Source organism: Thunnus maccoyii, chromosome 16, assembly GCF_910596095.1.
Source record: "Thunnus maccoyii chromosome 16, fThuMac1.1, whole genome shotgun sequence".
NCBI lineage: Eukaryota > Metazoa > Chordata > Actinopteri > Scombriformes > Scombridae > Thunnus > Thunnus maccoyii.
The window spans coordinates 29,510,454-29,582,542 of NC_056548.1; the positions used below are offsets into that span (position 1 = coordinate 29,510,454).

At 39.5% G+C, this 72,089-nt stretch overlaps 3 long non-coding RNA genes and 1 pseudogene across 5 annotated transcripts in view; 3 read left to right on the forward strand and 1 right to left on the reverse strand.

Annotated features, from left to right (window-relative positions):
• Window positions 1-8,557: 8,557 nt before the first annotated feature.
• LOC121880551 lies at window positions 8,558-18,797 on the forward strand. Its single transcript, XR_006091588.1, has 4 exons — window positions 8,558-9,257; window positions 10,308-10,395; window positions 10,548-10,663; window positions 17,755-18,797. It is a non-coding gene; the product is annotated as an uncharacterized LOC121880551 (long non-coding RNA).
• An 18,126-nt stretch (window positions 18,798-36,923) lies between these two features.
• LOC121880554 lies at window positions 36,924-38,642 on the reverse strand. Its single transcript, XR_006091592.1, has 3 exons — window positions 38,449-38,642; window positions 37,404-37,436; window positions 36,924-37,278 (listed from the first exon to the last, which is right to left on the reverse strand). It is a non-coding gene; the product is annotated as an uncharacterized LOC121880554 (long non-coding RNA).
• A 25,479-nt stretch (window positions 38,643-64,121) lies between these two features.
• Window positions 64,122-65,661, forward strand: LOC121881136 (annotated as a pseudogene).
• Window positions 65,662-66,498: 837 nt separating this feature from the next.
• The window catches only part of LOC121880546, an 11,419-nt gene continuing 5,828 nt past the window's right edge, over window positions 66,499-72,089 (forward strand). The window contains exons 1-2 of one of the 3 annotated variants that reach the window (XR_006091581.1): window positions 66,499-67,344; window positions 67,584-67,733. This is a non-coding gene — a long non-coding RNA (uncharacterized LOC121880546). The remainder of the gene's footprint in view (window positions 67,345-67,583; window positions 67,734-72,089) is intronic. The other 2 variants (XR_006091582.1, XR_006091580.1) reach the window with 2 other exon arrangements.

Below are 72,089 nucleotides of genomic sequence, written 5' to 3' on the forward strand. Positions count from 1 at the left end.
CAGCTACTGGATGGATTTACAAAAAATTATGGATGCACTTTTTGACTCCACCTTGTTTTCTGCACATACAAGTCAGTCCTCTTTATAATTTTCTTTTCTTTCAGTTTGGTCTCAGCATTTCTTTTTTACTTTCCTTGTAGTCTTCTTCACACTACAAGTTTTACTGGAGGATGATGACATGCAGAGAGCGAGTGGTGGTCAGCCCACATGTTCCTTTGAGTTTTGTTTGAACCGTCAGCGCTTGCTCATAATTGTTTTCTGCCGAGCGAAATGATTGATGACTGATTGAGTAGCTTCTCTCTCTCCATCTGTGCGAGTGTGTGTGTGTTTGGAGAGGGGGCAGCAGAGCCTGGGACGTTGCTAAGTGAAGAAATTGTTAAGAAAACAGTAATTTGGCAAGTGTGACCTCACATGTGCAACTAAACAACGTAATGTTTTGGGAAGGCTAATTTCTCCATTTTGATGGTCTCTGCCAAGAATGTTGCTTTTCAAATGGTTAACATTTCTTGGCCGTTGCATACGAGAGCTGAATTAACAATATGTGAAATTTTAAATAAATATCCCACATGTAGCCAATCTTGCTTGTCAGCGCCCCTCAAAGCTGTAATGCTCCCCAGAGTCTAATGTTTGTCTTAACCCAAAGCTTTTCAGCCCACAGTTGCCCTGGCCAAGAGGTCATCATAAGACCATTAATACCTGCAGAGGCGCCCACCTCCTGCTCCCAGTGAGCAAACACAACAACTGCCTCTCCCAGTTTTATCAGATCAGTTAGGCTTATCTTAAGATGTACCGTGAGTCTCATGTCTTTGACATCGCTTGTCTTTAAAAGAAAAATTATTAGGGAGCACAAATTCTGTACCACTACCTCCTAGAGGCTTAGAATTTTTAACAGACTGCCTGCATTACAAACAGGTGTGGGGTTGAAAAAGTGGGCATTTAAGAGGCAGGGAGGGTCTAATAAAACAGACTAGTGAGTTGCATTATGAAAAATGTATGATCCAGTGTTTTAATTTTACATACCAGGGTGAAAAAGTCAGAATAACTCACCCTCTGCTGCTTTCTGTTTTCAATCTGTCTCTTGTGAGTCCCTCAGCTTTATGGAATTGTGATACTAAATTACTGAAGTACTCTTTTAAGTTCCTTATAATCCAAGATTGCTCCAAATCTTTAAAGAGATATGCTTTAGTTTACGCTTCCATAGAGTTGGGGGACTCACAGAGACATATTACAGTTTGAACACTGGGTTTCACAGATTTGTCAATACTGGGTTCACTTTGTCAAAACTTTTCACACAGTTATTTTTACCACCATGCAGTTTGGCACAGCAGCTCATCTCACAACCAAATGATGGAACCATCCATCAAATGTTGCAATCAAACCAGCAGGGGCTGAGGATGGGTCAAGTTTTAGTAGCCTATGGTCTTACTTTTCCCATAATGCAACCAATAGCATCAATAAGATGATGCAACCCTCCTCTCCTAGAAATTACAATTATATATGACTAAATTGTTTTCCCAAGTCTGTTGTACATGTTGGCAAATGTCATTGCTTCCTAGATTATGGACACAGGCGACGTTTTTTTAAATTAATTAAGCACTACATTTATATCTTGCACTGAAATCAGGCACAAGAAAAGTGCTATATGAATAAATTTAAACTTAAGTCAATTTTTATTTGTATAGTCCAATATCACAAATCACAAATTTGCCTCAGGGGGCTTTATAATTTATACAGCAATATAAACCCCATAAGCGCTTTGGTTAAGGTGAAGTGAAAGACTGTGGTTTTGTTTAAATGTCAATAAACATGTTGAGCTTCAAATCACTACAGATTTTTTTCTATATCAAACAGAGGCCATTATCTTTGTCTAACCATAACCAAGTGCTGCCTGTGCCTAAATGTAACCATAAAAAGTATGACAATGCTTTAGTTTATATTCGCGGATATTGTAAAGCCAGATCAGATATATTGGTGGGAAAAAAGAACTACATTGTCTCTGAACATGTCACTAATAGGTTCAGTATCAACAACATTATCTTGAGAGAAAAATGTCATCCAGCCAGCATTACATTTCTGGCAAAAATGTATGCTGTTGCAATTATGTCATATGAACTTGATTCCTAGGAGGCAGGGTTGCCCTAATGAAACCATTATATTCAGTTTTCACAGGCTCAGTGGTTCTCCTCATGACTAGCAAGCTCATTTGAATTTGTAAAAACAGCAGAGTGCCCCTTTAACTAATTTCAACTCTGATCATTGACTGATTTAACATTCAGAAATGGTTGTATTTTATGAGCTGGATGAAGTAACAACTTATTATGTTTCCAACATAAAAGATGATTTGTTTTTAAACCTACCATTTCTGAAAGATTAAATTCAAATTGAGTTTCACTAACCTTTGTTCAGTTTTCAACCATATAAATTGTACATATTTTCACACTATATGTCATACCATTGTCTTTTATGTAATATTTCATGTAATGTCAACTAAGTATTATATGAAACATAGGCCTGCTGTATTGCTGTAAATAAACCTTTCACAGCATCAGAAACCATGAACCACATTAGCTGTCATCTGCAGATAGTCTGTGTATTCAGTGTCCTATTAGTCAATTTGGGAGTGGCAACAGCTTCTAATCCTGTTGGTGCAGCTCATTTTTTCTATATCTTTGAGCTGTACTTTGTATTCTTTTCTACTTGTGTTGCAGATTGGGGGAAAGATCTTTAGATGACTGTTCGAGGTGATCAGTCTCCCAGAGACCTTTGACCCGTACAGTCTGGGTAAATAAATTCAGTAGTCTACTAAAGGCTTCAGAGTGTAATGTTGCAATTCTGATAGCCAACAGAGGCTTTAACCTGAAGCTAACTAGACTCAAAGTTTCTGCTCCTGCTCCTAACTTGTTAAAAATTTCATTGTTTACATTACATTCATAAATGCATGGAATTTGGCCGCACGTTAACCTAAAATGATTTTATCATATAACCAACGTTTCTGACCACACTTGGTTTCACTTCAATATAAGTGTCAAATACAGCCTCATATATATATACATTGCATTGCATGGATCTTGTACTAATTCATCATCAGTGACATTATCAACAAGTTACCAGGGTACACGTGAGTTCATTACAATCACTGAACACTAATGAAGAGTAAAAGAGTAAGATGAAAAGTTCACAACACATCAACATTTTGTTATATATATGTTATTTGACATCAAGAGACACACCATAAAGACTATACCTTTTGAAGAATGTAAAAAACAGGACAATATAAAAGTGTGTATTGTTAGGGGCCCAAACTGTACAATTGAATAACATAGAGACATAAGATGTAATACAAACAAGAATTTATTTTAACAATAAGGGGAAAAAAGAAAAGTCTATAAAATCAATATACACATATTTACGGCACAATTAAATAGGCCTTTCTAAGTACATAGCATTGTTATATATATCATATCATCATCTGCTCTAGGTTCAACTTTCATTTATTCTCAAGGCATAATAAAACCAGTCCACTCGACCTCTCTTGTTCCACTGCACCTCTCAAAAACTTTGAGCGGAATGAGTGCTCGGCAGAAACCTAGCAGAGAGGTGATGCGTACCTCACTGAAGGAAGAAGTTCCACAGTGAATGTAGAATGTAAGTACACAACTCAACAAAATATATAGCTTAGGTCTTGTTGTTTTTAGACATTTTAATGTGAAATAGTTACATATTATAGCACCTGACTGCTGTACTGAGACACCATTAAGTTGTGATTAAATGTATTTAAATACTCTTTTTGGTACTTAATGTGGACATTGGACATTAGAGAGATGGCATAATTCCTGAACACTGAAGTCCACAGAGCATAGTGTTAGTTCAGGCAAAGCACTGAAGTCATGTTTGTGTTAGCTGATTGGCATCAGCTATTTTATTCATGTTTCACGTAGCTCATCAACTGTGTGGTTACCCGTTGACTAGTGACGTCCATCATAATTATTCAGGTGTACAGTGTGGCTGTTGTATTCTGACACTTATCACTATTGGTCCTCTGATCCACTCACTACAACACTGTTTGCTGCCATAGCTCACTCCACAACCCCAGCCTCCTCCTCATGTCTTTGGTATTGTTGATTTGAACTAAGATCCTATGTTAATGTATGTGCTCATTAATGGGGGGTTAAGGGTCTCTCAGCAGAATCCTTGTTGATGCTCTGATTCTTTGAGAGCTCCAATAAACAGTAGAGCCTTTTTCTTCAAAGGTAACTATATAATCATTTGATAGAAATACTAACGGTTATGGTTTTATTCCTAATTGTCTCTGACTGAACTTATGTTACTGTAATACAGCCCATATTGAATCATTTGGAAAATATAATTCTATAACCAATTATTTTAAAATAATCATCTACTTGCCCCAGTTACATGTTAACATGTAAGTGAATTCAGTGCACAAATAGAATATCTGCTCTATCATGGAAATTTTCTCTCATATATTCAACATTAATCTTGGAAAACTGATCAGGCCTACCACCATGGACTGTGCACCTGGTTCATAGGAAAACACACACACATAGCTGAAATATGAGGTTCCCATGAGAGTTTGTTAGGTTTGTAGGCTGGTGCAGTTAGTCCTGATTAGGTTCTAGCTCATGTAATATAAGTAATGTAAAATCACTGTCTATGCTCTGCTGGCTGCCTATGCAGGATAGAACATAAACATGACCACATGCTGAATCGATGCTCCCTCAGTGGTTTAATCAGCAGTGTTTTGACAGGTCATCATACACTGACTAAAATTCATATATCATTCAACTATGTGTGTTCGATACTGCTGATGTAGCTCTCCTGTATCTGTCTGCCTCCAACAGTCAAACAACAGACTTTTACAGTAATATGACTGTGTGAATGTATGTCGTCATTAACTTTTAAAAGCAATACTTTGCAAGTTAAGAAAATTATGGTCCTCAGGCAGTCCTGGTAGCCAAGGAGTCGTCTGTAAAATACAAATCAGTGCCACTTCCTGAAGAGGGAACCACCAGATCAACATGCGTCAGAACAGGCCAACAATGAAGCTGAGAAAAAGACTCCACAAGTGTTTACCTGGTGAAAGAACAGACTACCAAGGTTGTAGCTATTCAAAAGCTCACTGCTGACATCAGTTGCTACATTACACAGATCCCATTACTGATTAACATGTGACAAATGCTGCAGGACTCTGGAACTTTCCTTAGGAATGATAATTAATGATGTGTTTTTATCTTGTTTACATATTAAACATACAGTTTTCATTCATGTTGAACAAAAATGTTCCCCTTTGAAGGCTGACAATAATGTATTGATGATGTAGAGCTACATACAGTGCACACATTGCAGTCAACAGGCTGTTGCTTGAGTTGGCCTTATCACATTAACAGCTGTGGAAAAGTACAGTGTAGTGACCAATACTGCTGTTACTACTACTTATGTGGAGGACATGCACTGCCCGGGCTACATTTTAATGTCAGAACACAGATGAACTGGTATTTCAAATCAACAGGCGTGTTGGATACAGACATATTTAAAACTGTTCATACAGTGCCATGAAAAATCATACATCAATTTAAACTTCTCTCTCTGTTAATAAGTACCTGAGATGGTTTTGCCAGAGCATAGTGCCGTTACACACAGACACCAGGCTGCTCGATATTCTGCAGGTTTGTGGGAGGCATCTGATAAGCAGGTCTCATCAATCCTGTGCATCACTGCCTGTTTCTTACCTTTATTTTCAGCAAAAGTGGCATTTCATTCTGTAAATGTATTACAATATAAACACTGTTGTGTCAACTTAGTTACAATATGATGTGATCATATACAATGTGAGATACAGTAGAATTAAAACTAAAATAGTGTTGAATTGAACAAAAACATTTTTTATTATTTATTTCTCTCACCACCGCACTCAATCTGCCTCTGGCTGCAGATTTGTGGTTCTGTGTGTTCATGTAACAACACACTGCACCTAGACAACAATACAATTTACTGAAGAATCAACCCATTTGTTGAGCTAATGTCATCATGCTTCACTTTTATTGGCTCAGCTTTTTCAGAGCTCTGCAACCAGCGATGTGAGTGGCTGGGAGTGTATTTAATAATCACCATACCTGTATATGAAACAAAATACCAGGTGAGCTTGGAGACGCCCACACTGTCTGTGCACTCAAGACCCACCACTTGTTGTTGCACTTTGTGATCAAAATGGGGCCCTGTGTATCTGACATCTCTAATGCTCTGATGAATGTCTTTGTGACATTTTAAATCAAGAAGAAGATAAGTGCTGTTGTTTTGACTTTTTAATAACCCAACAGCACAAAAGTTTTTAGTAATGGCTTGTAACTGATCTATTAGTATGGCTTATTAAAGTTTTATCCAGTTAGGGTAAAGAAATGATCTGCAGTAAATCTGTAATAAATAGGCCTATGTGAAAATATGAAAAGTCATATTCAATAGATATTGTCATTTTGTGATCATTTTATACAAATACAGAGCTGGCACTCACAGTAAGTTTCTCAGTGAGATGAATCACTGAGTCTTTCTGTCATGGTCATCATCATTGCTTCATTGACTCTTTGGCTTCCCTGCTCATTGAGTAACAAAACCTTTCAGCCATGTAACCAAATATCATCTGCTCAAATCATCATCAGAATATGCCGTTTAACAGACTACCCTAAATATTCTAATTCAAATGGTCATCAAAGACAAACACCAGTGTTGCTTTTTGCTTGTAAGACTGCCGTCTGGTATTGGTAATGTAAAGTATATGTCAATCTCTGACATGCTCATCGGCAGCAATGGTGATGACTTTGGCAGGTTAAAAATTCAAAGAATTTCCGAGAATTTTTGTTTCATTGTCATTCCTCAGTATTCCACAGTAGTCTCAGAACAGTGAGGGAACTCAAAGGCCAAATGTGATCTCAGCAATAAGGCAAAGTCATCACACCATGAGGTTTGTCTTTTGCATGATTCTTTACTTTTAGCGATGGAAAATGCACTTTCCCTGTTTTGATGGTTGATTGCATGCATGTAGGAACCCCACTGATTGCCCCCTCTCACTTCTGTGGCCTGAAGTCTCATGAGAACCTTTCATGTGTGCATGAAATATCATTCATGTTACCACCGTGACATGTTGATTCCAGTGGACCTAAGGCATTCCAGTGGATGCCTTAGGTCATCTTCTTTCATATGATATCAGTATCTTTACTCTAGCTTTAAAACTGAGCCTCTACAAGCCTCTGAAAGACAGTAATGCATTAATCGTGCTATTTTTTTTTAAGTGCGTTTAACATTTCAAATTAATTCAAAAATTAACACATTAATTTTGACAGCACTACTTCCAATATAAGCACAATTTTGTTCATGGCATTAGAACTGGAATGGAGGTGACACTCAGATGATGGAAATATGAGTGCTGTAGCCAGGTTGCTGCAAATATTACTGTAGTTTGTTGCCAAACTGTACTAAAACCTGGGACATAATAGGTTATTTGTTACATGTTGTTTTCAGGTACTTCATTGTGATTCACCCTGAGAGGGGAACAGAAGCCAGTCGGGTAAAGTGCTGCCTAAGAAGACAGGCAAGCTCACAGAGAATGCTTGTCACCACTGTTCTGAAGAACTTGACGTCACTCCTTAAAGGTAAGTTAGGTGTCCTTGTTCAAAATGTTTCTCTCTTCCATTCAAGTGTTTCATTTCTCTTTCTCTCACTCTGTGCTCGACTTTCATTCTTGTTTCTGTCTCACTCAGTGAGCTGTGAGCCTGGAAACCTGGAAGCCAACGGTCTGCCAATTATAACAGAGGACATTTGAAGGCATTACAAATTGTGTATTCTGCAATCTGTTTATTTCAAACAATCAATCAATCAATTTTTATTTATATAGCACCATATCACAACAAAAGTCATCTCAAGGCACTTTTCACATAGAGCAGGTCGAGACCATACTCTTTAATTTACAGAGACCCAACAATGCCCCCATGAGCAAGCACTTGGCGACAGCGGTAAGGAAAAACTCCCCTTTAACGGGTAGAAACCTCAAGCAGAACCTGGCTCTTGGTGGGCGGCCATCTGCTTTGACCGGTTAGGTTGAGAGAGAGAAAGCCTTTATATTTGAAACAGTAGTTTGTAAAGCAGCTGTTGTTTAGACTCATTACTAAGTTTTGCTGGCAGCTCAGGATCTTATAATTAACAGATTTACATTGACCCCCTTTGAAAGGGCATGTCTGCAATTTATAGTTGTTGTTTATTGATATGAATAAAAAGATTACTTTTCAGTTGTTTACTGTAACATTTACAGTAGGAAACTGTTCATGTAGATTATAATAGCAACACTGTAAAAATACTATTACTGCAGGCCTAGCTACAGTATCAAACTGTAAACCTCAGTCATTCTACAGCAGGATACTGTAATACATTTTACAGCACTTAACTGATAAAGTAAATTACAATAGTGACACTGTAAAGAAATGGTACTACAGCTGCCAGTAGTTTACTGTGATTTTACAGGGAAATTTGTTACAGTGCAGAGATTCTAAAATGACAATCAAAGGAATATTTATAAACATAATATTTATTAATTATTTTTGTGTGCCTCTGGGGAGCATGGATATGTCAATTTAATGGACATGGACTAATCTCAAACACAGACACAGTACAAACACACAGTCATCTCCAAAATCACAAAACACCATTTTGTATGTACAAATTTGCTTCTTTCAATAACTTACCAATAACTTAAAGGTCCAGTGTGTAGTATTTAGCATCTTACCAAGTCTGTTCCTTTAGCATCTAAAGGAACAGACTTGGTAAAAATTGAATAGATTACGTATAAGTATATCTTAATTAGTGTCTAATCAGCTGAAAATAATAATTGTTGTGTTTTCGTTACCTTAGAAATAAGCCCTTTATACCTACACGGGAGCGGGTCCCCCTCTACGGTGGCGGCCATGTTGCATTGCCATGTTTCTACAGTAGCACAGAATGGACAAACCTAACACTGGCTCCAATGAGGGCCTTACGTGTTTTAGATTCAGTGGGCAACTACCGGAAATGCACCGGTTTTAAAACGAAGAAGAGGAACGGACCAAACATTTTGTGTAGTAAGAAGTTTTTGAAACCAAAATCTGATAAATGGAGGATCATACTTATTTAGAAAATCACAGGAGCGTGAATTGTCATCGTCATAGAAACGAAAAGACGAAGAAGCTAAACGAAAGTTTCCATTTACTGCTGGACAGGTAAGAGTGTAATGTATATTTATTTTGCCCCGCTGGTAATGATTCAAAACCTAGATGATGTACAATGTTTATTAGCAGTACATTAGTTTCCCTGAAAAGAAACGCCGCCACGTAACGTTAAATATTAGCACACTTTAGCCTCAGTTTGTGCCTCTCACAGAGCTGGTGGTCTGATAAGAGACAACAACGTCGTGCTAGTAACCCAACGATTTATTCATTTTCTGCAGCAGTAAGACAACACATTGATTGATAACTAAGATATTTAGCGCTGGTGATGTGCTAAAGACAGTAAGTCAGAGTAATGAGTTACTGTGAAAGATAAACTGAGGAGAAGTCTGCTCATCACTGAGTTAATACATCCTGTGAATTTATATTTATATTTTTCACAGTGCTCCATGGTTTCATTGTTTGCTCCTAATTTGTCATTTAGGAGCACATGTACACATTGGGGGGCAAAGTTAGCTTATAGTCCAACACAAGTAACGTTTTCCCCGTTTCAATGTTGAAAAACATGTAATTGCTACCAGAGTTTTAATTTTACATTTATCAGTCAGAAGTAGAATTTTTGTGTTATTTATTTTGGTATGTTCATCCAGGCCAGCCAAGGCTCCCAGCATCTTAGGACGTAACATAATGTATTACAAGGGTTTGTGACTGTGTCATGTAGCACTTATTTTCTTGATGTTGCTGTTTTTTCTCCAGCTATGAGAGAGGTCCTGTAGCATTGATGCATGGTATTGCCTTTATCTTCATCCTAAAGTGACTGTGTAATATTTCACCATGTGCCATTGATGGCTGGGAGTACGTAGGTTTTCATTACAACCAAAGACAACAAAAGTTGATTTCACTGATTAGCTACTTGTCTCTGACTGAAAGTGTGTTAATCAATTAAATAATCTGATCTAGTCTGTTGTTGGGATGAAAATCTGCATGGAATAAGGTTGAACAGTTTCTGATGAGCACATTAGATAGATAGATAGATAGATAGATAGATAGATAGATGATTTATAATAGTAAGTTCGTTCATTTGTGCTGTTTTATTTTTCTCAGGCACTATAGGTTGGCATTATTCACCATGTCTGTGACATTCACACCTGCCATATCAGAAGTATTGCAGACCAAGTCAGGAGAGGTCTAGGTAAGTGATCCACATTTGTTTGCCTATGTAGCATATTAACTTACCCTGTAAGTCCTACTCTTGGTTAAATAGCACTATTTTCACATGTACAACTGTATAAAATGTATGAAATAGTAAATTATCTCTATGTGTAATGGTACTGTCTTCTACAGAAGCAGTTTTCCATGCAGCTGCTGCTCTACACACTGCTTCTGGAGCAGATGAGGAACAGCAGTGCCAGTGAATCATGGGTGCTGTTCCTGCCATGAGAGCATCTTCATCCAGAGCAGTAAGTTGAATACCTTTGGTGTGGTTTTGGTCTGACCCTTGTCAGCTATTATATGTGCAGCACTTTGACTGCTGGAAGGTGATCGGATAAGTTTAATAACACTGCTTTTAGTGTTCAAACAGACTAATGATTTGATAGATTATTCTGTCTTTATCAGAATCAACTCTGAAGAACACAGAATAAGCTGTCAAAATGTTTGTTTGAACAGTAAAAGCTGCATGTTTATGTTATCCTTTTATTGTCCAGATTGAAAAGGATGTCCAAAAATGTTTTTGTTAAATAAAAGATATTTTTATTACAAATGTCATTATTCTTTGTGTTGTTTTTTATACTTTTATTTTGTGGTTCAAACTAGTGAATTACAGTTAACATAACCTGACGTGGCAATGAAAATTAATCCATAACATGTACTACAATGCCCTGTTCTGAGGATCAGTGGTATTCAAACTTCACTACTATTTTATGTTGCTTTATAAATATAAATAAATATAAATTTATTATATATATTATATATATATATATATATAAATGTAAAAAAAGAGTGTGTATGTGCGTGTGTATATACATCAGTCAAAAGTTTGGATATTACATAAAATATTACATAACACATATGTAATTACATAGTAAGCGAAAACAGCTTCACCTGGAATGTTTTTTGTGTTGTGTTTTTTGTGCTAAGCAAAAAGAAATGACAGTCCATCATTACTTTAAAACATGAAGGTCAGTCAATCCAGAAAATTTCAAGAACTCAGAAAGTTTCTTGCAGTCACAGAAACCATCAAACGTGATGAAACTGGATCTCATGAGGACCGCCCCACGAAAGGAAGACCAAGGGCCCTATCTTATGCCCGGCGCAAAGCAGCGCAAAGCAGTGCAAAGCGGCGCCAAGTGTGACACAAGTTACTTACTTTGTTAGTTTAAGACCGACGCAGTTGTCATTTTCACATCCAGCGCCCATGTTGTTTAAATAGCAAATGCACTTGCGCCCATCAGAGCGCCCATGGGTGTGTTGGTGTTAAAATGAGGTGTGGTCAGGCACATTGTTGGCGCATTGCTATCTTGAGGCAGCAGAGAGCGATTGCACTATTGACCAACAAAAACCTGGTCTGAAGTAAATGGCGCAGTGTGTCACTGTTATTTTAAGGGCGCATTATCATACACGGTTGCACAACGCGCATACACTCTGCTTGTTGCACACACACAGGACGTGCAGTAGTGCACAAACATGCAAAGGATTACAAATAGAAGGATTACAATGTGAAAGATTATTATTATGTACGTCAACATATTCTAAATAATACATGTCATAATGCTTAGTCATAATATTTATCAGAATTAACTAATCGGATAAAATTGTCTAATTATTTGACCAAATCGTGGCAATACATGTAGGTATTTAAACAGATGGACAACAACGGATCAAACACGGATTGACTTTCCTGCAGCGTCAATACATGATGACATGAGGAACACATGAGGAAATAAATGAGGTGAAAACAATGATTTAACTAATGAAGGAAATAAATCTGCACAGCTTCTAGCTGCTGCCAGCACCAGGATCAGAACCTTGGAGAGCTGATCAAGTCCTGATAACTGTGTTGATGATTCCTTACATGATTAAAATTAATCATTTAATTTTTGAACAATATTTAAGAAATATTCTTTAACATTTCTGAGAGTACAGTGATCAGGTTTCCATACTTTCAGCAATTAAACCCCTGCTGATTTGACCTGTCACTCCATGACTGAACAAAATGATTTTAAAGAAACCAAAACCGTAATTAAAAAAATAAACCTTTTCAAAAATCAAACGAAAATACATTTGCAACAAATTAATGAACAAGGTCTTAAACTTGTGGTCTGGGGCTACGGGAGGGTCCAGGAGCAGCAGGGGCCAGTGTGCTCGTTATGGATGGTGCGCTTTCACTTTGTGCATGAGCAGATCCGTTTCCTTTGCAGAGAAGCACTCCTTCTTTCTTCTTGGCAAATGTGCCATCATAATATCAATCTGCCACGGTGCAAGCGCACCTGGCTCTTAAAGGGAATAGGAGATGATACTCTGATTTTGCATGTTACACCCAAAACACACCCATGATTAATTAGGAGACTATGGACAACCCCTTTGAACCATGCGCCTGGCGCATCGACCATTTTTCTGCCGTTAAAATAGCAAAAAGTGGATTTGGACACATCCTAAATGCACTTGCGCCATGTGCTTCAGACTGTGCACTTTAGATCGTTAAAACAGGGCCCCAAGGAGAAGTTCATTAGAGTTGCCAGCCTCAGAAATCCCCAATTAATGGCACCTCAGAGTAGAGCTCACATCAATGCTTCCCAGATTTCCAGTTGCAGGCAAATCTCAACATTAGCTATTCAGAGGAGATTGCATGAATCAGGCCTTCATGGTCAAATTGCTGCAAAGAAACAACTACTGAGGAAGACCAATAAGAAGAAGAGAAACACAAGGAACGGACATGTGTGGTTCCCTCTGTGACGTATGGAGGAGGAGGTGTGATGGTGTGTGGGGACTTTGCTGGAGACACTGTTGGCAATTTATTCAGAATTCAACACACTCTTAACCAGCATGGCTGTCACAATATTCTGCAGAGACACCCCATCCCATCTGGTTTGCACTTAGTGGCAACACCAGTTGCTTTTCAATGACCCCCCGCCCCCCGGCTATGTGAGGGCTATTTGACCAAGAAGGAGAGTAATGGACTGCCTGAGCCCAACCTAAGCCCTGTTGGGCCTCATGCCATAAGGTCACACAAAGAAAGGCCTGCATGATAAAGGTGCCAGGACTCCGGACTTTCAGAGACTGGACTCCATTTCCAGTGATGCTTTGCAAATTTCACACCTTGACAGGAAACAGTCAACATACAGTCTCTCATTGGCAGAGACCCTCCTGCACAGCGGAGCATCATGATGACACAGCTATGACATCACCGCCCCTTTAAAATGGGAAGACACCCAGAAAAATACGCACTCCATGTTGAACTGACCTGGGGGGAACTTCTATCCCTCTGTGAGTCAGCTTGACTAAAGGAGGTACCCCACACACGTGTTTTCCGCCACTGGAAGTCTTTCCCCTCACCGGACGAGACGAGATTTTGCCCGTGTTCACCCGAACACCATGCCTGGATCTGAGAGAGACCGCTGCTGCAACCAGCGCTCTCATAGCAGAAGAAAGGAATGGATTTCTTTCAGGAAGAAGCGGAACTTCTCTGCCCTGCTCTTCTTCAACTGAGTCGACTCTGCTGTTTTGTCCGCCACGCCGCTGAGGACCAGTGTGCCGTTAAACCTTTGCCGACAGCACAAGGACAGCACCGTCAGCACCCGAGCCGAGGAACGAGCCAGAATGAAAGACGGATTTCACACACCCTGCTTTTACACCCTGCTCGCTTTCTGAAGCGACCAAGTAAGAGGGCTGGGCAGAGGCAGTTTTATCATGTGTTAGTTTCAGCATCAGTGCTTTTGTTTAGCATTTAGCTTTTAGCTTTATTGCTATTGTTTGTTGTGTGGATTGACGGACCGCTGGGTCCATCTGCTCTGCTTTACTCTGAGGAGTATTTTAAGTGTGTAGTTGTGTTCACCTAGCTAGACTGTTTTGTGTTTGTCCCGCTCGGGACTACTGCTGTGTTTGTGCCATCGTGAGTGAGAAAGTAAGTTGATTTGTCGATCAGAAACTAGACAACATGCGTTACAGACTGCTGTCTGTATGCATGCTCTCTGTGGACAAAGGAACCACTTCTCTCCCACTCATGGTCGCTTTCTCTCCCCCTTCTTCTCTCCCTCTTTCGACTAACCCACACACATGTGCGCACTGACATCTTTTTACACATCTGATGGTCAGATAACGTTAGATACAACGCTGCTCTGTCTTTCCTTATCCGCCATCAGACACTTGTGCTTTTCACGGAATTGTGTGAGCGCAAGACGCCGACCACCAGGCGGTGCCATCTTGCAATTGTCTAACCAAGACACCGCCGTATTTCCGCCATTTGGTTCTCACGTGACGTGACTTTCTTCCATAGTCACGTCCGCGTCCCAGACCCACGACATAATCACGTCAGGTCACGTCGCCATCTTGAGACACACACACACACACACACACACACACACACATGCATTCACCTGCATGTGTTCACCTTGTACATAACTTTGTTGTGTTTTGCTTTGGTAGAATTAGATTTTAGAACAGTGGTTTATTGATCGGAGCATTTGTTAACTTTGTTAATCTTGCTAAGTTTAATAAACACTGTTATATCTTTAAAGAGAAGTCCTTTTGTCATTATTGTGTTTAACATATTGTGAAAAGTGGCTGATTGAAGGAGTCAGAGCTCGAAATCCTTCTTTGTTCACCCATGAATGTTACTATCTTTAGATATTAATATTCTAGATGAACTCTTTTATGAGACTACCTTGTTTGATTATTGGTCCCGGTTTCCAGGTGGTGCCCCATAATTGTTCATATTAATAATTCTATTAATTTTCATAATTTAATAATTATCTCTGATAATTATTAATTATTGTTAATAATCAACTGTGCTCCTCACAGATCCCACAGTTGGTGCCTGAATTATTGATTGATATTAATAGTCTTTTGATTTCATAATTCATAATTATCTATGAAATGATTCCATGTGTGTTATTTTATTATTTTGATGTCTTCAGTATTGTTCTACAATGTAGAAAATAATAGAAATAAAGAAAAACCATTGAATGAGAAGGTGTCTCCAAATTTTTTAACTGGTACTGTATACATACATTTTTACAAAGCAAACTTCTGACTTGCTGCTTAACCACTCCAAAGGAGCACACACACACACACACACATACACAGCAAGGAACATTTAAATGAATTCAGCACTGAAAAACTACACCCATATCAAAGATGAATTCCCTGTTCTTGTGATTACCAGCAAGAGTAAAGATGCTCTCTGTGTTGCTGAAGCAGACAACCCCATACCATCCCGTTGTCTGTGTATCTTCATTGTTGTCTCCCCTTTCAACACAAGGGGCAATGGTCAAACACAGTGGGGGCTTATGTGTTCATAAACTTTGTTCCTGAGAAATCATGTTTTTATTATGTCCGTGTAGTTTGGAAGATGTGTCTAAATAATACAATACCCATGAGCCTCAGTCACTGTTGTTATGGAGAGGTGGCCAGTTGGAATAATTAAGTAAATTGACTTACAGAAATAAATAGTCTTAAATCTGAGGTTCAAAGTTCATTCTTGACCTTGAAAACAGCATCACAAGGTCCATATACTGTAGTAGATGTTCTGGAGCTTTAATCATGTCACACAATCTTCATCAACAGATTAAGTTTGTAAAGTAGTAGATCAAGTCTCCTTTTTTTTCTGAACTGTTCCCATCATGTAACATGACCGAAAGCTGCAGAACAGCTACTAAATGGAGCTTGTCATGTTTTCTCAACTGCTGTATCCAAGGTCTAGAATGAACTTTCAATTTAAAGCCAACATGAATGAGAAGTCCTCAAAGTGCACAAAAAGGAGGAAATTTGAACATCTGCAATTTCATGACAGCTGAGTAAACTCCATGTGCTGATAAAGCAACTACTACTGCAGCTTCTGTGTCAACTAAAAATGACATCTATGGGACTTTAGAAATCAGAGCTCTATATTGTTTATTGTTGCCTTGGCAACAACTATTCTTCCCACTAAATTCAGACCACATTTGTTGTTGTGTACAAAATACTACGCCACAGATGCTTAGTTATCTAATTCATAAGTAACTCAGCTCTAAACTGAATGTTTTATCAAGTTTCTATGAAGTGTAATCTTTAGCTTCAGCTCACTATTAGTGGCACACACAACAGAATTTTAAGCTCTGTGATTGGATGTTGGTCATAATTTGTTTCTCTCCTTAAAGGAAAAGTATACTTAATTACAACTTGATTTTAATTTCAAAGCTCTGGTGACCATTCTATCAGTTATGATAACATTGTACTAACAAAAGTAACTGCTGAGATCTGAGAACAGTTTAGCCACCACTTTATTTGAAGGTAAAACTGAAGGTGAACACAACCATGATATTGCTAATAATCTGTCATAATACAGGAAAACTGTGTGTACACATCTACAGTAAGGACAGTAGGTCAACATTGAGGCAGGAGGGCATGATGGGTGTTTAAAAGGGACAGTTTTTGTCATACTTTCACAGGTGGCATTTATACTCTCCTCTAAATAAATTTGACCAGCCTGTGGGTTTGTTTTTATTAATGTTGCATTCCAAAATATCCGCAGTTCCCTTGATAGAAGTACAGTGTTATCATAATTAACAGAACAGATGGCTGTATGAAAATAAGTTTTAATAAATTGTATTTTTCTATCAGGTTTTTATATACACAAGAATGTACTTTTCACTTTTTACCAAAGAAAAATGTCCTCACCACCATCACATGAACCCTTTCTATACACAGCCACACACCACTTGGCTGGTTATTGGTTTGTGTTACAGATTTTCAAATAGGAAATAACATTACCAGCTGCTGTTCTGGAAACATTACATTTTTCTAAAATACACACCAAAACCAGCAGATCTTCTCCTAAATTCCCATTGTATCAAAATTATAACAACTGCATCATCCATGTGGAAAAAGTGGGCCTGTTTTGGATGTGTTTCTATGTAGGAGTGATGCAGTGAGTCCCTCTGGCTAAAAACATGTTTTACATATGCTCTTCACACTCAACTCATCCAATAAATCTGGCCAGCAATAGTAGACATCTGGAAAATCTGGCACCTTGTCTGTCCATGAAAAGCTGTGTGTAAAGCTCCATCTTTAACTGCCCACAGTACAAGACAGGTGGTCTTTATTGTTCATGTCATCTTCCTTTCTTTGGTTAGATTTCCCATTTCTTCACCTGTGAGTCTGTTTCATGGGCATTTTCAGCCAAAACCTGGACCATGCTGTCACTCCTATACCTTATTATTATCAGCCTGCAGTTGAAACAGTGTGTGCAACACACTGTAGGTGACTGAAATGATCTCCTGTGGGATAAAACTAGACCAGATTAATGTTTGTGTCATGTTTTTTGAATTTATTTATTTTTCTTTTCTGTATCAAGAAAAGAGGAGTCTCCCTGATGTGTGAGGACACACGCTGATGAAGCTACAATCATGAGGTCAAAGAACGCACCAACAACAGTTTTCACTGGAACTACCAAAGAAATAGTCCCTATGACAACAGTTCAGAGTGAGTTCTGTTCATTATCAAGAGTAACTGGGGCACTATTCGGGAAAACTATACTGCTGCTGAATTTTTCAAATAACTGAATTCTATTCTCTTCCATTGTACGGGCATGGAGGCAAAAATCTCAGAGACTGATTTCTAAAAACCCAGACAAATAAAACCAAAATGTGTTTTCATTGTAATTTAGGTGAACTGACCCTTTAACAAAGGCCACAGACTACATTTTGTATAAATTTAATAAATTCTCATAGACATTCATTCTGGTTTGCACATATAGAACAGTACTGAAAATGTGTATGTTTGTCAAATAACAACAAAGTTGCTGCATTGTCTATTTGACTTGTTCAGAATGAAGTATAAGTTATTGTGCAATTAAAACAAAATTTGGTGATTTCAAATGTTTCAGGTAAACTAAATAATTATGTTAGGGCATTTACAGAAAATATAACTAGACAGTTAACTAAATAAATAAAATATAAAGATGACAATTTTAATTTTGGTGTCTGGTCAAATGTTTCCAGGGGAGGGTGTTAAATTCATACTGCAATTCCTACTTGCAAATTCTACTAAAATTCCTGCAGGTAAGTAAGAGCTATTGTGCACACAGAAATAAAGAAGTGGGAAATGAATGACTGTAGTGCACCAGTAAAGAGGAAATGACAGAACAAGGTTGGATTTATCAGGCAAAGTTAGCAACCCCTGGAGCCCCAGAATTCCAGGGTGAATTCCATGGGCCCTACAAGTTCCAAGCTTACTGTATGTCATGCTGGTTTTATGCTGGTTTCTGCTTATTTAATTTAGAGTTGATTTGGGAATGTAGACCACTGAAGCATTATGTCAGTCACATGATAATGGTCTTTAGGTGGGTCCTGCTTTATTACCTGATCTTGGGGCCTTGTGTTTAGGGATGTGCAGAGAGCCCAGTATTTGTATTTGTAGCTGTATTTGTTGAGGCAGCAAAATTATTTGTACTTGTATTTGCATTTGCGTTCAAATAAAAGTGGAGAGATGCTTAAAAATCCTATTTTTGTTTTTATTGCACTTTTAATTTTAGAAAATTAAAGTGTTACAATAAGTGTTCATGAATTAACTACCTTACGAAGTCCCCACACCAGGTCTCGAACTTGAGTCTCCCAGATCATAGACGACTGTGCTGACTACTGACCTAAAACTTTACTCATCGCCTCATTGCAGACAGACCTCTGCCTATTTATACACCCTTAACACAGAGACGCATACCATGTATAGGGAAGGTGTAGGGAAGAACTTCAAAGTTAATTATTGCTTTGCACTTTTCATTTATTGCCTGTTTTTTACAACCTAACTTTGTGGAAAGGAGAAGGGGAACAACAGATTATGGAGAATCCCTTGGGAGCACTTCGCGTGTGTCAGTAGCTCAGCTTTATCTCTGGGAAACACCCCCAACTCTGGGAGTAATGTCCAAATTAGGAAATGTGCATCATGTAGCAGGTGGATGTGACTCCTCTCATTGAGACCTGCTGATAGACATAACAGCGGAGCAGAGGAGAGGACAGAGACATTTTTAAAATATTTGTATGAAACAAATATTTGTCAAAAAAAAACACTATTTGTGCTTTGCCGAATAACATTTATATTCAGGCACACCCTTACCTGTATTGTGTTCCTGTTCCAAAACCAAGTCTCAGGGCCTTTGGTTTTTTTGTTTGTTTGTTTGTTTTTTTGTTTTGGGTTTTTATTTTTGTCTTTTGGTTCTTATATATTGCATATTCTTAAATTAATTTGTGTTCGATCAAAATACCGCACAGCAATCCTGAGGCCAGGTTCAAGTACAAAAAATTGTACACATTGCACAGAGAGTGGTATGAACAAGGGGGGAAATAGGCCCCATCTCATCTTTACTAGGTTTATCCGGCCATGTTTACAATCAGTGTTACTCTTTTGTTGATTTTTGTTCAGGCTGAGTAAGGTGGAGGAAGGATCTGTATGCTGTATGTGCTCTGTAACTGAGTGAAAAACATCCCTGTTGAAATTTGAGAAGTAACAGTTACATACATATATATATATATATATATATATATGCATGTAATATATATTAAAAATTAATGAAAAAAAATAGTAGGCAAGTTAAGTGTGTTTAGGGCCCCAAAAAGACCTGTGCTGGCCCTTACTTTCTTTCCCATGATTAAATGTGGTAAATATGTGTAGACTTTGATATGTCCCCTTACTGAATAAAAGCAGTATCTTCAATTTCTGAATTGTTAAAAATGGAGTGAGAGAGAGCAAAAGAGAAAGAGGGCAGACTCAGAGACAGCTTTTAATGGCCTCACTGACAAGGCTCACAATGCAGAGGGAATAGCTTTGATAAAGAGCAGAAGTAGCCTTGATCCAGCAAGGCTACTTACAGAGAGCTTTTTGAGGAACTGGACATGCTTAATATACATTATCTCTCTCATTTATCATCACAGAGCTAGTGAAATGACAAGAGCGCACCCCCAAACCTTCCCAGAAGGAGAAGAGATGTCTCACAGGAAGATGGAGAAATTCTTTTATTGAAGCAAGCACCCAAAAAACTGCCTGCATCTCGTTGCAGCCGTCTAATTACGACAGCTTGTCAGGAACCCAAATGTAAACATGCAGAGTGTATTATAAAATCACTTAGTCTTCATTTGGGATGCTTTTAGAGGTAAACAGGCAGATGTGCATAGCAACAAGTGGCTTTAATAACACTGGATTGAGTCTTTGTGTTTGCTGGGATCACAGACTGAACATTTACACAGTGAGAGATTTTCATCTCCTGCATGACTTCAGTGGGACCTGCCAACACAACAGCCAATCTCTATCAGAGCATGGCTCTGGAACACTGAGGCTTGTGGCTTGTTGTTCTGTTCTTTATAAGTATATTGGCAGTCAATGTTTGAACATGAACATAAAAGGAGGCGTTTTGCGTAAGAATTATAATGTTTCTTCTTCATGTGCACATGGAGGCAATACACAATAAAGCTGAAAGATTAATAATGATACATACAAAAATACTGTCCAGTTAGTTATTTTCATGGCCTTTTGTCCCTTTTTAAAGAAGGCCTCAGGATGGCAATGTCAGAAATGGTCCTTACCAGAAAAAATACAGCATTGGTTATTTGGTCAACCCAGCATGCATTTCACATCAACTAGGATAGGACGATATGAGCCAGACTTACAACTGTTTTCACTCTACAGATGTTGTTACGACATCCAAAAAATGGAGACTTTTCAGGCAAGAAATTAATCATTTTGAGGTTGATTTATCAAGATTATTTGCTCCAATGTTTGAGATCTTTGAGATTTTTAAAATGGGTTGAGAAGCCAACAGAAAACTCTAATTTTACTTTTAACATTATCAAACAAAGAGAAATGTCCTCCCCTTGTTCTCGTAACGTCTTTGTACTCAGGCAATCACAGCTGAGTGCCCCTCTTTACTCTCATTACCAGAAGGGGGAGACAAAGGTCCTGCACTCCAGCTTTAAGGTAAAACAGATGATAAAGCAGTGTATGCTTTAGTGTATACACTGATTACATAACATAACCATGGCGTAAGCCCAGATTCACAGAATATATGTATAGCTGCCGCTCTTACACAGTGTGTTTTGACTGTAACATTTTGGTCACCTAAAAAAGTCTTGTTCAGCACTTGGTTGTACTAAAAGACCCTCTAAGGAGTCGGCTTTTCAGTTTTCAGTTCAGTTCAGTTTTAAGCTTGTTTTTCACCAGCGAAAATTAGCATTAGCATTATCACATTTAACCATAGACTGTAAATGCACTGTGCTAACCAAGCTAGCAGCTAACAATATGGTCAGCTCCACCCTCTCATCCAAATATGGTCACTTCTGGCTCCAAAAATCAAAGATGGCGACGGTCAAATCCAGGTAGAATCTATTTTGCTTGTTGTGGCTTCTTATTGTTATTTCGCACTTTAATATGATGCTGTCAGTGCACAAATGAATATGTACTTCCACTTACACGGAGGATGTCAGTTGAGTAGGCAGTCTTTCAGTGTGGCCCCGGACACATTTGCGTACACATTGCTAAAAGAATGTGGCCATATGCAGCCCAGACCTCCTCCGAATGTGGTCTGAGCGATAGGATCTCAATGCATCTTGGGTGCATTCACACCTGCACTTCGAGCTGTCCACTTGTGATCGGATCACCCAAGACGCATTTTAATGCAAAGTGTGAACAGGGCTTTTGATACCACAGCAATGTGTACATATGAACCTTCATCAAATGTTTCATTTGAAAGAGTTTTAGAGGCCTGAAGATGTGAAGATTAAAAGAAATATATATAGAGTGAAAGATTTTGTTTTTTAAAAAAAGTGTAAAATAAAATAACCTTTTTCTTTCTTATGCCTCAAATTATCCTGTGACCCTTCAGATGGATCTTGAAACCCATCTGGGGGTCCAGACTAGCGGGCTGGGAATCACTAAAAGAACTGAATCAAAAGCAACCCTTGGTTGTGGAATGAGAATCTGACTAATGTTCAAATCTTGCTCTATGAGATGAAGATGTTGCTGTGGCTGGCATACAGAAAACAGAAACTCAGAGTAACAACTAGCCAGGGGACAGATGTGTAAACACACGGATGGGAACGTAATGGAAAAATGCACCCTGATGAGCTGCCTGCTGGCAAGCAGCCAAAAAAAGTGATTGCATATTTTATAACAAGCTCTGTGTTTGAGAAAGGCTTGTGTCTGTGCTCTGACAGGGTGAGGAAATGTTAAAAATCTGAAAATGGCTCTTTATTACAAATTATCTTTAAATCAAAGAGGGTTTACAGTACATCTGTGGCAATCTGGTCAAGAAGGTAAATCTGCATAATAGATTCTACTTTGTACAGTAAGTACATTGTATGTATTACAATGTACTTACTACAAAGTAATACAATGTATTAAAAAAATTCTATATCAATCATGTAAATGCTCCAATGACAGATATCAGTATTGTGTTGCAGGCATATTTCATTATTTCTCCACACTTTTAGTGTTTTAGGCAGGTAGTATAAAACACTAAACTGACTAGAAACATCCAAACACCAAAATGTGCAACATTTTAGCATGGTTTGACATTAAGTCAGTATGGATGTCCATCTGTCCAACACTTTGGTTGTAGAGTGGGATATCGTAACATCCATTCTACCACACAGACTTGCTTGACATGCTGTGGATACCCAAAAGATGATTTGTAAAATTTTTGTTGACGCTCTGACCTTTTATCTAGTGCCACAATCAGGACAATGGACAAACTGCTATGCTACTTCATTGAGGAAATTTGTGGTCCCCTGTAGTCAGACAGAAGATATCTTATAAACAGATTATAATGGCCATCCAGTCATCTAATGTGCTGATCATGGAGCATTTAAGAATAAGAACAAATTCAAAGATGGTAAGTGCAAAATTTGACTATGTTCGATATTTAGTCCAACAGTTTAGTACTCTGTGGTGTAATGCACACTGTTACATCTAGCCCTGTGACAGTCTGATGACCTGTCCAGGTGTATCCACCTGTTGCCCACTATGAGCTGGGTTGAGCTTAACCCCCCCTTCAACCCTGCACAGGATAAGCAGGTATAGATGATAGATGGATGGATGATACTTTGGCTGTGTATCACTTGTAAAACATGTCAAACTTAATCAAACCATAAAGCAGTTATTGTCAATTTGTCCAGCTGATTGGGTCTTTTTCTTCTTTTAATACCATACAGAAGTTTCTTGTTATAACATACCAACTTATCAAAGTTTGTTTGAATGAGATACATTGATTTTGTGATATAACAATCTAAAATATGTTGTTATACCAAGATTTCTTTTTTGTAAACACTAGATAATTTGGTATCTAGTAATAAGTATGTCAAAATCACATGAAAATATCTTGTTATAATGTATGTATGTATGTATGTATGTTATAAATCTCATTTCTAAAAATCTCTTCTTTTTTGTCATTGTAGCAGTACAGAACAGTGACATTATATTACATAATTTTGGATGGTAAACTGACAGCTGACTGAGAGCAGAGCAGGGGCAGAGCAGTAGCGATGTGGAACATCACCTCTCTTGTGGGGAAGGAACCAGTTCTGGGACCAGATGTACAAACAATGTATACACACAAAAAACATGCATAAGCCATTTTCCACACATTAACTGGTATTTGAAAAGAAGAATGTACTGCAAGAATGTGAGCACCTGCATATGCACAGCTTTATAAATCTGATGAAAAGAATGTATGTGTACATTATTGGCTTTGTACAAACACGGTTTTAGTCATGAATCTACACAGAGTTTTATGTATCTGAACCTTGGTGTGTTAGGTCAAGGTGGTGCGGCACTAACTTTGGTGGTGTCAGTTGGGTGTTGGAATTGTCATGAGCCCCTGATACTGTAGATCCTTGGGGTTAGGTTTATATGCTTACTTGCTGGTGCACTGATGCAAATTCTGCACATCAAGCTCTGTGGCACTTAGCTGGCTTTGAAGCCTAAGCAGTGGATGCAGCCACAAATAGAGGACTATGCGATCTTTTTTGTCTTGGCAGCACCCAAAGGCTATGAAAACAGTCCTGCATGACCACAGCCACCACACACAGTAATGGAACCATCAGCCAAACAGCACGGTCAGCCATATAAATTCTAATCATGATGTAAAATCATTAGTCATGCTCATCGGTCATTTGATTCTGTTTTGTCTATGTGCTGTTCTTGATTTCAAATGGTGACTCACAGGCCAATTGGGCATATTGGACACTGCTAGTTATTGTATTGTTGTGTCAACGTGGCCTCCATATTGGAATAACTCAGAATGCATACAAATATATTAAAGGAGAAGGTCTATCCAATTTTCCAGACATTTATGTGTAATATATAATACTTTATTGATCAAAAATGATGGTTTTCATACTATGGTGAAAGAAGAGAAAGGTGTTTTTTTCTGTTGTTCTGGTAACTCACAAAAAGTGCTATTTAGCCAACCAAATCAATCATTTCATTAATCATTATGCAGATAGTCAGCACATATTGGCAAAGAGTAAACTATGGGAAAATTCATGGGAAAATCACTCAGCCTTTATGGGTCACAGTCAGACATCTGTTGTCTGCAAAGCTAGTGTTGCAAAATATCCCACTGCAGCCATTCATTAGAAAATGAGAATGTAACATAAATATGAAAGACAAAAGATTCTTTTGAAAGATATTTGCCAACTTCAAGTACATATTTATGCAGTAACACTCATGACGCCATTCAATTCAGTTTATTTAATATGAAATGCTTTTCAGGGAGTTCTGGGTATACATACAAACAATAAAACAGTAAAACATATTAAACAAAAAGCTTGTAGACTATTCTTGTGTAGACCTGTATCTTATACCAGATAGTGGCATCATAATACTGGAGGCAGCTTATGAACATTTTTGGATTGCCAGATGTGGATCCCACCTCCTCAAAGCCTTTGGTAGAACCCACCTAAACAGTTTGTGGGGATTAGCTTTGTCTCTGAATCTGTAATGCTTTGTAAAAATGTTAAAGTCAAGTTCATGGGGACTGTCAATAAACAGCAGTTTTTAATTCCTGCCACAAATTCTGGATATGGATTAATATTGTGACTCTGATTTGACCATTGCAGGTAAATATATCTTCCAAGGTGCAGTTCTGTCAGATCAGCTACAGACGGGTGACAAATTAAAGGATAAACCGGTACAGGCCTGAATGCTTGACCCCTACAGTGAGGGGATCTGATGGCTCTGTTATGCTGTGGGGGGCATTTTGCTGGCATGGTTTGGGTCCACTTGTCCCCCAAGAGGGAAGAGTCACTGCAAATCAATACAAAGTTGTTCTGAGTGATCACCTTTGTCCTATGATGAAACATTTCTATCCTGATGGGAGTGGTCTCTTCCAGGATGACCAAATTCACAGGGCATGAGGGATCACTGAATGGTTTAATGAGTATGAAAATGATGTGAATCATATGCTATGGCCTTCACAGTCACCAGATCTCAACCCAGTCGAACACCTATGGGAGATTTTGGACTGACGTGTTAGACAGCGCTATCAACCAGGTTGATCCATCCAGGTTAATATGGTGAAGTTGTTTGTAATAAAGCAGCCCTTATGAATGAATCCTGAGCTCCATCAGAGCTGTCAGGACATTTTTATTTTTAAGATCAGCCTACCACCCCATACCCACTCAATCCCCCCAATGTCTGACTAAAGATTTCTCCATTGATATCATTCAATATAAATTCAATATCATTCACTGCCTTGTGGATTTGGTCCATAGAGTCATTTCCTGTATCTGTGTCACATGGGTTTTGTCACTGCCCCATCCTTTTAGGAGACTAGCGACAGGTCCTGAGTCTGTTCACTCCAAGTGAATGTGAAGTGAACTTGAACACAGATCATTACTGTTTCTTTCGCCCCATAGTCGCCAAAGTAAATATCGGACCCATTTTTCAAGTCATATATCTTCTGAAGATTTCAACACTAAAATGACATTTTGGGGGGACAGGATGGGGGACAATTATTTCAGGACTTAGCACACCTACAGAGCGCACCTTTCAACACCATGGACAATGCCTCAGCAGATGAAAAATTATATTTTGTCTCCCAGTTTCCACCCAGGTATTTGTCAGTGTGCACAAGGGCAGGCTGCCGGCTAAATGATCAACTGTGACACATTCTCTGCCAGCTTTTTTTTTTTGAACAGAACAAGGTACAAATATCTTTGTTTCCTATGAATAACTTGATAGACTATAACATTAAAAAAAAAAAAAACTTTAAGTTACATCTTCACCAGGGTTGCCAACTTTGGATACCTGGCTGTAGTGAGATTTTGATGCCATGGGCTTAATCACGCGTACGTGCACGCGCACACACACTTAATCACGTGCTCATACTTGGGTTTATCAGGTCTTAAAACAGTATGCAGTTTACATATGTGGTGGGAGTGGGAGCACCACAATAGTAGACATACACTAACCCAATAAAGGGCAAACAGGTTTGTTCACTAATGAAAGTCAAAGATGTGTTGTTTCCAATATCAAAACTACAACACTAAATCTACACGACCACACTCACACACAAACACACACACATGTGCACACTCGCTCAGCCAAATATATACATCCGTGTTCTTCACTATTTTTTTCATGTGTGTCACACTGGCAGGACAATTGCAGGCCCGTAATAATCCCGTCCAATCATTTCATTCGGCCCAAATGAAAATAAGCTCCCAGAAGTGAAAAGCACTGATGGATTTCTATGCATCGCTGCGGCTCCAGGTCAGACACTGAGCCGTCTCTGTGCCTTGGTGCTGCTCTTCACTCTGGGACTTGGTTCAGAGCTGCGTGTCCAACTCTCTGATGGACTGGTGACTGAGGAGGTTTTGGAGGCGGACAATGAAAGACATGATATCCTTCGAATTCAAGCAAGGAGATGGGACACTCAGAGGTGGTTCTGTTTACTGTTTACTATTTACTAAAGATTGTTGTGCCTTGAGAGGAAGTTGTGTGTGTGTATATGTGTGTGAGTGCAGTATTAAGCTGTTAAACTGTTGTGTGAACTGGCAGGGTTTTTTTGTTTTTTGTTCCTTTTCCAGAACATTGCATACCCCAGCTTTAATACAGGGATGAGCACAGGCATACATTTCCTTGTCTTTCTTGACATCATTAAACAAGTTGCAGAAAAAGGGAAAATGGACATGGATGCCTGCTAAAAACAAATGCTTGACGATTTTTGTTTTAGATGGACAACGTTACCTTTTCAGTGAGGCTTTGTAAAATACATAACTATGTATTGTGATGGCCTAAAAGTGATTCATTTATATATATTTTAAGCTACTATTATTGGCTGTGTCTGTTACAGCAGATAATTTGATATGTTGGTGATATTACTGATGTCCTCTCTAGAAAATACTTTTGAGAAAATTCCATGCTTGTGGTCCTCCGTGAAGTTGTAATGAGATCTTGGCCCTACTGTGCCTGTATCTGTGCTAGACTGCAACCTCCTGTGTCCCTGTGTGCTGGACTATGACCCAGCACCCACTGTCTGCTTCTCATAATTTCTGATTTCAGTGATACTTACGTATATTGTCTACAAAGACAATCCACAACATGAGTTTGCTGGACTAGTGAATATGATTCAGTTTGGTTTAACAAAGATAAGATTACAGAAAAAGAAAGAAAAAGATGAGTGAGAACCAGCTGACCATTCCATAGCCTATCATCCTGTCTAGACAGCACCTTGATATCAGCCCCTGGAGAATACATTTTCATTTCCAACATAACACTTTCCTGCATGCCACCATAAAATACTTACCAAATGTGTATTTCAATTTCAATTTCAGTTTTGTTTCGAACATGTTAAAAGGAAAAAACAAAATAAAATATAATATAATTATAATAATAATCATAATATAATATAATCCACTGGATAATCCTGTGGATCCACTGCTGACAATAGCCCCCAACAATATACTGTTTCCTCCTGTTTGAGTAACCAAAAACTACCCAGATGTTATGGGGAATTACTTAGCTTTTTTTTAATGCAACTACACTCATTACCTGTTTTTAAAGATTAATATCTTCTAGGAACCAATAGACTCAGGGCTGAGTGCCACAAACCAGGATTTTTGGACAATTAGAAAAATAAATATCACCAACCTTCTCCTTAAAGTTGAGCTTAGTTTGGTTGAAGAGTGAGCATTATTAGACATCTGCATGGCTGACATATAACCATTGCTTTAACAGAATTCAAAAGATTATGCTTTAACATATTCAACAGGGTCTCCTGGAAGCATTTCTTAGCATAAGCTGTTCAAAAACAGTTCAAAAGTGAAATACAAGTACAAGTACAAGTACAAATGAGATGCCACTTTTTTCTGTCTACTTTATTCTACTTTATTTTACAGGAAAGGTACTTTATATAATTACATAACATTAAAAGAGTTGTGGTTATGTGGTAAATTAGTTGCAATGTTGTTGTGAGAGCACTAGAAAGGTTGGCCATAAAAGTGTCTATAAGCAAATCTTGTCCTACAAAGTACTACTGTACATACATCAGCAGGGCTTTTATAATTATGAATTAGTGTTTTAGAAGAGCAGCTCTGTATAAAAAGTGTCAATATTACAACAGTGTCACTATTCCAAAGTGTTGCTTTTGAAGTGAGATGAAAGCGGTCATCTATTGTCTGCGCTTGTTCAGTAAACATCTATTCAGAGATGTTGACTTTCTGCCACTGAAACTCAAACAAGTAAAATGTGAGTGTTGCTTGCTCTTCCACGCCCCGCTGACGCCTTCCCATTATGACCGCCAGTAACTCAACTGGGAATAAGATTTTCAAAGAGCGACACTGAAAGGGGATTTCTCAAGCAGGGTTACAGAGGCCAACACATCAATGAGTGAGGGTGTGTGTTGGGCTCCTCAGAAACCATACATCACTGATACTGACAGCAGGTAGAATGGGTTTTCAGATGCTTTGGGAGTCATTCACTCTGTTCTTGAATTCTGCAGTCTATGTTTGTCCCCTCTTTGCCCCATCCACTTCTGACTTTCTTCTGAGCAGACATGACAGCACAACAAACACAGCCGGAGGATACTGCCCATAGCATTACCACCTAGTCTGTCATGATGGAAAACTGAAGAAGCAATTACTTGTTTCACAAATAATATCAATTATAATAGAAGTCATTTTAACTAACTGGTGGGGTTGAAATAATGGAAATTCCTGATGTCAGAAGGCTGGAAATTAAACTGCGGTAAAAAGCAAGGCAGCTGGCACCCACAAAACCTTGCTGAGCAGAACCACTTTCTAGGGTTTCATGGGAAGAACTCTACATTGCCTTGTTTCAGTGAGGTCATTAAGGTGGCCTTAGGGGTGAATATTACTTTTCTTTGTCCACGAACAGACAAACATATTTCAGGGTTAGAGAGGGTGTAATTATTGAGGGTAACCTTGGGGATAAAATATGAAATAGAGTTACAAAAGGCAGAGTCAGACATGAATAACCCTTGGTCCAATGGTAACTTGATGGAAATAAGCCACAGCTGACTCTAAAATGTCATCTACTTTATGCCACCAGTAACATAACTTCTAATAGTGGCTTCTGCTTTGCATTGGTCACCAACCGGAAGTTTTGTGTGGGGATGGATTACAAGTTAGTACTTTTTGTGACCACAATTCAATATCATAACATTAGGAGGGTGACTGCTACAAAGTAAACTGACATTATTTAGTGGAAGAATAGATGATAGTGAATTACCCAAACCACCTCTTAATGTAGCTTAACTGGATTTATGTTTGTCATCATGTTACCACTAATAGGGGAGGGACGGGACAAATGTTTTTTGTATTTCCCTCTATGCACAGAGATGCATTTATTTAGAGTAACCATATTTTTTATTGTGAACAACATACACAGGTCCTCCACCAATACCAACCGTTTTTTTGTTTTGTTTTGTTTTGTTTTTCTTTTTGGATAAATGAGTCAGATGCAGTCAGGGCGGAAATTGACAGTGCACATTGCTACTTTTGCCCCTTGGGATGAAAGTAATACAGGCACAGGACGAAAGTAATGGTAGGATAAATTGACCACAAAGCAAGTACTCAGTATTTCTATCATATAACGCTTATTAATGTTTCAGTTAGTCCCACAAGCAAATGACCATGTTACTCTCAAATCTATTTATCATGATTAATCATGAACAATTGTATGAAATTGGTCCAATGCATCAAACTCACCTTAGTGCATAATCACCATTTTCTCTTGTGAATAACAATGGGTTAGAATTTAAGATGTTTAAACTGACACAAATCCTTACCCATCACATGCACTCCATCTTCAAATTGTGTGTGTTCCTCTCCTTCTCATTAACAGCAAAGTCATGGGCATAGGCCCTTTCCAAAAGACAATTTGATTTGTCATAGAGGGGTAAACAGATGTAACCATATAGAATAATCATTCTTTAATGGTTACACCTGTGTTTACCCATTCATGACAAGTCAAAAATGTCTGCAGTGATAAGGGCCTGTTATCCTATCAATGTCAGTTGTAGCCTAGGCTATAGGCCTAGACACAAAGATAATCAATTAAATAGTTAGGCTTTATTCAAGTGAGGTTATTCCAGAGAACTTTTTTACCATTAACCTATTAATGTCAGTTTTACTGACACAAATGTAATCAATTAATCCATAGTAAAAGCACAAAAATCAAGGAAAATGACCAAATCAACAAAAGCTGAGCAAGTTAGCAAAATCGGGCACTTTAGTTGCCCTACCACTGCAGTAAATACAGTAGCCTAAAGACGCTTTATCAGCTTTGATTAGGCTGCCATAATTACTGTAGTAAAAGTGCAACTGAATTTAAAAAGGTGAATGGCTTCCCTGCAGTCAAGACGCATCACTTATGAAATGCTCTTGGTGGGATAGGACACCGTGGAAAGAATGACCATGTAGGGCTCTATATGTGAAAACAAGAACCTTAAATTAAATCTTAAACTTGATGGGAAGCCAATGTAAAGCTGATAAGATGGGTGTGATGTGAGTCTTCCTGCTGTACCTGGTCAACAGCCTTGCAAGACACCATTTGTAGACGGTCCAGGGACAACTTGCTGAAGCCGGTGAAAAGGGAATTACAGTAGTCCAGCCGGGATGATAAAAAAGCATGAGTAATCATCTCTAGCTCAGGTTGTGATACAACAGATCTGATTTTGGTATTGTTTTTTGGTATTGTTTGGTATTGTTATTGGTATTGTTTTTATTCACTCTTGCAGTTGTGGCAGATACAGATGCTGTCTCCCTCTGTGCATGTGACCACTCTTCACGGAACACGTACTGTGACGTGGTACCCCGCAGCACTTCTCAAGCCTGTAACCCTACCAATCCACCAGGTATTGCAGCCTATGACCACAGTGGCGCACATCCAGCAGCCACCAGACCATGCAGGCAGGATTGTTGTTGATCATCACAAATTTTCACAAATGAAACCCTCCTTGGCGCACTAGATGTCCTACCAACATCTCTGTTTTTAAAGGTTTTTAGCTTTATTGGCCCCTGCATAGTCAATATTATACGCCGCTCTCTGTCCCCAGTTACTTTAAGCAGGCTATTGTTCAACCTCTGTTGAAGAAACCAAACCTGGACCCCTCCCTGCCAGAGAACTACAGGCTCATTTCAAAACTCCCTTTCTTTTCCAAAATTTTAGAAGAGGCTGTTGAAAAGCAACTTGTTCAAATACTGGAATTACACAGGGTGTTTGATAAATATGGTTTCTGTTAACTGTACTCCACTGAAACAGCTCTCCATAAGATCTCAAATGATATTTTAATGGCTGCAGATGCCAAAGATTGTTCAGTTTTGATTTTGGACCTTAGCGCAGCATTCAACACTGTGGACCACCACATTTTAATCCACAGACTGAATCACTGGGTGGGCATTTCTGGGACTGCACTGGAGTGGTTCTCCTCCTACATTACAGATAGGTCTTGTCAGTCAGTCTCTGTAGGTGTATTTGTATCAGACACTGCAGCTTTGCAGATCCCTGGTGTCCCCCAGGGATCTGTCTTGGGACCCATTTTATTCTCCATATACATGCCACCACTAGGACAGATTATCAGTAGTTTTAGCAACATCCCCTACCATTTGTACACTGATGACATCCAGTTGTATTTTTTATTTAAACCTGATGAGCTTCATAAACTCTCTGTACTGAACAACTGTTTAAATGCAATTAGCAACTGGATGGCAAATCATTTTCTGCAGTTAAATGCAGATAAAACTGAATTCTTGATTTTTGGTCCTGAAAATCTTCACTCATCGATCAGACAGAACCTTGGTGCCTTATTCTTAATCTTCTCGGTCCTGTCTACGTAATCTTGGTATGACTTTTGACCAATCCATGAGTTTTGATGCTCACATTAAGACACCGGCTTGATCATATTTCTTTCACCTAAGAAACATAGCCAAACTTAGGTCTGTTGTGTCAAGAAATGAAATGGTGATACTAATACATACTAATACAGTTTTTGTCTCATCACGTTTGGACTACTATAATTCTCTTTTTACCTGCCTTAATAAATCTTCCTTCATCGCTTACATACAGTCCAAAATGCTGCTGCTAGGCTCTTGACATGATCCAACAGATGGTCACATGTTATACTTATTTCAACCTCACTGCACTGCCTTCCTGTTAATTTTAGAATTTGGTGCTCACTTATAGAGCCCTACATGGCCAGGCTCCACAGTATATTATGAACCTTCTACACCTTCACACCTTAAGCCAAGCTCTCATATATTGAGAAAGGACTGTACCTACCCTGGTATCCGAGGTATCCAGCTCCATGATGAATTGATGGGCTGGATTTAGTTGAATGAGGACCGGAGCTGAGATAAAATGACACTTTAGCTTGTTGAAAGCTGTCTCAGCTTCCAGAGTCCACCGGAAAGGAATGGAGGTGGAGGTGAGGGCTTTGAGCAGGGCATCAATACAGCTGTAGTTGTGGATGAACCTTCCGTAGAAGTTTGCAAACCCCAGGAGGCACTACAGCCATTTTAATTTGGTTGGTGCTGGCCACTCTGACACATAAGAAATCTTGATGGGGTCCATTTGCATCTGACCCTGTGCAATAATGTACCCTAGGAAGGACACTAAGGGGACATGAAATACACACTTCTCTGCTTTAGCATATAACTTATTTTCAAGGAGGCGTTGGAGTACTAGGCACACATGTTGCTCATGCTCAGCGAAGGACTGGGAGAAGATCCATCCAGGTAGACAAAGATAAAGCAGTTGATCATGTCTCGGAGGACGTCATTGATCAGAGCCTGGAGCACAGGCTCATTTGGTTAATCCAAATGCGGATGAGGTAGTATGCGTTGCGCAGGTCCAGTTTTGGAAAGACAGTGGCTCCATGGAGGGAGGCAAAACCAGAGCTGATGAGAGGCAGAGGGTACTTGTTTTTAATGGTGAGGTTTTTCAAACCCCAAAAGTCAATGCAAGGTCTCAAAGTTCCATCTTTTTTCCCCACAAACAAAAAAACAGCACCCACAGGAGAAGTTGAAGGTCAAATAATACCTGCAGATAGGGAGTCCTGTATATGCTTCTCCATTGCCTCACACTCAGATCAAGAGAGGTTGTAGAGTCGACTGATGGGGAGAGGATCACTGAGCAGGGGGTCGATGGCGCAGTCATATGGATGGTGTGGCAATAAGAACAAAGCGCGATGTTTGCTAAAGACCGGGGCAAGATCATAATAAATCTCTGGGACAGAGAGTAACTCAGGAGGCTCCAGCAGGGGCATTGACTCAGTTGTAGCAGGGGTTGGGGCAGAATACAAACAATTAGAGTGACAAAAAGTGCTCCAGGAAGTTATCTTACCCAAGGTACAATTGATGTGTAGGTTGTGGATCTTGAGCCAGGGGTAGCTGAGCACCAGCGGAGTGTGTGGACAGTCCATTATGTGAAAGCTGATTACCTCCTGATGATTACCAGAAAGCAACAGAGTAACAGGAAGTCTCACTCCACTTTTCGGTCAATAAAACTTTTGTCAGCTCTGGAGTCAATGAGGGAAGAGAGGGGTAATGACTGGGAGCACCACAAGCAGGTAGCATCGAGTTGTGGCTGAGAGGGAGATCAACAGGCTGCTCAGCTCATCAGTATCTCTCGCAGTACTGATGAGACTACTGTCTCATTTAACAACGCTCAGCTTAACATTAGAAATGGAGCCAGAGAATGTAATTTTATTTATTTTGTTTTATTTATTGAAAGAAATTGAGATGCTTCACCACCGTATCTCAGGCTGAGAGAGGACCATGGCCAGGTAAATAACATTGTACAGCGCTGTGTACTTTTAGCCAATAGTAATGTTAACCTTTGCTAGCTAACTTAACAGTTTGTCAACATAGTTTATATGGCTAATGTTGTTTAACTTTGACAATATAATTTCATATTTAAAATAACCCTAACCTTACTTTATTATTAAAAAATGTTCTTGTCATTAATCAGCTAAAACAGGTTGAATAGACAGATATAAATAAAATATAAAAAATATTCTAGGGAAATTGACAGGGTACATCTTGCTACTCAATATATATCAACATGCCACAACCTGAGGGACAGTTAACCTGTCTGTATATATATAATTAATAAATAGCAATCTTAGTGTTGTGTTATTGTTTATATACTATTACTGTGTGTTAAGGCTGTATGTGTTGCCTGTGCTGTTTGTCCTTTTCCTGGGATTTTATTTAGTGTTTCTGTTTCTTCTTAGTGTATTGGTTGTTTTCTATGTCTTTATGTTAATAAATCCCATGGTTTTGGTATTTTAAAAGGTGTTGTTAGAGTTTTACCTTGGATCAATGGTGGAGTGTTGTTCACCCCATAGGGCCGACTAAGGGTGAGGTGTAACATTGTGTACTGTGCAAATATTTGGACTAATTGTATTTTGATGCTTTGACAATATTGTTTTGAACCTTCACGTCGATAGATAGATAGATAGATAGATAGATAGATAGATAGATAGATAGATAGATAGACAGATAGATAGATAGATAGATAGCCTTTAAGCGGGAGCAGCTGTGGCTCCAGAGGTTGAGCAGAATGTCGACCAATCAGGTCGGTAGTTCGATCCTGGGCTCCTCCAGTCCACCTGTTGAAGTGTCCTTGGGCAAGACTCTGAACCCCAAATTGCTCCCAAAGACTGTGGCATTGGTGTATGTGTGTGTGTGTCTGTGTGTGTGTGTGCGTCTGTGTGTGTGTGTGTGTGTGTGTGTGAATGAGCATTATAAATGATTCTTGATGAGCAGGTTGGCACGTGGCATGGCAGCCTCTGCCATCAGTGTATGGATGTGTGTGCAAATGGTTGAATGTTGGCATGTGTTGTGAAGCGCTTTATCCTTGAAGATGGAGGGTTCCTGTGCTTCACCCACTCCTCCTTATCACGTCCCTACAAGAGGCCAGTACAAGATTTGGGAGCCCAGCACTTCAACATCCATCATTCCGGGGCATGCTCCATTTTAGAGCATGCTTTTGGGATGATGAAGACCAGGTTCTGGACCATCTACCGGCAAGCACTGGAGGTGCACTACACCTTTGTACCTCAAATAAGTAATCACTCAACACGATTTTATAGAATACTGAAGAAAAGTAAATCAAACAGGATGAATTATTTTTTCAGGAGGTATAGTTTCTGTCTTTTTTACCATTTCAGGTTATCAGAAATGGTTAACAGGTTAGCAGCATGTGCCATCCTCCACAACATCTGTGTTGGGGCTGGTGACATTGTGGCCTCGGAGAATGAGCATGATGAGGAAGTGGAAGAGGATGAGGGAAGAATGGGATGGCGACAGTCAGTGGTGCTCCCTGTCATAACCAGCTGTCTGCAGAGGTGTCTGCCCTGGAGGGGGTATGCACCGACCATGATTATTTATAACAGGCAAGTAAAAGAATTGTAAATCTGAGTCATATTTATTTAAAATGTTCCGTGGAACAGTTTTGCCTGTTGAAATATTTTGTGGTGAGATTTTATTTTTTTATTTTTTTTTTCAAAATAACATTGTGAAGTAGTATTTTGTATGCACTGTCTTTTATTCTTGACTCTTTCTGAAAACACCTCAGTGACATGGCAGCAGTCAATTGTCTCAGCCCTGCAAACCCAGCCGATGGACAATGCAGTGGACAGTGGAGAGATGCATCCCCAAACACACTCTGGAGGCCATCCAAGATGATGTCCCACTGACAGAGGACATCAGGGTCTTTATTGTGGCAGACCATCCAGGTCCAGCAGCACCACCTGGGACTCCCTACTCAGCTAAATACACTATTATTATTATTATTATTATTATTATTATTATTATTATTATTATTATTATTATTATTAATTTCATTTATAGAATTGAATTTCTGATTTTTTAAAGGACCCGCAGACACCCTGCTATTCCAATTCTTATTATTTATGTTGTAAATAGTTGTTAAGACGGTTGTAAATTAAATAAACAATGCATTTAACAATTATTTCACCTCATTCCATTCAATACTCAATTCAGTTTTTATATTCATTCAGTATTTTTTTTATTTTTCAAGTAATCTCTTGAGTAGAGAGAGGAGCCTGTCCGTTCTCTCTTTGCTCTCCTGTGCTCTCCTCTCCTCTGGCTCACTCTGCTACCTCATGTCTTCCTTCATGAGCTGAAGAAGCCTATCCTCTCTCTCATTTTCTCTTAAGTGGCTTTGGCTGGCTTTCCTTCTCCTCCTCCTCCTGGTCATCCACTGCTGTATTTGGCCCTGGTGTGTCCTCAGGGATGGAGGCAATTAGGACAGGGGGTGTGGTGAAATGCCTCCATCCCAACACCTCATCCACGAGGACAAACCACAGACAAGTAGCAGCAGTGGGTTTCCCCCTCTCCTGCCCCTGGACTCAATCATGGCAGTTAACAACAACAGCAGCAACAACAAAACAAATTTCAGCAAAAGTGTGTCTATTAACTTTTATAATTATAACAAATATGATTTCAATTTAAAATCACTTGTACATACTTTTGTTTTGTTTTTTTTTACTCCAGAATTGACCTAATCACAGAGAGAAATTAAGAGAAAAGGGAAATACTTATCAATCATGTTAACACAGGGGTGAAAATTTAGGCAGATTGTAAAAAGTGACACAGCAGGATATACACAAATTCTTTACTTGGAAGCCCTATTTTGGGTTAAAGAAAAAAGGTAACAGTCACAGCTTCCTGCAACAGCACTACAAAAACATAACAAAGAAAAAGGTATCGCCCCATCTACTGGTTGTCTTATTATTATGGACTTTGTATAGGATGAGGGCTGTAAGTACAAGATGAAGATCAGATGGAGATATTACTGTAAGGTGCTGCAGCTGTGATTGTGGTTGCACCCAGAGCTGTGCTGTGCGGTTAGAGGCACAGGGTATTACAGTAGCTGGGTGTGCTGCTGTTGACGTCATAAGGAAGTGCCAAGCTGTTTGGAGATCAGGCTGGCTGGACTCCAACTGCTTTGCAGCGTGCAGCAATATTTTTCCCCAAGGCACTGAGGAACTGAGGCTGAGGCAGTGTTAAATGGTATGTGTGAACTATGTTATGGGGAATTATGTTAATGTGGGCTGCTAGTGGGCTGTGGGGTGAAGTGTGCAAAAGGCTGATTGAGTTTTACATGTATTTATACTGTGAAGGTGCAGGGATGCAGTGACGCCCACCTGCATTTCAAGCTCTAGGAGCAACAGCTTCATGACCTGTATGTGTTTTGGAGTGTGTATATTATGTGTATATATTATATGTTATGATTTATTGGTTGGCTTATTGAATATGTTATATGTCCTTTGATGTTTTAAGGGGGAGTTGGAGTGGAGTGTCTGTTAAAACCTGAAGACCTCTGTCACTGTTTTAGTAGGATGTTGTGTTGTATTGTAAACTGACTCACCATAAAAGATATAGCAGATGCGTTTCAAGTTGTGATACAAATAAACTGTGCATGTTGAGGAATCTGTTGCGGGCATTTGCATTTGTTGGGGGGGACTATTCTGTGATAACGTTACATTACAAATGGGCTATTGTTGCCTTACCTCAAAGCTAAGTTTTTGGCCCCAGTGAAGAGGTGATCTCGTTGCCCCCTCAGTTTGATCATTTTAGCAGTATGCTCCTTGCTCCCTAAGTTTTGCTTCACACCACCAAACAAAAACAATTTAAGCAGCAAAATAACCAAACTGGTCTCAGCCCAACACCAATTCATCATCCGTGCCGCCCACGTTCCAGGCTACAAAAATTCCATTGCTGACTCCCTCTCCCATTTTTCATTTCAGAAATTCAAATCCTTGGCACCAGAGTCAGATCCTTATCCAATACTGGTCCCTCCATTTTCAGCCTCAGTCTTCACCTAAACCCTCAGCTTCTCTACCTGGTCACCACATGGCAACAAGCAATCATAAATATAGTCTTGCTCCCAAAACTCTTTCACCATACTATTTGGGACGGTACTGTTTCGAAACCTGCCATACAGCACACAGTCTACCATTTCCATCCACTGACATCGTAACGTTAATCAACTTCATTACTTACACTCACTCAGTTCTCTAAATCAGAACATCCACTATCCAAATGTACCTGAGTGGTATAAACTTCCTCATCAAACTGCTTTCCAGAGCTCTAGCCCCTTCCATTTCTCACCCCCATGTCAACATGTTAATCAAAGGCTTAAGAAACTCCACTGGCACCACAACATTTACCCCTGACAGCAGACCTCCTCACCCATTGTATCCAAACCCTTCTTACAGGATAGTTATCCCCATCCATCAGCTCAACCCTCGAAGCCATGTTCCTCCTCACATTCTTGTTTTTTTTTTACATTGCTCAGAATTCACGATCTCCTTGTCTACTTATGACCCATCATGGCACATTAGCCTCTCAGATATTTCTATCCACTCACCAGACATCCTCAGATTTAACCTCAAACAAAGCAAAACTGACCAGCTTGGCCTCTCTTTCCCCATTTTTCTCTTCTGTTTATACTCGTACCTGAGCCCTTTTGAACCCATTCAAACTTACATTAACCAGATTGACCCTCTTCGTCCCTCCCCTCAACCCCAGTCATCCCGCCGCAATCGACTCTCATCCTATTTTTTTCCCCCAAATCTTCTTGCCAATCCCAATAAACTATTCTTAAAATACCACACAAATGGCATAGTCTTTGTTAGTGAAATGGAGTCAGTCAGCCGCACTCTCTCACTAATTCAAAATCTGTGCCTCATTAATCCAAATCACCTGTGCCTCTCGAAGCCATTCACCTGTACATACCTATATAGATGTGTCTAACCATTTCCTCTCCCGTTCATCTCAGTTTTCTCAACCCTCCCCCCCAAATCCCATTTTCCTCTTCTCTCTCTTCTCAGTGGGTGACACGGTGGCTCAGTGGTTAGCATTGTAACCTCACAACAAGAAAGTCCTGGGTTCAAACTCCAGCCATCCCGGGTCTTTTCTGTGGTGAGTTTGCATGTTCCTAGACACTCCAGCCTTGACTCCACTCCAACTTGCCCCCATTCAATCGGCCCACTTTCATCTCTCCCCTCGTCCCCTATCATCCCACCATACATGACCTTGACCAACCTCTGGCTCCCATTCATCCTCCCCGGCGATTGACCCTCTTTGTCCCTCCCCTCAACCCCAATCATCCCACTGCAATTGACCCTCATCCTATTTTTTTTTCCTAAATCTTCTTGCCGATCTCAATGAACTATTCTTAAAATACCACACGAATGGCGTGGTCTTTGTTAGTGAACTTCGGGTTAACATTAGCCGTGTAATCAATCCCAACATTACTACTGGACTTTGAAAGTGATATTCAATTGTCTGAAAACCAAGCAGGGTTCACATCCTGTCTAAATTTGTCCACCTCTTTATGTACGTAATATAAGGTATAAATTATCTATAAAATCAACACAATCCTGGTAAGATATAAGTCAACCTTTTTAACCTCCTTAAATTTGAAAGTATGGAGAGCCCTTTCACTCAAAACCCTACCCAATTCGTGCACCACCTATCCAGTTACCAGACACCCAGTATCCCAACCGTGCACCACCTATCCAGTTACCAGACACCCAGTATCCAAACCGTGCACCACCTATCCAGTTACCAGACATCCAGTATCCAAACCGTGCACCACCTATCCAGTTACCAAACACCCAGTATCCAAACTGTGCAAAACCTATCCAGTTACTGGACACACAGTATCCAAACTGTGCACCACCTATCCAGTTACCAAACACCCAGTATCCAAACCGTGCAAAACCTATCCAGTTACTGGACACACAGTATCCAAACCGTGCACTACCTATCCAGTTACTGGACACCCAGTATTGAAACCGTGCACCACCTATTCAGTTACTAGACACTCAGTATCCCAACTGTGCACCACCTATCCAGTCTTCCTGCGTTGCCGCCCTGTGGACGTCACACGCAACCTAGTCGACAGCACGTGATGACCAATTTGACAGCGCGCGCCACCCAGCTGATAGCGCGCAATGACCAATTGGACAGCGCACGCTACCCAGCTGATAGTGTGCGATGACCAATTCAACAGCGCGCACCACCCAACTGATAGCAGGCGATGTCCAACTCGACAGCGCACGATGACCAATTTGACAGCGCGCGCTACCCACTCGATAGCATGCGATGTCCAATTCGACAGCACACAGTACCCAGCTGATAGCGCAGATTAGACAAATTCAATTGTCTCTCTTAAATCAGAAGTAAGTAGGAACTTTGGAAATAAACAAAGATCTGAGGCGGGGGAAATTGGTATTATTAATATTAATGTGTGCTCTCCAGTCTGTTGGTCAGTTGTACCATCATGGATAATCTCAGAACCTGAAGTCGATCTATGCACACTGAATAATAACAAAAGATAGAAATCAGGAGATATAGTCAAGGAAGTTAAGTCTCATCTGCAACAAGGATGGAGTTCATATTTACAGAATACAGATGGATCAAAGGATCCAGAGAGTGGGAAGTGGCATTTGGAGTAACCATTCCTTGAATTAAGAATTAAAAACGGACATATCAGATGTCAGTATTCACAGCAGAGATGTTGGCAATATTAATGTGCACTTTGGTGGATAAAAGACAATAAACCAGACAACTCAGTCATATGCAGTGATTCAGCAACAGCTTTAACTACAATAAGAGAAATCAAATCCAAGTCCAGACCTGATATATTGGGCAAGATTTATCAAACATTATACAAAAAAAACAAAAAACTGTAACAGAACATAGGCTATAGTTTATGTCATTTCAATGTAGACACATGTGGGGTCGCTATTCTGTCTGGTTCATAGAGGAAGCCCTGTATTGTCTGGTAGAAGAAAAGAGAAAAAAATTGTATAATAATAAATCTACTCAAGTCCTCCCATAGCCTTTTGGTATAACTCTAATTTAGCCTGATTTTGTAAATGGTCACATAGTGTAGTAATTAATTTTACACAACGGCGTTTGCACTGCAACATGTTTCAAGAATAAAACATGAGATGCTACTTTTGCTGAAAATAAAGTTGGAAAAGAGGCCGATGAGCCCTGCTAACCCAACGTGTCATTCATAAAAAGGTAGAATATTGAGATATAACCGACTAGTCTGATGTGTGTACAGGTGTGTGTGGTTATTCTGCAGAAGCCTGAGGCCAGATGCATAAAACTCTAAACTGTGTGTACGCACAAAGCCAGAGATATGCATGCACATTCTTTTAGTCAGATATATAAAGCCGTGCATACGCATGGTTGTGTTTTATACATCAGTCATTGTGAAACTTGGCGCGTGTGCAAGAGCCTCATTTCCACTCCCACAATGAGCCATAGATGAGTGAGGACACGCCCTGAACCAGCTATTTTCTGTCAACATGATGCCTGCTCCACCAGTCTGTACAGCTGTCAATAAAACTAACTGGAAATAAAAGGTGTCTTTACACTGATTGTATTGCACCAGCGAGGTTCTCCAACAGCGGAACAGCTGTCATTACGCACAGCTGTGCGGCTCTTTATAGCATCCATATCGTTAATTCATCACATGGACTATTAACAGCTAAATAAAATATTGACTCTGTGTAAATTAAGAGAATGATAAAATTAATCACACACAGTAATTAATCTATGCTACCTTAATAAAAGTACCTTTGATTGACATTTTGCAGATCTCTGTAAATGCAAAAAACAATCAGCTGATTATCAACATGAACAATGTTTTACTAAAAACATTAAACCTCATCACATCACCATCAGATTGTTTTAGAAAAACGTGTGTACGCCTGGTCTGGACGATGCGTGAGTAGCGCACATCCTCACTGCACATTGTTTTTATAAATACCATTTATATGGTTTTTGTGAGTATGCATCTTCATGCACCTGGCCTCAGGTGTTGTTTTCAGGTGATTTAATGATGGTAAATACAGTGAATGGCTGTGTGCTCTGGCGCAGCATTTCAGAGGTTGCACATTTATCAACATATCAGCCTTCAGAGGCTGCAGGGATTAAATGAACTGCAAGAGAGAAGTGTTTCATACAGTATAAAGCACAACCACCCACATTCATTTGCAGATCAATAGCCTACAGATGCTCTAACCACATTAAACATTATTTTCCATACCAATTTTGCTTGGAGAGTGTTTAATTTAAATACATTTTTTTATACCTCAAGCATTTATCTGTTATTGCAGCACATTTACAGAAAGTATTTTCAATTTAGTTAGTGCTTGTTGATAAAATCACAAAGTGGAATGTTCTGCCTGTCCTGAGAGTTCCTCATCATTTTATGCACCTAGACCACAATATTCCACCAGTTTCAACATTTTAGTCCAGTGCAGCATCTGGACTCTTAACCACCTGAAGTTTTCTACATAGATCATTACATCAGTGTACTTTATAGGGCAGGAATTATGTGACTTGATTGTCTTCCTCGTCGCTCTTCTACCAGACAATACAGGGCTTCCTCCACGAACCAGACAGAATAGCGACCCCACATGTGTCTACATTGAAATGACATAAACTATAGCCTATGTTCTGTTACAGTTTTTTGTTTTTTTTGTATAATTGATAAATCTTGGCCAATATATCAGGTCTGGACTTGGATTTGATTTCTCTTATTGTTGTTAAAGCTGTGGCTGTATCACTGCATATGACTGAGTTGTCTGGTTTATTGTTCTCTATCCACCAAAGTGCACATTGATATTGCCAACATCTCTGTTGTGAATACTGACATCTAATATGTCCGTTTTTAATTCTTAATTCAAGGAATGGTTACTCCAAATGCCACTTTCCCACTCTCTGGATCCTTTGATCCATCTGTATTCTGTAATGAAAGGGCTCTCCACATGAAAGTGAAGTCATTAAAGGCTTTACTTTCAAAGGCTATAACTTAAGTTGGATGCGGGCAGCCGAGCAGCATATTAACTGCAGTAAGTGAGGTGGTTCCAAGTAGATAGCAACATCAGTTAACATTACTATTTTAATGGAATTTGAGGTTTTAAGGCCCTTAATTTTTTTACATTCATATTGATAGCTATTCCAGTGAGTTGAAGCCCAGTACTTATATTTAAAAGTGGTTGGTGATGCCATTTTCTCTTTTTGGAAATAATCCAACTGGACTGAAAAGCATTCTGGGATTGGTTGGACCATGGAGGATCCATCCGTTGGATTCTCCAAATTTTGGAAAAGTATGCCCCATTTGAAGGAGCTTTTGAAATGGGACAGCCTCGGTCACACCGCGGTAACACATTTGGTCTTCAATTGCAGTCTTTGAAGGATGTGGCCCCTGAATTGGGACGCAGCTGGCATGTTCCTGACTTCCATGTTAGAAGAGAAAAGGTACCTGGTAGGGGTTAATAGTTAATAATTACTTAATTCAGTAATTACTTTGATTCAGTTCAACCAATAAATCCTTCATATGAAGATGATGGCATTCAGGATTTTTTTTTCCATCTATGTTCTGCCTTCCTATATTCCCTTCTTTGCTGTCTGATACTTTCATTGATCCAGGGAGTTGTGTTAGTAGCTGGGACAGACCTGGAAATTAAACATCAGGGAGTTTTGAGTTCTACTGACAATAGTTTAAGATCGATCAGGAGTGCTGCCAGAAGAAACGACTGGAATTAATTAATATGAAAACATTATTTCAGTTAAAAAAGAGCAACTCAGAGCAGCAGAGTGGTGAATTTAACATGGCTTTTTTTGTGCAGTGCCAGTTCAAAACGTGCCTGTTCAGAACAGGCCGATTACTCATCGCATATATATATATATATATATATATATATATATATATATATGTATATGTATATGTATATATATAAATCCCTTCTCACCCCCCTCCCATGGGGAGTGGTGGTGTGTCTTCCTCAAGCTTGGGTCCTGGAGAGGCCTGGGAGTTTGAGGGTTCTGCGCAGTATCTTAGCTGTTCCTAGGACTATGCTCTTCTGGACAGAGACCTCAGATGTTGTACCTGGAATCTGCTGGAGCCACTCTCCTAGTTTGTGGGTCACAGCCCCCAGTGCTCCAATTAGCACTGGCATCACTGTTGCCTTCACTCCCCATATCTTTTCTAGCTCCTCTTTCAGCCCTTGGTATTTTTCGATCTTCTCATGTTCCGTCATCTTGATGTTGCTGTCGCTTGGGATTGCTACATCTATCACTACTGCCTTCTTCTGTTGTTTGTCAATCAACACGATGTCCGGTTGGTTAGCCATCACCAGCTTGGCAGTCTGGATCTGGAAGTCCCACAGGATCTTAGCTTGGTCACTCTCAACCACTTTAGGAGGTGTCTTCCAATCTGACCTCGGGACTTCCAGCCCATACTCAGTGCAGACGTACCTGTACACTATGCCAGCCACTTGGTTATGGCGTTCCATGTACGCTGTTCCTGCTTGCATCTTACACCCTGCTATTATGTGCTAAACTGTCTCAGGAACATCTTTGCACAGCCTGCACCTGGGGTCCTGTCTGGTGTGGTAGATCCCCGCCTCTATTGATCTTGTACCAAGTGCCTGTTCTTGTGCTGCCATGATTAGTGCTTCTGTGCTGTCTTTCAGTCCAGCCTTCTCTAGCCACTGGTAGGATTTCTTGATATCAGCCACTTCTTCTATCTGTTGGTGGCACATGCCGTGTAGGGGCTTGTCCGTCCATGATGGTTCCTCCTCCTCCTCTGCATCATTGGGTTTCTGCTGCCTGAGGTATTCACTTAGCAGCTCATCTTTGGGGGCCATCTTCCTGATGTATTCCTGGATCTTGGTTGTTTCGTCCTGGACAGTGGCACTGACGCTCACCAGTCCTCGACCTCCTTTGTTCCACTTAGTGTATAGTCTCTCCCTGGACTTGGGATGAAACCCTCCATATATTGTGAGGAGCTTCCTTGATGTCGATGTCTTGCTCATTCCTGGCATACAGCTTAATGTCATCCATGTAGAGGAGGTGACTGGTGGTTGTTCCACTTCGAAACGGTATCCAAAGCCAGGTATGCAGCTGGATAGCTCAGTGGTTAACACTACTGACTTTGGCACAGGAGGTCAGGGGTTTTGATCTCAGTCAGGGCGGGGTAACGCATATCCAGTGTGGATCCTTAGGCAATGCTGCTAGCCTACCTCAGTGAAACCGCAAACTTGAGAGTCATACTGGCTCGGATGTCGCCTGGGTCAACAAGGTTCACATCAGGTGTTGGGGAACCACAGCAACCTGATGAGAAATGGGCTACTGGAACAAGACATAGATGGACTGGAGCAGAGAATAGGGATCTTTTGGAATGCTACTATATCTGCTAATGCTACTATATCAACTGACAAACATGTCAATTAAAACAAGAAACTTCACCAGTGAGACTAAACTGAGGTTGAATCGTAGAGGCATTATATATGTATCAATTGACAATAGTATCAATTAAAACAATATGGACTTAATAAATTAAATGGTTTAAATCCAGACAGAAACTTCACCAGTAAGACTATACAGACGTTGAACCATAGAAGCAGTTTATGGCCTTCCATTGGTTGATTCTGCTGCCAGTCAAATGTGTCTGAGCTCCTAGTTTTACTACCGCCACCTCTGTTTTTTCTCTCCTGTGTATGCTCATTCTTTCCTCTCGGGCGCCGGCGTATGCCTTCATCCCACTCAGAAAGTCAGAGCCCAGAAACCAAACTCAGCTGTGATGTGACAGTATTTATATTAGCGATGTGCAGAGAGCACAGTATTTGTATTTGTATTTATATTTGTTGTAGCACAAAAAATATTTATATTTGTATTTGTATTAAAATAAAAGTGGAAATAGGTGTAAAAATAGAATTTTTGTTTTTATAATGCTTTTAATTTTAGGATATTAAAGCGTTAAAATATCTTACAAAGGAGGTCCCCACAGGGGGTCTTAAACTCAAGTCTCCCAGATCATAGACGACTGCGCTGACTACTGAGCTAAAACTAAGTGCATCGCAAATATGCAGCCAGACCTCTACTTATTTATAGATCCCTAAACACAGCACAGCGTGCAACATGTAGGGAGGAACTTCAATGCTGATTCTTGCGTTGCACTTTTCATTTATTGCCTCTTTTTTACAACCTAACTTTGTGGAAAGGAAAAGGGAAACAACAGGTTATGGAGAGTCCCTTGAGAGCACTTCGCTTGTGTCTGTAGCTCAGCTTTATCTCTGATGAACACCCTCAACTCCGGGTGTAATGTCCAAATAAGGAAATGTGCAGGTGGATGTGACTCCCCTTGTTGAGACCTGCTGATAGATGTAAGAACAGCACAGAGGAGAGAGACTGATATAGCAATGCAACCGACCTGGTATTTAACATGTTTTTTTTCTGCCCAAAAACAAATAATTTTTAAAATATTTGTATGAAACAAATGTTCGTAAAAAACCCACTATTTGTGCTTTGCCAAATAACGTATTTATTCGGGCCCACTCCTAAACTATATCAAACACTCCCCGCTGCACTCAGACACAGAGCTGAGCGGCTTGCTGTTTGCTTGTTTATTCAAAGTTTATTAACATTAAATATGTTATGTGTCCAAATTGCACCAAAAGAGCGTCTGAGAGATGTCGTCCCCTCCTTACTCTCATGGCAGTGTTGTACAGCTCTGATCGTGCAGTGGCAGAGCCCAGGAGCCCAGGAGCCCAGGAGCCCAGGAGCCCAGGAGCCCAGGAGCGGCTCACTGACCGTTTGTTTATTCCAAGTTTGTTAATATTGATTGTGTTGCGTGTCCCAATTGCACCAAATTTGACATTGAACTCCCTTGTGTCACCAGCAACACACCCGCCAAATGTGAAGTAGATTGAATGAACAGTTCTCGAGATATGTGAAGGACAAACATACATACATACATACAGACAGACAGACAGAGATTCCTTGTTTATATAGAGAGAGATGGAGGTAGTGCTGTGGAAATGAATATAATTATACCAAATTTACCATGTGTGCTGTTGTAGTGTTTTATTTTGTGTTTTTTACCCGGGACCTTTATTTATTCATGCTGGCCAGCCCCCCAGCTGTTATTTGAGACTCAGCCATTATTTGAATTCCAGCTTTCATATGAAAATTGTCAATAGTCTCGCATTTTTAAAAAAATGAGATGCAAAACTCTGACTTGTAATGGACTATTTGTAGTACGTGTATGACTCATCTGTGGGTGTGTGTGCAGATACATGTATATGTGTTGGGATACATGGGGAATGAATGTTACATGTATATGTATATTGGTATGTTATGGCTATCTGTATGTTCTGTGAGTCAATCTGTGTGTCTATCTATACTGTTAATGAAACAAATTATCCACAAACTGCTTCCACAACTTGAGACCAGCATGTGGCAGCACCTTCTCTCTAAATGCAATACAATATCTTCAATGTAGTTTCCTTGTATTTTCTTTGTTTTTCGTTTTCAAGAGGTAATAAAAGAAGCACTTTGAGGAGGAATTTTATTGTAGGGCATATGTATAGAATAAGAACATAATTTTATATGTATCTTATCTCAACATCAACATCAAAATAAGTTAGTTTGATGATAACTACTTGGGGCTCTCTTAGTTTGGGCACCCAGGTGGCAGTCTGCCTCGACTGATGGTAAAGAGGTCTGCCCCTGTGTGTGTGAGAGAAAAACGAAGAAAGACAAAGGGAAACTAGAAAAAGGTGTTCTTGTCTATAGGCTCTACTCTTGCCAGATTTTCCTGACCTGATTGTGCTCTTAATTAAGACAATTAATCATGTCTGTCATGACAAACTTAATGCACACTGTAGTGCTGTAAATATCTAGATATATTTTGTTATCAAAAGGGTTAAAGAGATGTAGATGTTATTTTTATCATTCAGACCCACCACACACAGCTCCTTATTGATCATGAATGGTCTTGAACACTTACACCTGTATTATGAGCCTGGATAGATTCACTTATCATGTGACACAGACCTGAACAGGACTGCATGAGACTGTACTTTATCAGGTTCTGTCTAAATCACATGGGCATGAGGTATAAACCTGCTATGAGGCATGAGACCAACATCATTTTTGGCAAGCCAGTGTTGGCATCAGTGAACAAGACCAACAATGAAAAGGCAAAACATGAATCAGCACATGGTTTTAGGGAGACGTCTCATATAACCTAACATGCAGATAATGCCATAATTTACTGAGAAGATTCAACAACTTATTTTACTTTGCCCTGCTGTGTAATGGAAAAACACTCACAGCTTGTCAGCTCGACTCCAGTCATGAATCAGCATGACTACCCCCAAAACAATGGAAAAATGCCATAATGTTAGCAGAGCGGAGCAGTGAACTTGTACGCTGTGTGTGGAGCAGATGACCATATAAAGAAATCCGTCACAAGCTGACATCGGCTCGGGCTGAGAGTAGAAAAACCATTGAAAACCGAGTGTTCAGAGTAGTCTGAAGGTGGTGCTTTTTGCTCTTTTTGGCCAAGGTCGAGAATGAACTGTCAAGATCAATTAGCATAGTGTAGCTAGAGAAAATGATAAAGGGTATTGTTTCCCATACAAGAAAACAGTTGGTTGCTCCTTTAATTAGTGCTGGATAGGAGGCTCTTAAACAACATATTTGAGGCCTGCTTTCATGGTTTTGGATTATTTGTGGCCAGAAAAAGGTGTTGTGTGCAATAAGTTCAGAAGTCAGTGTGTGATGCTGTAGAGGTTTCTCATGTTGGAAATATTGAGCATTAATACCTGCCCCCCTCCTCTCTGCTTTTATTAATTGTCCTGACAGTTGAGCTTTGCTAATGTGGACCATTGTGTTGTGAGCTCAAAATATCCCGGAGCAGCTCTCTCAGGGCATCGCTGACAAATTGGCCCTCACAGCGAGGCATCTGGTGTGGTCAGAAGGCTTTTCGGGCTGCAGCAGGCTCCGGATACAGCTGCTTGTGTGATTCGTATAGTTTGCTGTGGATTTATGAGGTGTGATATAAAAATAAGAGCACCACATAATGTATTCCTCAATTGCGTCCAACAGAAATGTGAGCTTACAAATCTTTTTTTTTTTTTTTTTTTAGAAAACCACATGTCCTAACTGTTTCTAATTAGGAGGATTTGTACAGTACAGTCTCTGAGGTCTGAGGAGGAGTTTTGTTTCTAAATGACTTATATTTTCTTAGTTTATGAAAGCTGAGCAGCCCTTTTATATGGACGAAGTGGTCTCCCGCTGAAATACATTTCCTTTTGTGTCTTTTATCAAAATCAGACCAATAGCAGAGGAACTCACATTGCCTTTGCTCTCTCACTAGCAGAGATGTATGTTCTTTAGTGTTAGTTACAAGCCACTGCAGCACTGATAAGCCAGTGTACTCAGCAAACGCACTGGGATGATAATGTCTCTTAACGACAATGTCATTCTTGTAATATCATTTCTATATCGTTATCAAATCACTTGAAGAGTCAGTGCAGTTTAAACAGTGACCAGCTTACAACCGCAAGACACACAGTCGGCTGTATGGTGAGCACAAGCTCTTGAGCCCATGTGTCAGCAGCAGAGGGGTGCAGGCATTCACCGTGTACACAGTCCCACATTTCAAACAGTGGCTCACAGAAAGAATTTCTTGTCAAAACACAAGGGTTTTGGAGAAGGAAACTGCCGGATGTTCCACAAGTGTCTTCCTTTGCCAGAAGCTGTGTGTGTCAGATCTAAAACAGGCCTGCTGCGTTTCCATGACCAGAGGAATGATCCTCTATGTACTCTGCTTCAGGCTTCTGTCTCTGTGGGTCTGTTCCAACCTGTAACTGCACATCCCTGTTGTCTTGTGTATCAATAGTGACCTATCCACTGGTATAGGAAATTCAGACAAAAATAGCACTAAATTAATGTTTACACGTGTTATTTACATATGAATAAACAGAACTTAAAATATTTCATTATTGCATGATACTGAGATGAAATACACCACAGTATGTGTCCATATTCTTTTCTGTTTCTTCCTATACTTCATGAAATCTACACGCTTACACTAAGGGAAATACACACACACACACACACACACACACATATATATATGTGTACATATATATATATATATATATATATATATATATATATATATATATATATATATATTTTTTTTTTTTTTTTTTTTTTTGCATTTGCATTTGCATTTGCATCTGCATTTGCAAGGTGTGTCCAAACTTTTGACTGGTACTGTATTTAGCTTATTTAAACCTCAATCTTTTGACTGCCATTCTGAATAACTTCTGAACAATGCTTGTCTACACAGTGTCTGTAATAAAGGACGCTGAGGTGGGTGAAAGAGGTTCATTCTAACCTGGTCCTGATTCCATGAGTGAAGCCAGAGCCAGGTTACATGAGAAACCAGGTAGAGAACAGAATCCTCAGCACATGTAAACAGAGCCTGTGAGGCAGCCCGTCATTAGATCAAGATCTACAAGCTGAATCTCAGCAGTCCCTCATCCTCCTCCTCTCTGCTCACTGCAGAGCTGTGAGCAGTTGGCCAGCTGCCCGCCAAAGTTATCCACTACAAAGGACTACTGATTCAAACTTCTTTTCCTGTTTAGACAAGGGCCTGAGGTATGCAACATGGGTCCCAGGACCAAATGCGTCATGGTGAGACGGCAGTGGGAACCAAATGAATATACTGTACAGTATATAGTACACAGTATAACACTGGGATGGGGTGAATTGTCTGAGATAGCACTCCACTCTGTCTTCACCGTCTTTTGCTTACTCTTTAAACCTCTAAATGGCTTGTGAAGCCAGAAAGGGGGTTGGATGAAACAAGAATAGTTTGAAGGTTTGGAAAAGTTCACAACAGTGGGAAAATGGCCACATATAAATGATTCCAAACAAGATTTATGTTTGGTTTACGCTGCTTGAAGTAATGCAGTTCATGTAAAAATCTAATTAAAAGTGTTTCTTTTTTGTATAAAATACTCTTTCCCAGGACAGGGGATAGAGTGTGGTGATGAAGGTTGTTTTTACTTTTTATAAATAGAATCATATATATGCCCCCTCACCTCCAAGAAAAAATGAATAAATACATAGCTTCCATTATGTGGTTGGTGTTAGATTTGACACAGGTTAATGACAAAGCTCTGAATGTGAGTACTAAATGGAAACACTGGTTGGAGCTGGAGGCCTTCATACGGGTCGAGTTATGCTCTAAAAGAACTAGTTTGTATGGTGTGTCATTAGACCGTATTGCAACATGTGTTCATAGCTGTTTTATGAAAGGCCACATTCAAAGGCGGCTGAAAAGCCGAGTGTCACAGAGAGGCAATAATAATTGAAATACAGGGACAACAGCACACACTTTCATACTGTCTCTCCTGGAAGGTATTCAAGGTATTGCACTTATTTATTGTTCATAAATGTTTATTCAAACAAAAAGTGACAAAAATAGTTGTGTAAAGAACGAAAAGAGAGACAGAGAGAGAAGTTCAGATCCAGACTCCTCCCTCACCTCCAAACACCTGGCCAAACACTGCCTCAAGATGGGATGAATGTCAGATTGTCAATTTTTAAAAGTTATAAAAATATTCCAGTATTTGAAAGGTGTGGGAAGATGGGTTTTAGAAGCTGGATGATCTTCTCATGATGTTTTCTTTTTCTTCACATGGTGACATGTGAAGAAGGTTGGGTTAGTTCATTGTGCATCTAATGAGGTAAACACAGTTCTATCAAATTGAAGGGTTTTCATTTCCATGAACTGTGGATGTGACAGGATTAATATTCATCTTCATCACAGTTAGGATGAGAGACAAGCTCAAAAACTTGTGTTAAGCTTCAGCATTAACAGGATCACTGAGCAGCAGGCATGCATAACTAACAGCTGACCAGTGATTAGTGAGAAAGAAAAATGACAGCAAGTGTCTGGAAAATCAGTGCGGTGTGAACACAGTGAAGAATGGATTATGAATACTGTAAAAGTCCACACCGCGGCTAGCATCCTCCACTGGCTGACATGTTCATTATATTAACACAAAATGTTGCATAGAACAAACAACACTTTACAAAAAGCCATGAGGCCATTGTCATCAAAGGGGTTGTTCCATTTGGGAGCATGGACATGCTTAGTACACTCCATGGCAATCTGTTCATTACATTTTAATATTTCTTGGTTCTAAATGGAAATTTTGGCAAGTTGATGGCACCACAGGAAAGTTCTGGATGCCAATCATTAGGATTATTCCGCTAGGGACCATGAATATCTACAGCCACAACTCTGTCTCCTTTGAAATATGTTTATATATCATTAAATTGTGTAAACAGATTTTAGAGGAAACAGAATGCTCAGCCCTCAAATGTTACTTCAAGCACCTGCAAGCCTTGTGGCACTTGTGCAAGGTGGAACGTGAAACTGTCAAGGCAGTTAGTCTCAAAGGGTTCTTGTTGATCTACTGTAGTTTGGATTGTACCTTATTTGTACGTCTCTTTGCCTAGTGAATGAATAAATGTAAATGTTAATAAATTAAATATGTTGACACTGAATGTTTTGAAGAATCATTCAATATAAATGATTCACTGGTATGTTGATAAAAACACTCTTTACAAAACATATTTGCTAATGCTAATGAGCTGTATTCATACTGCATATGTAAGGTATGTTTACATCAAAAAAATACTACAGCTGATTACCCTAAGTGTATTATTCTCTCGATATATTTTGGACAAAAATGTGTCTAAGTTCATCTCCAAAATCTTTACATATTTACATATCACAAAACAACCGTGATCTGTAAATATAATGATTTTTGACTTTTGTTCCCTTCATTTTACATTTTAATGTACACACTTAGCCTACAACAGGTCTGCAAAATTTGTGAAACAATTTGTACAGTTTAACTGTATAATCCGTTGCTTCCCTATAGTATTTTGTCCCATAGTATTTGAAAGAGAATGTCAGTGTAGATCTGTTGTGGCAGGAAGGTCTGGACAGGATTTAGACAGACTCTCTTCAACCTGGCATTAATAAAAACAATCATTTCTGACCAATAGCAGCTCCATAGAGGTGTGGTTCACCTAAAAACTGTCACTGAAATTAACAAACTGCCATTTATTAAAGTGCTGGCTGCTGTTTCTACGTGTTGCGTGTTCTGTTACAATGGAGCAAAGCAGGGGTGTTTATATCCAATACCATATTAAGAATAAATAAAATGCCTGCAATGGCATGCTTTCATTGTTATTTTAGGGCGATTATTCAGCATATCGCGTGCACCTGCACATGTACATGTACGGTATACACTGGGTATGATATCCCAGTTTGGATCACAATATGAAATGATGATTGTGTTAAACATAAATAGCCTGGTTATTCACATCTCTGTTCACATGCAGCAGTCTGAGCAAATGAGCTTACATAAGCGTCAGCCAGCAGTTTCAATTCATGATATGAGCAAGCTTCAGTCTCCAGCAGAGTCTCTGCATGCAGAGTTAACCAGCAGACACCTGTCAGCAGCAGACTGATAGTGCAGTGGGTGAGTGAGGAGTGGGTTTATTTAACAATGTAATGCACACAATGGGCATCAGTGTGACTTTTAATAGTAGATTGGTAGTCTGAAATGAATTATTAAAAAAATCCTCCTCCTCTTTGTGTCCCTCCAGCTGGTGGCACCCTGAGTGACTGCCATGCTCACCTATGTCTAAACAAGGCCATGTCCACACCCCAAGTGTACACTGTACTGCAATATACAGGTACGAGCATTACAATGCTTCCTGCTCTGGCACTGAATGTGCTAATGTAAATAAGATGCACATTAATGTTATTTCTAGGAGCCAGAATTGACAGCGAATTGCACAGCACTCTGGACTTAGGTTCTCTAGATATCTTTCTCTGGATCGAAGTGTTGATGTATGGACAAACAGTTAGGCATGCAAGAATAATGAGAGAAAGTCAGTTAAGTGTTTGAAGAATGAGGATACAATGACAAAGAATATCCTGGTGCACATTAAACAGACTCTTTTCTGTTCTTTACATCAGTGAGAACATTTTTAAATGCCATAAATAAGTCATAAATCTTCATCTCGGAGCATCCAAAAAATTAGCAGACATCATTATGACAGCAGCGATGCTATCTGCAGTGAAAACAGTTGGGTGTGTTTTCAATTGGCTTCTCTCAACAGTACATTCCATTGCAACGAAACAGCTTAACCACAATACAACTTCTGTTCTTGAGATGAAACAAAGGAGGTTTGTGCTGTCTGTCTGTCAGGGAGGCTGAACCGCCGCAGGCAAATACTCCACATGGCTGACGCACTGTTATTGTTTATACAAGCATATACAAAATAGCTGCAGATATGAAAACTGGCTTGCAGGGGGAGGGCTGTTGTAGCATGATGCTGGTGTCAAAATATAGGAAACAACTTAATGATAGAGCAAAGGCAAATGTAAAGATTACAAAGCCTTGTTAGCATTAGCATCAGTATTAGTAACAAAAAGTGCTGCAAATTTCAAGCCATCTTTGTAGATATTATCAAAGGTCACAGCTCACTGAGGGAACTGCCAACACCTGAATCTCATTTGATGGGAGTGTCAGGACAGTTGAGCGCAGACCTGAATGCACTTGCTTGTGATGCTGGGACATCTTAATGACGCACACAAGCAGCAGAAGGAGGGAGATGTATTTGACCTCTATTTTCCCAGGTAAAGGCAAATGTGCATTTTGTACAATGTTTGTGCCAATTGACACATACACACTGAAGATTGCACAAGGTCTTCTACCTCCACCACTACAAACTGTCCTCTGGCTACCACTGGTGGAAAGTAAGTACATTTACTCATGAGTTGTATATGTAAAAGTGTATTTTGTATTTTGAGGTGCATGTACTTAAGTATTTCCATTTTCTGCAACTTTTTACTCCAACTCCACTACATTTCAGAGGGAAATGTACTTTTTACTGCACTACATTTTTTGGATAACTTTACTTACTTACACAATTTGGTCAACAAATAACTGAGGATTTATTATTATTTGTAATAAGATAATAAGATAAGATAATTGTAATAAGATAAGACTTTATTGATCGCTGGAGGAAATTCACAAGCTACCCAGCAGTTTATAAAGTCATTAGAAGTGGCCCCACCTTTACCAGCTGTAACATTAAAGTGATATACACAATGAATCAATAATCAGAATCCAGTGAAATAATAATCATGATTCTGAAATGGTCCATTCTGTATAATGAGTACTTCAACTTTTGGTACTTTAAGTATATTTTGATGCTTTTGTATTTTCAACCAAAATATTATAATTAATTTTCATGAACTGAAAACACACTAGAATAGCAACAGCTACTCATGTACCCCTATTGTAATCTGGGGTTAAAATACATGATGTACATAACCAACACTGTCGCCGTTGTAACAACTTTTCAATCACAAGGCAGCCATGTCCTAAAGCATACCCTGTTTTATCATCTATTTTATTCAAAATGGGACTAATCTACAAAATGAACATCATGCTGTATTGAAGAAAACTTGAAACTAGCAATTGAGACCATAAACTCATTGGAAAAATGTTTACTGAGGTAATACATTGAGTGAGAAGTAGGGTCATTTTCTCATAGACTTCCATACAATCGGACTTTTTGCAACCAGTGGAGTCACCTCCTGCTGGCCGTTAGAAAGAATGCAGGTTTAAGGCACTTCCGCATTGGCTTAACTTTTCAGACCCAGAGTTTGTCACTTGGCATGTACTCTTGCTCGTGCACAACATAATAACAAATCTTATAAAACCAGTGCTCTATAGCGCTACTGTTAGTCATAGACTCCACAGCGTAATGAAACCTAACGAAACCTTTAAGGTTTAAGTGTATTTTGTATTTTGAGGTGCTTGTACTTAAGAATTTCCATTTTCCACAACTTTTTACTCCAACTCCACTACATTTCAGAGGGAAATGTACTTTTTGCTGCACTACAACTATTTGATAACTTACAAACCTTTAAGGTTTTGTTAGGTTTAGAAACAGAAACGGCTAGGTAATATGTAAGAATCAGAAATTCCTTCTCATTAATGGCCGTCAAGTGAGCTGCAGTCAGCATCCTGTTGCTCATGCTTGTGCTCATGCTTGCGTGCATGTTTGCACTCCGTCAGCTTGTGCAGCAGTGCTAACAATAGCCAGCTAAACCCATAATATCCCAATATATTTCAAATGCTTTGATGTAATGTTAGCTTACATGACTTGGTTGTGGTGAGTACCAGTCATCTGTTGACATTACTGGACTCCATTTCTAAGCTAACGTCAGCTAGTGTTTCACCCTGTTGGTGCCGGAAAGAGGCAAGACACTCGGGAGTGCGCATAAACGTCACATCTTTTGGATTTTTGCAGAAAAACCTGCCTGAGTCCTTCACATAGAAATCAGTCCACAGGCTGTTATAGGCAATTAAGAAAGTCTGAGAAGGTCTGATTTTTTAAGTTACATGCAATCTGTTCACTCATTGGCAATAGAAAGCAATTAATACACATAAATTGCTTCACACCTTTAAGGAACATTTAAGGAACAAGTGTGGGCATGGTTAAAATAAATCAATGTTAACTATTGGTATGAGACAGTGTGAAAGGGGCTCTCCAATTTCAGACTCAGATACTTTGCTTACCTATCCATCCACCCAAACCATCTTGAGGTTTTGCAGTAGTATAACTCAGTCACACCACATCTACCTTTGTTTCTTACAGACAAAACTTATAATTCATACAGTCACTGAGGGTATTTGTCAGGTAAACATATACATAGGTGGTGTTAGACATTTGAATAAAATAATGATGGTATTAGACGACAGCTGGGAAAGCTGTGTCAGTCGCACATTACTTTTTGGTTAGCAACACAATGATGTTAGAACATTGTTCAGCTCATTTATCATTAGTCATTAGTCCCTTCCCTATTTCTGTTCCATCTTCTGTCCTACCTAATTTTCTTAATTTTCTTTCTCTGACTTCCCTACCCTTCTTTAATCATTTGCTTATTTCTTTCTGTATTTTTTTCCTTCTCTTCTTCTCTCTCTCCTTCCTCTTATCTGAATGCATGAAATCTGATGCATTGAACCAGGTACAGGTGACTGAAAGGATCTGTATTCCTCACAATGAATACTTTGGAAGTGTGCATTTTGCTCTTTTACCTAATTGTGATTTGGAATGCATAACTTTAATACAGTGTTTATAGTTTTATTAGTTTTATTTCAGTAAAGGATGTGAGTACTTCCTCTACCTGCGTCACCACAGGCCTGGCCTACACTGATCAGTAGTGGCAGAACATCGGCCCCTGCAGCATGCCCATGCCAGAGCTGACAAGGAGCAGTAGCAGCCGAAACTGAGTCAGTGAGGGAGAATGGACTGCCTTTAATGTGCAAATGTCTGGCAGGGGACACTTACACACACACACACACACACACACACACACACACACACATATACTTTCAGAGAGTTTAAGGCAGGAATCCGGGGAGTTGTCTGGTGATGGTAAGTCTTAAAATAACAAACACCTGTATGTGTTCCCTCACAGAGCACTGCAGTGTTAAGAACCTGTTTTTCATTGAGCTTTTATTCTGACGGATATATGCATGACTGAACACGTTGGGTCCTCCCATGTAAATGTGGAGAGCTGCTGTAAAGGCCACAGACCCAGTCTGGATAGTTACTTCTGCAAACACGCTGTGCATGTATGTATAAATAAGAAGTGTTGCAAAATTATTTCATCCTCATATGGTTTACCTTATTCTGTGAACCATTGTGTTGCATATTTTTCAATTTCAATTTTATAAAAATGGAAATGTTTACCTCAAGAATTTCATTATCAATGTAATTTGTAAAATTTGTATAAATACTGATATTCTGTGTCAGACAGAAAGGTGATGGGTAAATACATGGGTAAATAATAGAAAATGTCAACCCACACTCTCACTGTACACTGCACTATATCATCATCAAAATCAGTGCATTAGCACTGAATGTTTTGTTATTTTTATTTTTATCATTTCATAATTCTTGGGGATTCAATCAAACAACTTAAATAACACTGGAACCTAACAATACATATCTCCCCTTAAGTTCCTGCATCTCTATGCCCTCAACTCCGTCCCAAACAACACTCAACCTCAACACTAAATACACAAAACGAAGTACCATAGTTTTCACTGTGTGGAGAATGGATTAACAAAGGATTACTGCTTCAATATGTTATTACATGTCTGTCTAACATGAAAGAGGCAGTGTTCATGTCTTCCTGGTACAGGCAGTAAAGGAGGTAGCTGAATCTTCTCATGACATACAACTTGAGTTTCCTTAAATCCGACTGCAAGTATCTACTGTTTCACTGTATGACTTCCTCCTTACTGTTGACCTTCTCACATAGTTTTTTAGATGACCTTTTGCCAGGTGTGTTGTTGCTGGAACACTTTTCTATGTCTTATTGTATCAAAGAAAATGAAAAAGTATGATAAGCCAGACATGTCTCCAGTGAGCTCAGATATTTTTAACCATGGACAACTGTCTTTTTTAGAAGTAGTGTGGTATGACATTTTACAATTTAATTTGTTACAGAGCGGCAAGACAGTGTTCAATCATAAGATCTTGAATGAGTCTGTAACATTCTGGTAAAGAATTGCCACCCACATGGTTCACTCACTAAAGCATTTTGGATGTGAGTGATTTGGATGATTGAAAGCTGTCTGTGTTGGAATTATTTATAACTGTGGATAATTAGTGTAACTGTGACATATGTGCACCCATACCTAAGTGTGTGTCTCACCTCTGGCTGTGTCTTATCTCCTGTCTCTATCTAGGAGATGAAGAAACAGAGAAAGTCAAACAAAAGGAATATTGTCCCACACTGGCAACTGAAAGCGATCCCAAAATGCGTCAAAAGAATGAAAGGTGTTTTCCAAAATCATCTCTTTGACAAATACGCATTGTTTGAAAATTGGCAACTGGAAGCTGTGAAGGATTCCTCCATACAAAACTTTCCTTCTTATTGTCCCCAACACCCAACACCTGACTTTCAGCTCCTTCCCTTATTAAACCAATAAATCGCTGATGGCATGATACCCGCTCCGTGATAAAGAAACAGAGAAACATGTAAAAACTGCAGCTGCTGTTCCTACTGACACAAGCACCACTGTTTGACTTTCAATTTCTGCCTTTAAGTCAATTTCATGTTCACTTTCAATCACAAGTATTGCGTCATATGTATAGACATTTTGGACCTGTAGAAGGTCCAGTTCAGGCCTGTGTTAACTTAGAGCTGCACACTCATCTACTGCCAACATAGACATTCAATACACTCTCAGCTGTCATTATGTCACTTGCTAGCAAAACTGCATGTGATAAAATGAATGAAACATCTTCAACCTCTTTTAAAGTAATAATCCAAAATACTTTTCCCCGCATTTTTTCTTTTTGTCTACTTTCTAACCCAAGTCCTTATATAGGACCATTTAACTAATATAATCACAATCATATACTCAAGGGAGGTGAGGTGCCAGGGCATAATCATAATAATAATCATTGCAGGTGAGAGCAGGTAAATTACATCGAGACAGATGTAAACAAAAAAAAAACAAACAAAAAAAAAACATGAACCTACAATACATGTCCATGTATTTCAAACTCCACACCTCCAGTTTGTAATGCAAGCTTTCTGTTATGAGTTTGTAATCTCCAAACCCAAGCTGATAACCTTGTTGACATAACTATGACATCATTAGGGTTACTATCTCAGAGTAAACTGACTTAAAATCAAGCAAACTAGAATGTACTGACCATGTCTAAAGTCAAAAGTGTTTCTGATTGAAGACAAGAAATAGCCTGCCATCATAGTGTCAAATGAAAATAAAGCTTGAGAGAGAAGTTAAAAACTTGACTGCTTTCACACACGCACACAGACCAATCACTGTATCACCATTCTCAATAATCACCCAATGCATAGCACTGTTTTAACAGAATAGTTTGACATTTTGGGAAATACGCTTATTTGCTTTCTTGCCGAGAGTTATAGGCCTATGAGAAGACTGATATCACCACAAGCAGCCTGCTAGCTTAGCTTAGAACAAGACTGAAAAACCACAAAATCCACCTGTCAGCACCTTTAAAGCTAACTTATTAACATGTTATGTCGTATTTTTAATCCATACAAAATCTGAACTGTAAAAATGACATGCTGTGGTGTTATTATGGGCCAGACTATTTCTTGGCTGGGCACAGCAACTTCCTGGAGCCTGCGAGACAACAAATTCTTTGTACAGATTAAACAAATACATGTTAAAGGTAACATAATATCTCTTTTCCAATGGTTAGACACATAGATAGATGTTGTCAGTGTGTCTACAAACTCACAAAGTATGAGAAAAGACCCTCCCTTCTTTCTCCATGTATCAGGAAGTAAGTGTTTCAAAAAGCCATTCTGATTTGCTGATTGCGGTCCACGGGGCTCAGATAACAATAGCAAGATCTACCTAGATCTACCTCTTTGGCCACTATTGTTATTTCTTGGTTATCACATAAAATGTCCAAGATTAGAGCAAAGCTAATTGTTCTGTTGTTGACTGCAAGGACCAACATGAAAACCCTTTACTGTCAATTTAAAATGTACTTGATACAATGTTGGGATGCATATACAGTACCTTGAGGCCCATCTTGACATATACCAGGATGCACATCCAGTAATTTAAATCCAGAATACACACACATGACTTCCATATCTGTTTTATATAAAATTACAGTTGAAGCTTTATTACACTTGTGCTGCAGGGGATGCACCAACACTCTGAGAGGGTCTGGGTATTCACTGTTGAATATGACAAAATAAACACACTGTAGAACAGATACAAGCATATACTGTATATTTTATTAAACATGTTCATGTAAAAAAAGTAAAAAACTGACAGTCTAGTGAAATAACTTAACAGCCTAACAGCCATATTCTACATACTGTATAATCAGTCATCTATCCCACTGCCTGTAAACTGTCAAACTCTTTATTTACATGTTTTTTAAATTTTTTTATTATTATTTTATTGGTCTATATCAGTGTTATATTACTGGCCGATACTCAGCATCATATTTCTTGTTTCACCACTGCCAACACACTAATCTTAGCTGACACATTCGTAGTATTGGTCAGGGCCTCTGCCATTTGGGTGCCCTAAGCGTAATTGCTTTGTGGTGCTAAAGTGCAATCTTCTTGAGTAAAATACACAGATGAATTATATTTTGATTATCAATGTTACCAATATTGTTAAAATAAATAAATAAATAAATAAAGTATTTGAAAGTGAAATTGTCTTCAATAAAATAAACCAAAGAAATGTGTGTTCATTATCTATGTAATTTGATGTAATTAATGAAGAAATGACTTTGGGGACACTACACTGTATAAGTGAAGTTAATGAATATTTAAATTCCCCAAAATTATGCAAAAGTACATTTTTCAAAACTCAGTGTTGTAGTAAAACCAACAGGAGACCATTGATATGTTAAGTGATTTTGGGGAGACTACACTATATAAGAGTGAAGTTTTTGAATATTGTTGTAGTATCTCTTTTTGGTGTTGCACTTTCTAGATGGTCCCTGTGCACTCGTCTCACAGCCAGCTGTACATAGAGACCAATTTTATTTGTCCAGCTCGGAGGACGGCTCATTTGGGTAATAATTACGTTGTGGCTCGTTGTCAACCTTACTACGGTAGACAAGAGGCGTTGTTTGTGTTTTAACACTGTTGCACTTATGAGTTATTGATTCAGGAAGTTCAAATCTGTGAATATATCTCGACTACCGAGGTGCTGTTTGGTTCAGCACCCAGCACTTGGTGCTGGTGATTGTGATATAACGTTCAGCTACAGTCTGTTATCATATATAATAATAAATAATAATAATATATTTAATTTGTACCACACTTATCATTGTTAGTGAAACTGAAAGTGCTTTGGTATTAATAACATAGAACACACAACATAAAGAAAATGATGAGTTAAGATGAAAAAGCTAAAAAAAAGAAATTAGTTTGTTAAATCTGTTAATTTGCTAGATGGTAGGGAGCTTAAATGCTGTAAAACATGGTGTCAATATCCTGTGATAGTTATTGCTAAATGAAAAATAGAAGAGAATTCATTATCACAGCTGATTTCAACTTCTTACCTTAGAAAAAAATGCAATGAACACACAGCAAGCTTTATAGAGTCAATAGATCGCCACTCTCTCTATCTTCTCTATCACTCAGCCAGAAACAGGCTGAGAGACAGGAGCTCTGGTTGGTTCTGCTCTTGTTTTGTTATTTTTAAGTGTGACAGGTAATTGCTGTTAAACTCAGCCAGCTTACATTATATAATTAGTGATGATTTTCAACTAATTGATTTCTTAAGGTTAATGTTAACAACACTGCTCAGTTAAAGAGGCAGGTGGTTGTATTATGTGTAGTGGTTTATTTATGCCATTAGTGAGAATCACAATAAATAAATCTTTCAGCAGAGAATGAATGAGAGCCAAGGTCCTCTGTATGCAAACACAGCAACATACTTTCATCAGAAAAAACACCATCCATGAACAAACAGTTTGCACAAATGTGGTGAATAATCAGAAATGAGTCCAGTCTCACAGTCTGCAGAGCCCATACCAGGCCATGGATGTTAAACTGATGACATCAGCAGTGCACACAGCTAATTCCCTGTCAGATCTCTGACTTAATCAATCCAGTGTGGCAGAGACATTTTGCTGCATTTGCTTTGGCATGCTGTGCCACCAACATCTACTGTATGCTCCCATACCAGCACAAAAGCCGCAGATAAGACAAAGAGCGAGAGGCTTCACACTGGTTGGACTGTGTTATAATGACTGATACAGCCTAATCACCAGGACTGCGTTACTTACAACTACAGAAAACACTTCAGCTGCTACAAGTGCTGGTGACACACATAGTTTATCCCTTGTGTTGTCTTCAGGGTCAAAAATGACCCGCAACGATGTTTAACAGCAGAGAAAATCCCCTAAATGATCTTTTTTCAACTTGAAATTTGATGACTTTTCCTAGAGTGACCCCAACATTAGAAAAAGTGAAACATCACCTTTGCTCATATTTCCATGAAAGCAGCACACCACCAGGGTACAAAGATTGTCTTAGGGTCATTTGACCCAGCAGTTTTAAAATCATTTACACACCACAAAAACCACAAAGACACAGACACACACATACACATACACACACTCACTAAACAATACAGTCAGAGGCTATAAAAGTGCTGTAGATGACAGTGCTGCTAGTTCTCTCTTTGCTGAAGCCATGAGTGCAGGTTTCAGTGCCCAACAGGTCGTAGATCTGATTTTTTCAGATGTCCAGGAGGAACAAGTGAACAAAGATTTAGAAGAGGAGGAGGTATCTGAAGAAGAAGATCGGGAGGAATACAACCCAGAGCACGATGCATCATCATCAGATGAAGAAGAAATGAAGACATCCCCCAGGCTGAAAGAGAGACATTTTTGTTAAAGAACAGCAAAATAACATGGTCCTTGTCGCCATACAACAACCAGGGCAGGATGGCAGCACAAAATGTCATAAAGATGAAACCAGGGCCCACAAGACATGCAGTTGCCCATGCCCAGGACATTGCCTCAACATTCTACATATTCATCATACCAACCATCAAAAAAATCATCCTGACGATGACAAATTTGGAGGGTTTTTGCAAATATGGAGACAACTGGAAAAGGATGGATGAAATTGACCCGCATGCCTATATAGGGCTGTTAATCTTAGTGGCTGTGTATAGGTCTAGAGGTGAGGCTACCTCTAGTCTCTAGGATGCAGAGTGGAAGGGCAATTTAACATGCTACAATGCCCCTGAAAGTCTTTCACACCTTCTCAAGAATGCTACAATTTCATAACCATGAGTCAAGACAAACTGGTGGCCATGAGAGAGGTCTGGGAGAATTGGGTAGAGCATCTGCCAGACCTCTACACACCTGGGCCTGAAATAACAGTGGATGCGCAACTGGTTACATTCAGAGGTTTTCACTGCTTTTTATTGCTGTAATTTCATCGATTTTTGTGATTGTTTTCTGTGACACTGATAATACTACTAATAGTAATCTCTTTTGTAAAACGGTCACTGTCCTTTTTGGCAGTATACACCCAGCAAGCCAGCAAAGTCTGGCATCAAGATATAGTGGCCTGTGACGCACTGAGGGGGCACAATGTCATGTGTGACAGTTTCTTAACCTCTGATGAACTCAGCCAGCAGCTCCTGAACAGGAAGATCACCATGATTGGCACAGTTAGAAAAAACAAACCTGAGCTCCCCCTGCACTCCTCGTAACAAGGGGGAAGAGAGGTCTTCTCATCAAAGTTTCCCTTCACCCCCACCACCACTCTAGTTTCTTACCTCCTGAAGAGGAAGAAGAATGTGGTCTTCCTGAGCACACTGCACAAAATGGCTGAGATCAGTGATCATGAGGACAGGAAGTCAGCCATCATCCTGGACTACAACCACAACAAGGGAGGCGTGGTAACCTGGACAAGGTGATTGTAACTTACAGCTGCAAGAAGATGACGCTGGCCCCTGGTCATCTTCCATTACATCATTGATGTGTTCTTATACAATACCTTTGTGACATGGAACAGGATCAACCCTACCTGGATGACTGATAAGCGGAACAAGAGGAGGGAGAACCTGGAGCAGCTGGGAAAGGCACTTATAACCCCATACATTCAAAGAAGAGAGCGCCTACTCAGGGGGTTGAAACTTGCCCTGATCCACCTGAGGCTGCAGCTGGGGCAGCCTCCATCCAAAGATGGAATTGCAGATTATATTGAAATTAGTTAATGCTAATCCACTGATAATAAGGGCTATATCTTGCAAGGGATAGTGTTAAAGGCCTTACTAAAAGTATTGACGGTGGTAAAATTAAAAAGTCTAGATCGTAATTGTGTACATGAGCAGCTAAAACAAGGAGGTGAAACCAAATTAAAACAATACACAATAGTGATCAGAAATACAAAGATCAGAACATTTCAAGTCAGATAATGTAAGACCATAAGATAAAACAAGATCAAGAGTAATTGCCCTGACAATGAGAGTGCCCAGTAGGTGAGAGAAGACTCAATCAGGGATAAAAAAAAAATCAGCACTTAGACTGTTAGAGGTGCAGCAGACATGAATATTAAAATCACCTGGAATCAAAAACCTGTCATATTTGGGTAAGATTATTGATAGGAGCTCTGAGAATTTGTTTATAAAACCAAAAGAAAATTTGGGGAGTTTGTAGACTGGAAGGCACAGACACTGGCTAGTCACCTTAAATACAAATGGAAATGTCTCAAAAGACAAAAACAGTCCTAAGTCAATACAAGAAAGATTGAAATTATTTCTGAAGAAAAGAGCTACCACTCCCCCCTGGTGAAAAGAAGAGTAGCCAGGAGGAGAGGCTTTCAGTTAGAAAAGTAAAATCCTCAGGTTGCACCCACAATTCTGTTATCATAAAAATGTCCAGATTCTGTGATTAAATGAAACACAAAGACTTATTTAGCAGAGATCTTACATTGAGTAGCCCTGTCTTGAATATATTTGGCATTTTGGCATGGGGCAGTGGAGGAGACATAGGCCAGCAGAGAATGTGAATGAGCTTAGACGGAGTGACCATACGGGGAGAAAGATGGCTTGCTTAACACCTGTTCCTTCTTTCACTGGTCACAACAGGAATGGTGCTTTAAAATCACAGAAAAGGCCAGCAGGACCCTCACTGTAGAAGAAAGGAGAAGTTAGAGAGTGGGAAGGGTCGTGCTGAGATGTGTGTCAGAGAGAATTAAAAGCTATAAAATGGATAAAATTAGAAACTAGTTGCCTTGTTCCTTTCTTATTTGTGTGGAAGTCATCTATTTTGTAGAAATCCTGCTTAGTCCAGAAATAATCAAAATTGCTGATAAAGTTATATCCTGCTGCTGAACAGAAATTTTGCAGCCACTGGTGGAGGCTAAAAAGATGACTAAAATGTTCAACACCCTTTGAAAGAGTGGGTATGGGGCCAGACATTTACATAGCTTTTTCCCAGACTCTCGATTGTGCTGCATAGTCATTCAATGTCCTGGTGCAGCTTGGCTGATCATCTAGGCATGATGTCTTTAGTTCCGGCATACACTATCACAGTATGGACTGAAGGGTGAAGTTTGATGAGTGTTGGAATAAGTTCAATAAAATCCTCAACCTTTCCGGTTTCCACTCACAGCACAGCACTGAAACAGCCGTCTTCAAAGTCACAAACGGCTTCCTCCTCTCCTCAGACTCTGGTCACCTCAGTATTCTCATCCTCCTCAACCCCACTGCAGCTTTCGACACCATCTGGCTAGTGACTGTACTATCTAGCCACTTTCAAGATGAACTTTTAATAAAAAAAATGGAGTTAATCAGCAAAGGAAGACCGTCACTAGAGCTTAATTTGGTGCAGAAAACCAAGGATTCTTCTCAACTCCAGGACTTCCTTTTCAAGTTACTTAATACAATCATCAAAGGGTAAGTTATTTAAAATCTAATAGGTAGCTGTGCCAACTGATTTTATTCAGGCCACCGCTGACACTGTTTTGTATATGTTAAGGATTATTTGAGAAAATGGTCATTATGCAAAATTACTGGTCAATCTGTAAATTTACCAACTCAGCGTTCATTATGCACATTATTAATGGTTGCTTGGCTGTGTGTGCACTAACATGATGTGTAGGCTTACATAAAATTTTGTTGGTTTTGTGTGGCAGGAGGTGGTGGCTGTCATTTTGCACCCCAGCCCGTTGTCACCATATTCCACTGAGGTACACACACATCTTATGTGAGGATTTGGAGTTGAGATCCGGTAACAGTGAAGGCCAAACGCCTGGCCAGGGAGACGGACGTGCTGACGTGCTACGGTAAGCGTATTGTATCATTTCCGGTTGCCGACTGTGTATACTGATAGCGCTGTTGCTGCTCTCATCTCAGTTGATTTTCCTATATATATCACATTACTGTTGATTAATATCTGCTGTATATTTAAACTTTCGCTAGTTTTACACAAGCACTCTCAGCGCTTTTCTCTTAACGACTTTTCTCGCTAATCGCACAAGTTGTTAGTCACTTTAGCTCTGCAGCTAGCACTAGCAGCTAACTCAAACTAAGCAGTTAGCGATGGCTTCTCTCTCTCCCTCTCGTTCTCCTGCTCTCTCTTGCTCGGTGTGCCAAATGTTCAGTTACTCCTCTGCCTCCTTTAGTGATAGTGATAAGTGTAATAAGTGTAGTCTATTTGCAGCACTGGAGGCAAGGCTTAGTGAATTGGAAGCGCGGCTCCGCACCATGGAAAAACAATCAGCTGCTAATATAGTTAGCCAGCCCCTAGTATCCGGTGCGGGCCGACCTAGCGTAGCTCCCACTCCCCCGGTAGCTCCCGAGCAGCCGGGAAGCCAGGGCGGCTGGGTGACTGTCCGAAGGAAGCATAGCCCTAAGCAGAAGCCCACGGTTCACCACCAACCAGTTCATGTTTCTAACAGGTTCTCCCCACTCAGCGACACACCCGCTGAGAAACAAACTCTGATTATTGGCAGCTCCATAGTCAGAAACGTGAAGTTAGCGACACCAGCAGCTATAGTTAAATGTATTCCTGGGGCCAGAGCGGGCGACATTGAGTCAAATTTAAAACTGCTGGCTAAGAATAAGCGTAAATATGGTACGATCGTCATCCATGTCGGCGGCAACGACTCCCGATTACGCCAATCAGAAGTCACCAAAATTAATGTTGAGTCGGTGTGTACATTTGCTAAAACAATGTCGGACTCCGTAATTTTCTCTGGACCGCTGCCTAATCTGACCAGTGATGACATGTATAGCCGCATGTCACAATTCAACCGCTGGTTGTCGAGGTGGTGTCCAGCAAACGATGTGGGCTTCATAGATAATTGGCAGACTTTCTGGGGAAGACCTGGTCTGATTAGGAGAGACGGCATACATCCCACTTTGGATGGAGCTGCTCTCATATCCAGAAATATGGCCAAGTTTATTAGTAAACCAAAACCATGACAACCCAGAGTTGAGACCAGGAGGCAGAGCTGCAGTCCTACACGCTTCTCTGCGCTTCCATTAGAGCAGTTACCCACCCAAAACCACATAGAGACTGTGTCTGTCCCCCGACCACATAAATCAATTAAATCCAAAGTATATAAAAGAAGAGTCATTCATGAAAATCTAGTAAAAATTAAAACCACTGCTGCAATAGTACAACAAAATAAGATAATTAAATGTGGACTCTTGAACATTAGATCTCTTTCATCTAAAGCAGTTTTAGTAAACGATTTAATTTCAGATCATCGTATTGATTTATTTTGTCTCACTGAAACCTGGCTGTGTCATGAAGAATATGTCAGCCTTAATGAATCCACTCCCCCCAGTCATATTAATACTCATATTCCTCGAGACACTGGCCGAGGAGGAGGAGTTGCAGCCATTTTCAACTCAAGCCTAATCATCAACCCTAGACCTAAATTTAATTATAACTCATTCGAAAGCCTTGTTCTTAGTCTCTCCCAGCCAACCTGGAAAACTTTACAGCCAGTTCTATTTGTTATAGTGTACCGTCCTCCTGGCCCGTACTCTGAATTCCTATCTGAATTCTCAGAGTTTTTGTCGTATTTAGTCCTTAGTACAGATAAAGTAATTATAGTAGGTGATTTTAATATTCATGTGGACGTTGATAGTGACAGTCTCAGCACTGCATTTCTCTCATTATTAGACTCAATTGGCTTCTCTCAGTGTGTAAATAATCCCACTCACCGTCTTAACCACACCCTAGACCTTGTTCTAACTTATGGGATTGAAATTGAACATTTATTAATTTTTCCACAAAATCCTATTTTATCAGATCATTTTTTAATAACTTTTGAATTCCTATTACTGGATTACACACCATTAGATAAAAATGTCCTCACTAGATGTCTATCTGATGGTGTTGTAGATAAATTTAAGGAAGCAATTCCGTCAATACTGAATTCACTGCCATGTCTCAATACTACAGAGGACTCTTATGTTAACTTTAGTCCCTCCCAAATTGATAATCTTATTGATAGTGCTGCAGGCTCACTAAGACAAACACTCGACTCCATCGCCCCCTTAAAAAAGAAGATAATAAAACGTAAGAGGTTAGCTCCATGGTATAACTCCCAAACCCGCAAATTAAAGCAAACATCGCGAAAATTGGAAAGGATTTGGCGTTCCACCAAAGTAGAAGATTCTCGCTTAGTCTGGCAAGATAGTCTTAAAACATATAGGAAGGCCCTCTGTAATGCCAGAGCCGCCTATTACTCAGCATTAATAGAAGAGAATAAAAACTGCCCTAGGTTCCTTTTCAGCACTTTGGCCAGGCTGACAAAGAGTCATAACTCTACTGATCCATGTATTCCTATAGCTCTCAGTAGTAACGACTTTATGAGCTTCTTTAATGATAAAATTCTAACTATTAGAGACAAAATTAACCATCTCCTGCCCTCAACAAGCACCGTTCTCTCCCCAAACACAGGAACCTTGGTAACGGCAGTAAATCCTGACATATATTTGGACTGTTTTTCTCCAGTAGACTTGTCTGAACTAACTTCAATGATTTGTTCAGCTAAACCATCAACCTGTCTCTTAGATCCCATCCCAACTAGGCTGCTTAAGGAAGCCTTACCCTTAGTGAGCACTTCTTTACTAGATATGATCAATCTGTCTTTAGTAACAGGCTATGTACCACAGTCCTTTAAAGTAGCTGTAATTAAACCTCTTCTTAAGAAGCCTACTCTTGATTCAGGTGTTTTAGCCAATTATAGACCTATATCTAACCTTCCATTTCTATCCAAGATCCTTGAGAAAGCAGTCTCTAATCAGTTATGTGACTTTCTACATAACAATAGTTTATTTGAGGATTTTCAGTCAGGATTTAGAGCGCATCATAGCACAGAAACAGCACTGGTGAAAGTCACAAATGACCTCCTAACTGCATCAGACAAAGGATTTGTCTCTATACTTGTCCTGTTAGATCTTAGTGCTGCATTTGACACAATTGACCATCAAATCCTTTTGCAGAGACTGGAACATTTAATTGGCATTAAAGGAACTGCATTAACCTGGTTTAAGTCCTATTTATCAGACCGATTTCAGTTTGTACATGTGAATGATGAATCCTCCGTGAAGGCAAAAGTTAGACACGGAGTTCCACAAGGTTCTGTACTTGGACCAATTCTATTCACCTTATATATGCTTCCTTTAGGTAATATTATTAGGAAACACTCCATAAATTTTCATTGTTACGCAGACGATACCCAATTATATTTATCAATGAAGCCAGATGAACCCAATCAATTAAACAAACTCCAGTCATGCCTTAACGACATAAAGACCTGGATGACCTGCAATTTTCTACTACTAAATTCAGATAAAACTGAAGTTCTTGTGCTTGGCCCTAAACACCTTAGAAACACATTATCTAATGATAAAGCTGCTCTGGATGGCATTACCCTGGCCTCCAGCACCACCGTAAGGAATCTGGGAGTTATCTTTGATCAGGATATGTCCTTTAACTCCCACATAAATCAAATTTCAAGGACTGCCTTTTTTCACTTACGTAATATCACAAAAATCAGGCACATCCTGTCCCTAAACGATGCAGAAAAACTAGTTCACGCATTTGTTACTTCTAGGCTGGATTATTGCAATTCCTTATTATCAGGCTGCCCTAACAAGTCTCTAAAGACTCTCCAGCTGGTCCAGAATGCAGCTGCACGTGTATTGACTAAAACTAGAAAAAGAGACCACATTTCTCCCATTTTAGCTTCACTACATTGGCTTCCTGTAAAATCTAGAATAGAATTTAAAATCCTTCTCCTAACTTACAAAGCCCTTAATGGTCAGGCACCATCATATCTTGAAGAGCTCATAATACCGTATTATCCCACTAGAACACTGCGCTCCCAGTATGCAGGCTTACTGGTGGTCCCTACAGTCTTTAAAAGTAGAATGGGAGGCAGAGCCTTCAGCTATCAGGCTCCTCTTCTATGGAGCCATCTACCGGATTCAGTCCGGGGTGCAGACACCCTCTCTATGTTTAAGAGTAGGCTTAAAACTTTCCTTTTTGATAAAGCTTATAGTTAGGGCCGACCAGGCTCGCCTTGGATCAGCCCTTAGTTATGCTGCTATAGGCCTAGACTACTGGGGGACTTCCCATGATGCACTGAGCTCCTCTCTCCTCCTCCTCCTCTCCATCT